At 36.9% G+C, this 51184-nt stretch overlaps 2 protein-coding genes and 1 pseudogene across 2 annotated transcripts; all 3 read right to left on the reverse strand.

Moving 5' to 3' along the window:
- Positions 1–26292: 26292 nt before the first annotated feature.
- Positions 26293–33724, reverse strand: LOC122525259. Its single transcript, XM_043647934.1, has 2 exons — positions 33608–33724; positions 26293–27770 (listed from the first exon to the last, which is right to left on the reverse strand). Exon 2 carries the CDS (start codon positions 27763–27765, stop codon positions 26293–26295), a length of 1473 nt encoding a protein of 490 aa, XP_043503869.1. The 5' UTR covers positions 27766–27770; positions 33608–33724.
- A 9945-nt stretch (positions 33725–43669) lies between these two features.
- On the reverse strand, positions 43670–44201 carry LOC122525261 (fructose-bisphosphate aldolase-like). Its single transcript, XM_043647935.1, has 2 exons — positions 44049–44201; positions 43670–43915 (listed from the first exon to the last, which is right to left on the reverse strand). The coding sequence occupies exons 1-2, from the start codon at positions 44199–44201 to the stop codon at positions 43670–43672; spliced, it is 399 nt and encodes a 132-aa protein (XP_043503870.1).
- On the reverse strand, positions 43673–45072 carry LOC122525262 (annotated as a pseudogene).
- Between the last annotated feature and the right edge of the window lie 6112 nt (positions 45073–51184).

The raw sequence follows: 51184 nt of genomic DNA on the forward strand, positions 1-51184 counted from the left end.
TAAACTGCTGTCGTCAGCTGGAAGGAATTTGCTCGAAAAAATATCATTTACTATCAAGCGCTAATCCCGGTAGCGGCTAAAGTATCAGGTACATCAGAGCAGAAATGCCCAGAACTGCACGTGCGCCTTACACCTGAGCCAAGAGATTCCGTTCTTGCACGTGTGCTTTAGTACGACTGTGGAATACCTTATGTGCTGGGCAAAGCACCTTGCCTTATATAAATATTAACTATTTGTTTTTATTATTATTAATATTTGGAGTTTTATTCTCAATTAGAAGAAAAAAATGAAATATGTAATAATATTATTTGTAGCAATCATGTTAAATAAGGCCAATGCTAGTAGTAAGCATTATATTATCCAAGTATAATAAAAAGTGTCGGTAATGTAGGAGCACGAAGTCGGTATTAACCGACTTCCACTTATCGAAAGATGCCTTACCGACCTAAGTTCGGTAAGACAGGTTCCCCCTATGAACGACAATTGACATTTGTTCTACTATTACCGTACGGGCTGCCAAAATGATATACGATGGTCGTTCATAAGAGTACCTAATACAAAATAGGAATTATACAGTGAAATATAATGTAAATTATTATACAGGTTATATGTTTATACAAAGGTAAAATATTTTAATAATCGTATCGTAACCATGTGTGTGTAATTTGTACAAGTAAATATATAAGTGAATAAAATTTCAAAAATTTTCGTATATGTGACGGAAGGACAAATCACAATCTCCGGATGGTACGTTTTGGTATATAATCGTCACTAAGGAACGTGACAATCCCCCCTTAAAGAAGAAGCAACCAAGAAACTATTTTCTGGTGCTTCGTAAAGAATCAATAGCACTTGGGGAATTGTCTTCCAAATCGAAACGTACACGCTTACATGACTTTGAGGTGAGAATCGCTTGTGATTTGATCTTCCCGTTGTTCCGATACGATTTCCCTTAATCTACTTCTTTTACGTCTACTGGTGACTTTGGCGCCCACCTCCGTTTTCAGGTGCAATAATAGGTTGGTTAATGACCCCCAAATAGCGCCAAGAAGGTGCAGACTCCACCCATACACCGTATGCAATGCATAAACCGCGCAAAATAGAATCGATCACTAATTTTAATAGTTTGAAGATGAAGACTATACCTAATATTGCCGCACTGACGGTTCCGAACTTTAATAGTCCATTCCACATACGTGTGGTAACCTTTCGGTTAGTTTTTGCATTTCACTTTCACTCACGAGATTCACAAAATTTAATGTTTCCGAGTTTATTTCCTTTCCGGCGGCTCCTCTTGCGATATGATTTATTATTGAAGGTTGTTCCATTGGGAACATGACGTGGTCCCGTAGATTTTCCAGGTCCGCTTGCGAATAGATACCACTTGTCGCGAGAGAGCCCGCATCGGTATTTTCAATTTGCTTCGGTTTGTGGTGTAAGATATGTGGTTCTTTAACATAAGTTGGTTTTGGCAGTAGTTGATACCAGACGCCTTCGACAAGTATACATGTGGGAGTAAAGAATTACAGGGCTCCTGCGTGCCTCTGCTTACTAAAATTCTAGATTTAGGTCTTAGGAACATACTTGCGTTTTGGTATGTTACCGGAAGTTCTCGAAAACAACTATCTGTTGTCTAATTTAACTGGAACAGGGGTGCATTTAATGATGTGCGCTACTTCTCCACCGATGATTGCCATATATCCTGGGCCCTTCATAATTGTTACCGCAAAAACGTCAGGGAGTAGTACCGCAAGTGCGAGTGCGTTTTTGATGACTTCTTTTCTAGTTTGCATCGTTGTTGTAGGACATTATAGATAAATTTCCATTTGGTTTTGATGATTTTTCCACATAAACAAATTGGAATTGACATAAGTAAATAAATCCATATTGTTGGTTGATAATGTTTGTTCTTGATGTGAATGTCCTATCTCGTCCAGTTCCAGGATAAATAATTTTTGATGCTCGGTCCTTATGAGTTTGTAACCGCATACGTTTTCTTCTTGTTTTCCCTTAATGCGAATGTCGTTTCGCGCCCAGTCACTGCGTAATGTGCGAATTATTGTCAGTGTTGTCATTTTAACCGCTTCTCCCTCGTATAGCGCAGAATACATCGAAATGCACGAAGACCTTGGAATGACTGTCCAGAATGCACGTCTATTCTCATCGGAGAAGCAAGTCTCCTCCGAGAAGGAACACTGGATGTGTCCCTCTAATGCTATGGAATTATCTTTGGTTTTAACTATTCCCGTATACGCTCTTATATTCGTACTACTACCCTTGAACCACGACACTCTCCCACGTTCCGTCGGCGTCGGAATATTGCGTTCCTTGGCACCTGCCGTCGATGCCGATTGAACCTGCCAGCGTTAGACTTCGAAAGTCCGTTGTGTTGACTTTAAGACCACTTAGTTGATGAAAGAGTTTAATGAAAGAGTTCCTGTTTTAATGATCGAACCGCAACTTCGCGTGAGATTTCAAGTAAGTACACGCGTCGACCGTTATGGCACGGCTGAGATGTGCGAACTCATCCCGCAATAGTATATTGTTCTGTCGATTTCTACCTCTGCACTGAAACACCATGGCACTATCGTAGTCTACCAATTGTAACAGCTTCACGAATGTTTTGTTTTGTTGACAGTTGTAATGGGGAGGTCGCATCTCCTGTCTCCAGTAGTGAGACCGTTGTGATGTTCGCCGCCGTGCCTCCGCAATCGTAGCCAAGTAATGCGGATATTACGGTGATGTGGTAAATGACAAGGATGCCCAGTATCGCTTCATTTTATACGCAAAACTAAAAGATATTTATTTTTATTTATTTTTGGCGATTTTGACCTTGTCCTTGTGTACGATTCTACTTTATTCTTAAAGTTAATCTTAATATTTTTTTAGGGAGCAGTTCCAGAATCTGGTGGGGGCCGGAATATTGACTGCCGAGTTTTGTCGTTGGTTCCTTTTAAAAATATATAGAGACCAACCTTTAAGTCTTGACCTCGAGCATTCGATCGTAGTAAATTTTGATCTAATTTTAGCTCCCACCAGGTTTTGTCTTGCTATGTTCTGAGATGTCTTAATTTTATTAACGAGATCTAAATAGTATTCTAAAGTATGTCTAAAGCTGCATTTGTATGTATGTCTGCGGAAGGTATGTTAGCTTGTTTTGCGAATATCAGTTCGTGAGGGGTAAACCTAGTTCCCTCGTGTGTACTGGTGTTATAGGCGAACATGGCGTGTGTTAACCACTTATCCCACTCGCTCTTTTGTCTATATAATGTTTTAAATATCTATTAGTACAATATGAGACCTCTCTAGTGATCCATTTGACTGAGGATGGAACGCCGTAGTTCTTATTTGTTTTAAATTATATTGTTTGGCTATTGCCTTTAAAAGTGAACTAGTAAAGTTTGTTCCCTGGTCAGTCAATATGGATCGAGGTGCCCCGAAAACATTGCAAACATTATGAACTAACCCTTCAGCAATATCTATTGACGTAGTCGTTTGTAAGGTATAGCAATAAAATATTTGTAAGTGCGTCCTGTATTGTAAGAATATATTTATTTCCTGATTTAGTTTCAGGGAGTGGCCCGACTAGTCCATAGATATTTTGTCGAATGCCGCTCCTGGCGTATCAGTAAGTATCATTGGTCTTGGACTTTACTCTTACTAATTTCTTTAATTGGCAACTTGTACAATTTTTAATAAAATCGCTAATGTCCTTTTTCATATTTGGCCAATGATACTTATGCCGAATTTATTATATGTTTTTGTGACGCCTTTGCCCACCAATAGGCGAGGAGTGGCATTCGGCAAGAATGTCATCTCGCTGTTCTAACTTAGGAACTAAAATTTGATTTAAACAGATAGTAATGCAGCAATTTTCTGAATCAAAACGTATTACATAATTTCTTTTGAATCCGAGGCCATAATATGCCATCTAAGCTTGGTGTCTTGGCTATGCTTATAGATTTTAAGTCGAGCTCTCGACTACTGAGAGCAAGGAGCCAATTGCCTCGTATATCGTTTCCACTTTGCGCTGTTTGCGATGTTTTCTTTATAGGGATAATTATTAATTATGTTTCCCTATGTTAGATACTTTGGCACGAGCTAAGGTCGAATCTTTAAGTGTGGAATAAGTTTTGTTTGTTCTAGTAGTTTAGCACCAGTATCGCAAGGTGTGCCGTTTAAATCAGTAAATATTACAATATTGTCGTGCCTTAATTGTAGAGAGTCTCGTGAGACTCCTACATTTTGTGTTATCATATTTAAATTATTGTTTGTTTTTTGCTGTGTGTGTGGAGAGTATAGTCGTTCGTAGTCACTAGAGCTTTCACTGTCTGTATTTTCGTTCTAGTGTTTGGTGTTGCGATGCGACGCGTTGTCGAGGTCATCTGTGCCGTCAGTTGTCACGTCGGGGTCACTGTCCTCGTTATCTGTCATCGTGTCCTTGGTTTCAAAGTGAACAATACTATCGTCGGAATCGTATGTTTATAGGAAGTACTTTTTTAATTTCTGTCGGATTCCGTGATAGTGCGTCAGCGTTAGCATTTGCAGTTCCTGGTTTATAAATAATTTTAAACGTATACTCAGCCAATTTCAAACTCCACTTTACTAATCTTGATGTCGGGTCTTTTACCGACTTAAGCCAAACTAGTGGTTTTGATCGGTTATAAGGTAAATTCTCGGCCGTACAAATATGGCCTAAAATAATTTGTAGCGAAGACTATTGCCAATAATCTCTTTCAATAGTAGAATAATTCATTTCAGCTTTATTTAAAATTCGCGAGCAATAGGAGATGGGTAAATCCTACCGACGGGGCCTTGACTCAACACGGCGCCGATTGCATAACCGGATGCGTCCGTTGTAACGTTAAAAGGCAAAGAAAAATTTGGATACTGTAGAATTGGTTCTTTGCATAAGGCATCACGCAATGAGCAAATGCGTTTTCTTGGGTGGATTCCCATCTGAAATAAGCCTCCTTTTTAAGTAAATCAGTTAGAGGTTTTGCTACTTTGAAAAAGCTGGTATAAATCTTCTGTAATATCCAGCAAGACCTAAAAATTGGCGAATTGATTTAATGTTTGTTGGACGCGGAAATTGTTTTACTGCTTCTAATTTTTTTGGATCAGGCTTTACGCCGTTTTCTCCTATAATATGGCCCAAATAAGCTACTTCTCGTCTGAGGAATTCACATTTGTCGGGCTGCAGTTTTAGATTTGCTATACGAAGACAATGAGCGAGTTTATTAAATTTCGCTTGATGCTCGTTGAGTGATCTCGCGTAAGAACCACGTCATCCAAATATACAAACATTTCTTCGCCTGTAAACCGGTCAAGACATGGTCCATTAACCTCTGAAAGGTTGCTGGAGCGTTTTTTAATCCAAATATGCTATTAAATTCATAATGACCATGCGGGGTCGAGAAAGCTGTCTTGGCGCGGTCATCCGGATGCATTTCGATTTGATGAAATCCGGATTTCAGGTCAAAAGTAGAAAAATATTTTGCCGCGCCGAGTTGGTCAAGTATCTCCGTAATATTTGGTATAGGGTACGCATCTCCTACCCGTTTTTTCGTTAAGATTCCTATAATCGATCACCATCCGCCACTTTGGGTTACCCTTTGAGTCCGACTTTTTCGGTACTATCCAAATGGGGAATTATAAGGTGAAAGAGATGGCCTTATTATGCCATCGTTGAGCAACTCCGAGGTTTGTTTCTTTACTTCTTCCTTGTATTGGCGGAAATCTATATTGTCTGGTGTGCACCGGAATAGATCATCGGTAGTAATTATTCGATGTTGTAAAAGGTTGGTGCAACCAAGCGGTTCGCCAGGAAGATGAAAAATATCTGCATTTTTGTCTAATAATTTAGAAACAGATTCTGCCTCTTCTGTATTTAGTGATCAAGGCGGAGGAGTGCTCTAACGGAGTCTGGTCTGGAGAAGGTTGGAGTTTAGGAGATTCTTGAATTTTACTTGTTTCAGTTGGATCAGCGCAAGGTATTCGGATATATTATAAAGGGTGTGCAAGCATTCGTTTAAGTTATCAACTTCGGATGTGGATTTATAGGAATCACATGGTAAACTTGTAGAGTTCCTATTATATGCCAAAAGTTCCAATTTTGGAATTGTAATGAAACAAATCTCGAAGTTGTATTAATGAGTCTGAAATAGGCTTTTCCGTCTATATTTCTACCAGTGCTTCGCCGGCAAAAACTCCCTTTGGAAGCTGTAATCGCGGAATATAACCGTCTTAACATCGGCGTTATAACGTGACAGAAAATTACCCTCGACGTTCTAGGTGGAATGCTAACCTTTCGCCGACCGTAAATGAATTTCTTTATATTTTACAATAAGCACTTCCTTGATATAGTCAACTTTTGTCGGAATGGAACGAAGGAACTCGTTGCCTAATATTCCATCCGTAGAAATAGGGAAGTGATTGTCTATTGCGTGAAATGTGGTCTTCTCCCGAAAATAACGAGTTCGACAGTACCTAATGTCTTTTGTATGACGGAGAGATACCAGTTAGTTGCACTATTCTTTCTGTGTTTATAATTGTCTTTTAGTTAAATTTTTTATTTTAATCAAGTTAATATCCGCGCCTGTCTATCATAAGTGTCACTGCTTCTCTCAACGTGGAGAAGTCGCGCGGAGCCGTCCAAATTATTTCGTTTTGTGTTTGATTTCGACGGGCCCGCTTTCGGGCTTGGGCTTCGTGGACGCTCCTTGGGAGTGGGGGAGCGACGCGCGTCTTCGTTCGCGCCCCTTTTCAAGTTTCCCGAATTAAATTCTCGATTTTATATTTAAGTTTCTACATCGAGAATTTGGTGCCCAAGGTTTTTACAATACTGGCATTTCTTTAGTGGGGTCTTTTTCTTGGGAGGAGACCTAAATTTAGTAGGGGATCCAGGTTTACTAGGAGATTTTTGCGCGGAATTGGAAGGGAAGGGATACCCATTCTTTTGCCAACAACTGCTTTCCAAATGCCCATCTCTTTTACAATAGTTACAGTTAATAGTACTATTAATTGGCTGATGTTCGCGACGCGATTTTTATTTTGAAGTACTTAACTTATCGTCTTCCTCTTTGATCTGTTTGTCTATCCTAAGGAGGCAGACTAAGACTTCGTCAAAGTTATTATATCTTTCAAATCTTAATTCAGTTTTATAGTTTCGAGGAAGACCCTTAATGAACGCGTCCAATCCCTCTCTTTCGATCGCCACTCCATCCCCGGTCCAAACGCCCTGACTCCTTCGCCGTTTCGTCTAGAATTGACTGAGTGAGTTCTCTCACCCGTTCAAAAATCGAGCGCGCGTGTTCGCCCGGTCTCATAAATTGCATAGAGAGCTTTCCTCTATAATAATTTGACCCGCGGGAAGGGAGGAATGCGTCCCTCAGCCTATCTATAAGGCGTTCGACCCTATCGACCTTAAGGCCCTCCGTTACTAGATACGCATGACCACTAAGTTTTGAAAGAAGCAGTTTAGTGAGGGACGCCTCCACCTCGGGTGAATAACCCGCTGGCAATGAGTCAAGCGCGCGCCGACACGCCCTAGAAAACTGCATTACGGTGAGGTTGTGTCCGTCGAACTCGGGACATCTTCCACACATTCCCGCAACTTTAAGAGGATTTTGGTAAATAGGAAGGGGGGGGGCAAAAGGAGCTATTCTCTTCATATCCCTAATTTCGCGCCTCAAATCCTCGATCTCTCTTCTTATTTCGCCTTCACTATCAAAATCAGGCGTTAGTGTTCTCCGTCTTGGAGTTGGGGCTGGAGAGGTTGGACGCGGAGATGGACCTGGAGTACCAGGGGTATGGGTTAAAGGGACAAAGGAGCCCACCGGAGGATCAGAACGCTCAAAACCCCGGAAATCTGGCATATTATCGCCTAGGGATCTTCTGATCCCTTCCTCTTTCAACGCGAGTCTCCTCTCCCTAAGTTTCTAGCTCCAATTCCCTGTTACTAAGTTCCTCCTGTTTCCTAAGTGTTTCCTCTTGTGTTTTACTTAGTAAATCCTGAATATTCATTATTTCTTCCATCTTTTTGCGCATAGCGGAATCCATATCGCCGAGAACGATTGGGGTATCCGGTCTACTTTTTCTTTGTTCTTGAGACATTTTGAATTTTGTAAATAAAAGTTACGGTTTCTTAAAATGCGAATAGAATTGACAAGTTAAATCCCTATCAGGCAATCGAATTTCTTGATCTATCTATTAGATCCCACCGCTGCCACCAGTTTACTTCCTGTGACGTCCCAGATGGGGTTGTCAAGAGAGTAAGAACAAATTTTAATCTTCCTTTTCCCGGTCAATCTTTTTCAGAATTTACGCGGTTAAGAAGAGTGCCCTATTTGAGTCAATCCGTGGAGCCGGACTTTACTCGGGATCTGGGCTAGATGATCTTAGGGAAGCCAATAAGAGGCAATAACTTGCAAGGTTATGATGGATGAGGGGTACTTACCCTTAAATAGATGAATATGTCCTTTAGAAAATACGATTTGTGCTGAATGCCGATAATCCACGGACCCAAGCTCCTTAGAATCAATTGCGTTTAGTGGGTAGTCACAGGATTTCGGTGTAAAAAGGTTTTGTTATTAAATGAATATCACTTGATTAATAGGTAAAACTAAAGTATATTCTTCAATGTTAAAACAAACAAGAGTGCACAAGTTTACACAATTTTGATCACTTGTTGTAACTGTCACACGGATATATTACAAATGTAACACGGATTATAAATGTGGCGTGTTAAAGTGCGTTTACTGTACGCAAATTGTAATAATCGATTATAACTGCGCGACGTGTACGAACTCTTACATAAAAATTGTATAATCAAGCAATATAGTAAATTGGATAAATTATTAACTATATTTTGTTAATAATTTATAATATATTATGAGAAAGTCTGTCTTCCAAGTTAATTAAATTGTTAACGTATAAAAAAGACTATCTTGAAAAAGACTGTCTTGTATAAGAAATAATCGTGTTGGAAGAGAGACTTTCAAGCACAAATGTATAAGTATAAAATAATTAACAGAGGTAATTAAGATTTAAGTGTTAAGAGTATAGAGGTTGCCGGTAGACTGCCGGAGAGGAGTCTCTAAGCTCCCCACGTCGAGTCCCGTATGGCAGAGTGGGAGGTACCCCCACTCGCGCTAGGTGCTTCCTCCACTACCGACTTTTACCAACCCGTGGGAAAGGAATCGCTGATCTTTTAAGTTTGCACGTGTGAATAAATTAGTTACAATCAAGCTCTAAACTGCTGTCGTCAGCTGGGAATGGAATTGTCGCGAAAAAATATCATTTACTATCAAGCGCTAATTCCGGTAGCGACTAAAGTATCAGGTTACATCTGGCAGAAATTCCCAGAACGCACGTGCGCCTTACAATGAGCCAAGAGACTTCCTTTCATTGCACGTTGCGTTATTACGACTGTGGGAATACTTATGTGCTGGCAAGCACCATTGCCTTATATAAATGCCATTAACTATTTGTTTTTTATTAATAATAATTGTTGGAGTTTTATTCTCAATTAGAAGAAAAAATGAAATATGTAATAATTATTTGTAGCAATCATTTAAATAAGGCCATAGCTAGTAGTAATCATTATATTATCCAAGTATTAAATAAAAGTGTCGGTAATGTAGGAGCACGAAGTCGGTATTACGACTTCCACTTATCGAAAGATCCGCTTACCGACCTAAGTTGTCGTAAGACAGGTTCCCCTATGAACGACAATTGACATTTTGTTCTACTATTACCGTACGCTGTCAAAAATGACATCTATCGATGGTCGTTCATAAGGCACCATACAAAATGAATTTACAGTGAATATAATGTAAATTATTATACGTTATATGTATAACAAAGGTAAATATTTTAATAATCGTATCGTAACTATGTGTATGTGTAATTTGTACAAGTAAAAATATATAAGTGATAAAATTTCAAAAATTTTCGTATATATGACGGAAGGACAAATCACAATCATTGAATGGTACGATTTGGCATATTAAATCGTCACTAGGACGTGACAAATGCTGGTAGTAAATTGTTATATTATCTGAGTGTTAAATAATAAGTGTCGGTAAGCAGGTTTCGTATGAACGACAATTGACATAAATTTTATTATTACTGTTAAAAATGATAATTGTCGATGGTCGTTTCATAAGAGTGCCTAATACAAAATAGGATTTATAGTGAATATAATGTAAATTATTATACGGTTATATGTTATACAAGGTAAATTATTTAAATAATCGTATCGTAACTATGTGTATGTGTAATTTGTACAAGTAAAATATATAAAGTGATAAATTTCAAAAATTTTCGTATATGTGACGGAAGGACAAATCACAATCATTGGATGGTACGTTTGGTATATTGAATCGTCACTAGGACGTGACACCTCCCCCCTTAAAGAAGAAGCAACCAAGAAACTATTTTCTGGTGCTTCGTAAAGGATCAGAACTATTGGGAGATCGTCTTTTAAATTAAAACGTACATGCTTACCCGAGTTTGAGGTGGCGAGTCGCTTGTGATTTGAACTTCCCGTTGTTCCGATACGATTTCCCTTAATTCTATTTCTTTTACGTCTACTGGTGGACTTTGGCGCTCATTTCTGTTTTTCAGGTGCAATAATGGTTTGTTAATGACCCCCAAATAGCGCCAAGAAGGTGCAGACTCCACCCATACACCGTATGCAAAGCATAACCCACGCAGCACTGAGTCGATTACAAGTTTTATAAATTTGAGAATCACAATTATTCCTAGGATAGCCGCACTAACCGAACCGAACTTTAAGAGACCCGTCCACATACGTGAAGCGATGTTTTCCGTTAGTTTTTCCAATCCACTTTCACTCACTAGATTGACAATGTCCAACTTATTTCCTTGTATTTCGTGGCCAGCTGCTCCTCTAGCAAAATTATTTATTATTGATGGCTGCTCGATTGGGAACATCAGGTGGTCACGCAAGTTATCCAGGTCTTTTTGTGAATAGATTCCGCTCGTGGCGAGAGAACCCGCGTCGGTGTATTTCCACTTCATTTCCACCTCCGGTGTTAACAGGTGTGGTTCTCTGGTAAAAGTGGGTTTTGGCAAGAGTTGGTACCACGTTCCTTCTACAAAATTCTTGAGGTAGAAGGGGGTTGCAGGGCTCCTGCGTGCCTCCGCTTACTAAAATCCTGGACCTTGGTTTTAAAAACATGCTGGAATTTTGGTGCAGCACAGGTAGTTCTCGGTAACATCCTTCCGTGTGCCTAATTTTTACGGGTACTGGGATACATTTGACGATATGTGCTACCTCACCTCCGACAACCGCTAAGAATCCAGGCTTCTTCATGATGGTGCTGGCGAAGACATCGGGAAGAACGTATGCCAAGGCAAGTGCATTTTCGATGACCTGTCTTTCCAAATTGCATCGCTGTAGGAGTACACTTGTATAGAGTTTTTCTAGTTGTTGCGATAATGTTTTTCCACGTACACAAATTTAGAATTTACATAGGCAAATATATCGATGTTATTGGGTGTTATTGTTGCCTTTGTTGTGAACGTTTTTCCTTTCTGGGTTTCCAAAACGAACAATTTTGGATGTTCGGTCGTAATTATGGTACCCGCACAGGTGATACTCGTCTTTCCCAATTAATGCAAATACCGTTTCTCCCTCTGTAACGGTGTACATAGTAGTTGAGTGTTTACCTTCCGTTACTGATGTGATCTTTGTTGCCAGACCTTCGTATAATGCTGTATATTGGTCGAAATTGCACGATGTAGATGGAAAAACCGTCCAAAAGGCGGACCCGTTTCATCGGTGAGGCAGGAACCTTCGGAAAAGGTGCAACTGACGCGACCCTTTAGAGAAATGATGTTTTCTTTTATTTTAATGGAGCCGGTGTAAGTTCTGAGATTTGCACGCATAGTACCCTGTACAACAACACTATCCCATGTACCATCGGTATCAGAGTATTGAGTACCGAGGCATCTGCCATCGGTTCCTATGGAACCAGCTAGAGTGATACTGCGGTAATCGGTGGTATTAACTTTAAGGCCACTAACTTGCGTAAAAGAGTTTAGAGCGAAAGTTCCGGTATTTATCATAGATTTGCACACATCTGATGATACATCGAGTAGGTATACTCGACGACCACCATGGACAGCTGAGATGTGCGAACTCATACCGCAATAAAAGATTGTTCGATCTATTTCTATTCGACATTGGAAAACTGTTGTCTCACTATAGTCTTTTAATTGTAACAGTTGCACATAGGTGGTTGTCTTGGTCGGCGTTATTGTTGGGAGATTGCAATCTCCTGCACCCAGGAGCGAGACGGTGGTTATGTTGGCGGCTGCTCCTCCGCAGTCGTATCCAAGTAAAGCGGCTGTTGTGCAGATAAGTGCGGCCACGACGATGGCGATTTTGGCGAACATTTTCTTAATAAATTTAAATAAATGTTATTAACTAATGTTTGGAAAGAAGTATGCTTATTTCTTACAAATTTTAACCTTATCTTTATGGACTATTCTACTTCCATTCTTATAACTAATTCTGATATTATTTTTCGGAAGCACTTCTAAAATTTGGTGGGGGCCAGAGTATTGATTACCAAGTTTGGTGGTTGGTTGTTTCAAAAGATAAATATTTTGACCAACTGTAAGATTCTGGCCTTGAGCGTTTCGATCGTAATATATTTTTGACTTTACTTTTGCTCCTACCAAATTTTGTCTTGCAATAATCTGAGATGCTCTAATTTTCTTTACAAGATTTAAATAATATCGTAGATATGTATCCTCTAACCTATCGTTAATTAATTCGTTTTCGGAGGGAACGTTCGCCTGTTTACCGAAAACCAGTTCATGAGGGGTGAATCTTGTTCCCTCATGAACGCTGGTATTATAAGAAAATGTAGCATGCGTAAGCCATTGATCCCACTCGCGGTTTTTGTTTATAAATGTTTCAGGTATTCTGTTAAAACAATATGTGATCTTTCTAAGGATCCGTTTGACTGTGGATGAAATGCGGTGGTCGTAATATGTTTACATTTGTATTGTTTTGCGATGGCTTTCAATAAAGAACTTGTAAAGTTCGTTCCCTGATCGGTTAGGATACATTTTGGAGCACCGAATATATTACAAAGGTTATTGACCATCCCCTCAGCGATATCTACTGATGTCGTTGATTTGAGTGGAATAACGATAAGATATTTTGTTAGTAAATCCTGGATGGTTAGAATGTATTTGTTGCCTAACGTGGTCTCTGGAAGTGGACCAACTATATCCATGGCTACCTTGTCGAATGCAGCCCCCGGTGTATCGGTGATAATCATTGGTTCTTTTGATTTTACTCTGGTTAGTTTTTTAATTTGGCAATTTTCGCAAGTTTTTACAAATTCCTGAACATCTTGTTTCATGTTCTTCCAAAAATACTTTTCGCGAAGTCTGGCATAAGTTTTGGTGACTCCTTTATGTCCACCGATAGGTGAGGAGTGGCATTCGACAAGTATTCCCTCCCGCTTTTCTGGTGGAGGGGTTGTTACTTTTCCGGTACAAATTGTAATTTTACAAGATTCGTTGTCGAATGTATTACATAATTTTCGTTGAATTTGTTGCCATGGTATGTTGTCAATATATACGGTTTTTGCTATGCTGACTGACGTGAGACCTAACTCGTGTGTGACGGAGAGTAGAGATCCTAATGCTTCTACCAATATTTTGTATTCGACACTATTTGTACAATGTTCCTTTATTGGGATAGTGATTAAGTAAAATTTGTTAATTTTAGTAACTTTAGCACGCGCTAAAGTTAAGTCTGAAAATTTGGGTAGAAGATTCGATTCACTAAGAAGTTCCGCACCCGCGTCACACGGCGTGCCTTCCAGATCAGTGAAAATTACTAAATTATCTCTTCGTAAGGTTATCGGATCTCTAGTTATACTTACATTTGACGTGAGCATTCGCGTGTGAGTATCAACGCGTGCTTGCGGTGGAGAATAAAGGATACTGTAATCACTTGTACTCCCCGCGTCAGAACTTGTGTCTTCCGTCTCTGTAGTATCATTTAAAGTACATGGTGACTCCGTTAGGTCGTTTATTCCGTCAGCTGTTTCATTGAGAACGTCTGTATCGTCCATGATGCTGTCAAGGTCACTGTCTTCGTTATCGGTCGGACTGTCCCCGGTTTCGAATCGCACCCGGCGGTTGCTAGAGTTATTCGCACCTACGGGTAGCACCTTGCTAACTTCCGAGGGATTTCTCGAAAGAGCGTCCGCGTTTGCATTAGAGGAACCAGGTCGGTAGACAATTTTGTAGTTATAGTCTGCTAATTTGAGACTCCACTTTACGAGCCGTGAAGTAGGGTCTTTGACCGATTTAAGCCATACTAAAGGTCGATGGTCGGTTACCAATGTGAATTCTCTACCATATAGATAAGGGCGAAAATAATTCACTGCGTAAACTATGGCTAGCAGTTCCCGCTCTATGGTTGAATAATTAATTTCTGCTTTATTTAAAGTACGAGAACAGTAAGAAATTGGTAAATCTTTGCCGATTGGACCCTGGCTTAAGACTGCACCGATTGCGTAACCGGATGCATCGGTGGTAACATTAAAAGGTAATTCGAAATTTGGAAAAACCAAAATTGGTTCCTTGCAAAGGGTGTCGCGCAATAAACAAAAACTATTTTCTTGAGTTCGTCCCCATTCAAATGGAACGTCCTTTTTTAATAAATCCGAAAGTGTTTTGATAATTTGGAAAAAGCTGGTATGAATCTCCTATAATAGCCAGCAAGACCCAAGAATTGTCTGATTGACTTTACGTTTCTTGGTCGAGAAATTCTTTTACTGCTATTACTTTCTTTGGATCCGGCTTTACGCCGTCTCCACTTATTACGTGACCTAGATAAGTTACTTCCCGTCTTAAGAATTCGCATTTGTCGGCCTGTAGTTTTAAATTGGCTTTACGTAGCCGTCGCGCGAGCTTACGAAATTTTACCTCGTGTTCAGAGAGCGATCTAGAATAAATGACCACGTCATCCAAATAGACGAACATTTCCTCACCCTGCAATCCCGTAAGAACATGGTCCATTAACCTTTGGAAAGTTGCAGGTGCGTTTTTAAGGCCAAATGGCATCCTATTAAATTCAAAGTGACCGTGTGGCGTTGAAAAAGCTGTCTTATCGCGGTCATCTGGATGCATTTTGATTTGATGAAAACCTGATTTTAAATCGAAGATAGAAAAATATTTAGCTGCTCCGAGCTGATCTAAGATTTCGGTTATGTTTGGAATTGGGTAGGCGTCCCCAATGGTCTTCTCGTTTAAATTACGATAATCTATTACCATTCGCCATTTGGCATTACCTTTTAATCCGATTTTTTTGGTACGATCCATACTGGAGAGTTATATGGCGAAAGAGAAGGCCTAATTATACCGTCCTTAAGTAATTCCGAAATGTCTTTTTACTTCTTCTTTGTGGACCGGAGGAAATCTGTACTGTTTGGTATGAACGGGAGCATTGTCGCTCGTAATGATTTTGTGCATCAATAGGTCAGTACATCCAAGTGGTTCGCCCGGTAAATAGAAAATGTCTGCATTCTCTTTTATTAATTTGCAAACAGACCGTGCCTCTTCTAAATTCAAGTGATCGAGGCGAAGAAGAGCCTTGACAGATTCGGCTCGAGAGGAAGTAAGGGAAGGTTTGGCCTCAAGAGTATTTAACTTGGGAATCTCTTCTCCATTCTTTTCGGTAAAAATAGTATGGATAAAGGATAGGACCTCGGACGTGTCAGGATTGTCAGTTTCATTACGATATTTGATCCTGAATTTAGAAGGGTATCTTCTTTAAAATCCGAAAGTTCTAAACACGGGATTTCAAACATATATGGTTCCGACGTAGTGTTTGAAATTTGAAAAATCCTTTACCGTTATTATTTTTAATTAAAGCTTCGCCAGCGTAAATACCAGCTGGAAGCTGTAAGCGGGGCATGTAACCTTCTAAATTTCCGTATTTTTAACGTAGCAGTAGGTATTTTGGACGAACGTGACGGAATGCAAATACTTTCATTTTTCAAAAAGGGTACTGACATATTCTTAAAATTTAAACATCCGAGGGTATTGTCGATAATAGCGGATCTGGATCCTAAGAAATCCATCTCCAAGATACCGTCGAAATGAATGGGGAAGTTCTCGTCGACTACGTGAAATAAAACGTCTTCCCCGAATATGCGAATAACTGAAGTACCCAATGTACTCTGTTTCTCAAGAGTTATTCCTGTCAATTGTAATATGTCCGTCTTGTCAATTTCTGTCAAAGGTTCAATACAATTTTTCTTAAGCAATTTATTTCGGCGCCAGTGTCAATCATAAGTGTCACATGTCCAGTCAGTCGTGGTGAGACCCCGTGACACAAGGGGATTCCCACCTTGGGTTATACCTTACTTGCTTGATTGAGACGGTCCCGCTTTCGGACTCGGGCTCCGTGGACGCTGTTTCGGTGTCGGGGAACGACGAGCGTCGTCCGTCGCTCCCTCACCCCGTTTCCCGGATTCCGTTTGTCTAATTGATATTTTAATTTCCGGCAATCAAATATTACGTGTCCTAAGTTTTTACAATAAGAACATTTCTTTGGACTTTTGTATCCCGTCTTTGTTTGGGATGTAGGACGATTTGGGGAGGTACGACCCGACTTATTTGAATTATCCTGTCTTTTTTTATACATCTTCTTCCGTGTGTCCTTGCCTTTGACAGTAGTTACATACCGCCTTTTTAAAACAGTCATCTTTTTTATGACCCGGCCTGTGACAATGCTCGCAGACTATGTTTTCTTTAATTTGTCGTATATTAGCCACCCGATTTCTAGATGTAGGTGAGGCATTTCTTTTTGCATCGTCTTTAAATTGCCTGTCGATTTTTAAAACACTCATCAAAGCTGCACGGAAATCTGTAAGCTTCTCGAAGCGTATCGCGGTACGATAATTGTCTGGTAGCCCGCGAATGAAGGCGTCGAGGCCTTCTTCTTCGATTCTTTTTCCACTCTCCTTTCAAGACGACCGACTTGTTTCGCTTCTTCTTCATTATTGATTGAGTTAACTCCCTAATTCGACTAAAATAATCTAGGACGTGTTCTTCCGATCTTTTAAATTCTGTAGCAAGTTGTCCCCTAAAATAATTGGAACTATGTGTAGGCGAGAATGCGTCTTTAAGTATTTCAATTAATTGTACGACTCTTGTAAACTTAAGACCTTCTACAACTATGTACGCGTGTCCGCTTAATTTAGATACGATCAAACTGGTTAATGATGTCTCTGTCTCGTCAGTATAGTCGGACGGAAGAGAATCTAATGCCCTTCTACAGGCTCTTATGAATTTCGAAACTGGAATATTATCGCCGTCGAATTTTGGTACAGCTTCTGCTATTTCCCGTAATTTTAAGGATGTATTCACCGTTCGTGTTGCGGGTAGAGGTGGAGAATTCTGATTAACTCTCCTTAAAGATTCCAATTCGCGTCTTAAATAATCGATTTCTGCTTGTTGGTCGTTATTAGGTTCTACCCTGGTTGAATTTAAATTTTGTCTCGCGGATGGGTGTGGAGAGTCTGGTCGTGATACGTTAGGTGTTCGGGAGAGTGTGACGTACGGATCTACCGGCGTTGGTACCCTTTTGTACCCACGAAACCCACCAACGTCCGCACCTAAGGATCCCTGTAATTCATTCCCCCTAAGTTCGAGTTGGCGAGCCCTTAACTCCATCTCTTTTCTTTGAGATCTTAGTTCTTCATGCTGTTTGCTTAAATCGATCTGCATCCTAAAAAGTTTTTCTTGATATTGTACGATTTCGTCCATTTTTTTATTTAATATAAACTCTTTTTCCATAATCCCTCCTTCAATACCTGCTAAGTCTTCGAGGGATAATTGTGAGTCAGATCTGACACGTCCCTGTTCAGGTTCCATTTTTAAGTATAATTATTGTGAAGTTAATTAATAAAGCAAACAAGCAAAGTTCCCCGCTTTGGCAATCCCACCGCTGCCACCAGTTTTACTTCCTGTGACGTCCCAGATGGGGTTGTCAAGAGGAGTAAGAACAAATTTTAATCTTCCTTTTCCCGGTCAATCTTTTTCAGAATTTACTCGGTTAAGAAGAGTGCCCTATTTTGAGTCAATCCGTGGAGCCGGACTTTACTCGGGATCTGGGCTAGATGATCTTAGGGAAGCCAATAGGAGGTAATAACTTGTAAGATTATGATGGATAAGGGGTACTTACCCTTGAAATAGATGAATACGTCCTCTAGAAAAAACGATTTGTGCCAAATGCCGATAATCCACGGGCCCAAGCTCCTTTGGGTTTATTGAGTTGATTGAGTGGTCACAGGATTTCGGTGTAGGAAGGTTATGTTATTAAATGATTATCACTTGATTAACAGGTAAAATTAAAGTATATTCTTTAAAGATTAAAAATAAGCAAGAGTTGCACAATTAGTTACACAATTCTGGTCACTCGTAGTAACTGTCACACGGAATATTACAATAGTAACACGGATTATGAACGTAGCGTGTTAAAGTGCGTTACTGTACGCAAGTTGTAATAAACGGTTATAAATGCGCGACGTGTACGAACTCTTATATAAAATTGGTATAATCAAGCGAAATTGTAAATAAGATAAATTATTAACTTATCTTGTTAATAATTTATAATAATGAGAAAGTCTGTCTTCCAGGTTAATTAAGTTGTAACGTATAAAAAAGAGTGTCTTGAGAAAGACTGCTCTTATGTTAAGCTTCGTTAACGTATATGAAAGACTATCTTGAAAAAGACTCGTCTTGTATAAGAAGTAGTTGCGTTGGAAGAGAGACTTTCAAGCACAAATGTATAAGTATATAATAATTAACAGAGGTAATTAAGATTTAAGTGTTAAGAGTATAGAGGTTGCCGGTAGACTGCCGGAGAGGAGTCTCTAAGCTCCCCACGTCGAGTCCCGTACGGCTGAGTGGGGGATACCCCCACTTGCGCTATGTGCTTCCTCCACTACCGACTTTTCTTCTACGAAACCCCACTCTTGGAGAAGAATGTGCATGACGATTACTATTCTCAGAAGCGAGGAAGTATTAATTACTATCAAGCGTGAATTCTCCGAAGGAATAAAGGCGTTATATTATGTTGACATAGGTATAAGTTACTATCAAGCGTTAATTCCCCGAAGGGATAGAGGTGTTATATTACATTGATAAGATATGAGTTGCTATCAAGCGAGAATTCTCCGAACTGCACGTGCGCTTTACTTGAGCTCACTGCATGTGTGCCCTAAGATATGAAGGTGTCAAGTTACTGCACGTGCGCCTTATACTTGAGATAAAAGGTTTCCTTTCATTGCACGTGTTCCTTCATTACGACGGTTAATATTTATGTACTGGCTAGCATTATTGCTTTATATAAATTTTATTAACTATTTGTTTTATTAGTTATTAATAATAATTGGAATTTATTCTCAGTTAGAAGAAAAATGAAATATATAAAAAATATTATTTGCAGCAATCGTTTAGATAAAATTAAATGCTAGTAGTAACCATTATATTATCCAAGTATTAAATAATAAGTGTCGGTAATGTAGGAGCACGAAGTCGGTATTCCCGACTTCCACTTATCGAAAGATCCGTCTACCGACCTAAGTTGTCGGTAAGGCAGGTTTTTCTATGAACGACAATTGACATATGTTCTACTATTACCGTATGTTGTCAAAAATAATTATTTATCGATTGTCGTTCGTAAGAGTATTTAATACAAAATAGAATTTACAGCGAATATAATGCAAATTATTATACGGTTATATGTTATACAAAGGTAAATTATTTTAATAATCGTATCGTAACTATGTGTATGTGTAATTTGTACAAGTAAAAATATATAAGTGATAAAATTTCAAAAATTTTCGTATGTATGACGGAAGGGCAAATCACAATCATTGGGTAGTACGTTTTGGTATATTGAATCGTCACTAGGACGTGACAAATGATTTTCCAAGAATATTGCGGTTCATAACACTGAATATAGTTTTCGCGAACGAAAAAAAGGGCCGATTTCTTTGTACACATTGTCACGAACTCTTCGGAAAGATGAAAAATCTTCAATTTTTGACATGTTTTGAGCATTTTTCGCGTAGAATTCGATGTTTTTTCGCCAAAAAATGATCGTTGCGATTTTTGGAGTGAAATTTTTTCGAGTTTTAGGGTACTTTTTTTTCGCAGCCTGAGAATTTTTTCGTATTTTATCGAAAATATTTTCTAGCAAGCTTCCCGATCTATAAGTGCTCTCAGACTATAGAATAGTCCTCTGTATGCTCTTTTCAGCCTTTATTTCGAAAGATTTTCTAAGAATATTGCGGTTCATAACACTGAATATAGTTTTCGCGAACGAAAAAAGGGCCGATTTCTTTGTACACATTGTCACGAACTCTTCGGAAAGATGAAAAATCATCGATTTTCGACATGTTTTGAGCATTTTTCGCGTAAAATTCGATGTTTTTTCGCCGAAAAATGATCGTTGCGATTGTGGAAGTGAAATTTTTCGAGTTTTAGGGTACTTTTTTTTCGCAGCCTGAGAATTTTTTCGTATTTTATCGAAAATATTTTCTAGCAATCTTCCTGATCTATAAGTGCTCTCAGACTATAGAATAGTCCTCTGTATGCTCTATTCAGCCTTTATTTCGAAAGATTTTCCAAAAATATTGCGGTTCATAACACTGAATATAGTTTTCGCGAACGAAAAAAGGGCCGATTTCTTTGTACACATTGTCACGAACTCTTCGGAAAGATGAAAAATCATCGATTTTCGACATGTTTTGAGCATTTTTCGCGTAAAATTCGATGTTTTTTCGCCGAAAATGATCGTTGCGATTTTGGGAGTGTAATTTTTTCGAGTTTTAGGGTACTTTTTTTTCACAGCCAGAGAATTTTTTCGTATTTTATCGAAAATATTTTCTAGCAAGCTTCCCGATCTATAAGTGCTCTTAGACTATAGAATTTTCCTCTGTATGCTCTTTTCAGCCTTATTTCGAAAGATTTTCCAAGAATATTGCGGTTCTTAACACTGAATATAGTTTTCGCGAACGAAAAAAAGGACCGATTTCTTTGTACACATTGTCACGAACTTTCCGGAAAGATGAAAAATCTTCAATTTTCGACATGTTTTGAGCATTTTTCGCGTAGAATTCGATGTTTTTTCGCCAAAAAATGATCGTTGCGATTTTGGGAGTAAAATTTTTTCGAGTTTTAAGGTACTTTTTTTTCGCAGCCTGAGAATTTTTTCGTATTTTATCGAAAATATTTTCTAGCAAGCTTCCTGATCTATAAGTGCTCTCAGACTATAGAATAGTCCTCTGTATGCTCTTTTCAGCCTTTATTTCGAAAGATTTTCCAAGAATATTGCGGTTCTTAACACTGAATATAGTTTTCGCGAACGAAAAAAAGGACCGATTTCTTTGTACACATTGTCACGAACTTTCCGGAAAGATGAAAAATCTTCAATTTTCGACATGTTTTGAGCATTTTTCGCGTAGAATTCGATGTTTTTTCGCCAAAAAGTGATCGTTGCGATTGTGGGAGTAAATTTTTTCGAGTTTTAAGGTACTTTTTTTTCGCAGCCTGAGAATTTTTTCGTATTTTATCGAAATATTTTCTAGCAAGCTTCCTGATCTATAAGTGCTCTCAGACTATAGAATAGTCCTCTGTATGCTCTATTCAGCCTTTATTTCGAAAGATTTTCCAAAATTATTGCGGTTCATAACACTGAATATAGTTTTTGCAAACGAAAAAAGGGCCGATTTCTTTGTACACATTGTCACGAACTCTTCGAAAAGATAAAAAATCTTCGATTTTTGACATGTTTTTAGCATTTTTCGAGTAGAATTCGATGTTTTTTCGCCGAAAAATGATCGTTGCGATTTTGGGAGTGAAATTTTTTTGAGTTTTAGGGTACTTTTTTTTCGCAGCCTGAGAATTTTTTTGTATTTTATCGAAAATATTTTCTAGCAAGCTTCCTGATCTATAAGTGCTCTCAGACTATAGAATAGTCCTCTGTATGCTCTTTTCAGCCTTTATTTCGAAAGATTTTCCAAGAATATTGCGGTTCATAACACTGAATATAGTTTTCGCGAACGAAAAAAAGGGCCGATTTCTTTGTACACATTGTCACGAACTCTTCGGAAAGATGAAAAATCATCGATTTTCGACATGTTTTGAGCTGTCACGTCCTAGTGACGACGTTTACCCGATTTGTTAACTTTATAGGCATTTCCATGAGTGACCATCGTTTTAATATTAAGAAAGAATAATAATATATAATAAATATAATTAATATATATACATGTAGGATTCCAATATAAAGTTGAATTGAATGTTTTAATGTGAATACAAATTAATCTGATACAATAATAGCTGTTTGCTTCCTAAAGGCGTATATATTTAGCAAACGATAGTTCCCCAATATTCCTATCCTAACGTTTCTTCTTAAATTTTTTCTATCCCTTCCTAACTGACAAACAACTTTGTTTTTCCATGAAATACGGATATATTAGCAATGATCGTTCTCGAATATTCATATCTTAATTCATAGCCCCTTTTTCTAATTTCCCTTCCCACATACATATCTATATATATATATATATATATATATATATATTTAGTATTATATATATGCTAATAATAGTATAAAAATAAAATTTAATAAAGTAAGAGTTTAGAAATAGTCGTTCGTAAACAACCATGTATAACGTCTTAACGACGACTTTACGCGATATGTAAGTGTTCTCAACTCTTATCGTAACACATATTTATATATATATATATATTTATATATAATATATAATGTATTTATATGAAATTATATTATATTTTAATTTAATATAATTAATAATTTAATTATTTATATTTATATTATTATATATATATTATATATTGTAATAATATTAATAATATATATATATATATTTGAAGATTAATAAAGAAATTAAAAGAGAACACTCCGATCACGTGATCCATTCCCTTTTCTTTGTCTATTAATAAACACGCGGATTACGTGATCTATTCCTTTTGCGTACGTAGTCGTAAACACGTCGATCACGTGATCCAAGCATGAAGAAAACGTGATCGCGCGCGGATCGCGTAAGTGCTCTCAACCTTCATTGTAACATATATAACACATATATATATTTAGGTCAAATATAAGAAAATAAAAGAGAACACGCTGATCACTTGATCCAAGAATGAAAAGCGCGTGTTTGCGTGATCGTGTGATCGCACGGCGATCACGTGATCTGTAGCTAACTACGATATTTAAATATAGGAGAGAAAGTATAAAAGTGGGAAAAGATTTATGCGCATGGTTCATTTTATTATAGTTTCTTGCTCATTATGGTTCACTTATAATAGTTACTTGCTCATTTATAGTTCTTACTCGATATAATTTCTTCTTTTTATAGTTTCTTTTTCTTTAGTCTATCGACAAACCTTATACTTATAAAACATCAACTCTTCTTTTAAGATATAAATCTTGAATATTTTTGTACAACTATTATATAAGGTTACGTTCTCGCATCTTTGATATACTGCGTTAAGTTACGTTTGCTCTGTGACACGTCGTTTTCTTTCTAATATTGCGAACATAAGTTGTGTAAACTCAGTGTATAATTTTTAATATCAACTGTTGTTTAGTATATATTTTTTTTTACCTAATATTGTGTATTGTGAATTGGAATTAAAATCCTGTTAGCCAAAATCCTCTATTATTATCAGGGAAGTCAATCCAAATCACTGACGGAATCAACATCTATCAACCATCTTTAACACCTATCGAGCAGCAGCCCCAAGGTAAGTAAAAGATTTTACTTATTTTGGGATAAAAGATCCTTTTGCCCAGATCCCGAGTAAAGTCCGGCTCCACGGATTGACTCAAAACAGGGCACTCTTCCTAACCTAGTAAATTCTGGAAAAGATTGACCGGGAAAAAGGAAAATTAAAAATTGTTTCTTACTCCTTTTTGACAACCCTATCTGGGACGTCACACTGTCTTCTCGGCAAAGAGAATAAATGCCCTATTTGGGTCAGCTTGTAGAGCTAGTACTTTACCTGGGATCTGGGCTAGAAGCGGAACTTAACCCCTTTAATGAGTAAGAGATGACAACTTACATTGATGTTAATATTGCTCTATGATTTTACGGAATCCTCGGAGTGTGGTCCCCTGTGCTGATTTCCGGAGCTCCTTATTCCAATTGTGCTAGTGTTGAATTTTGAAGATAGGTACAAGGAATCAGGTGCAAAAGGAGCTTAGTTGTTAGTTCGAAACAATTCCAGAAATTTTAAGTAAAATAACAGTATATTCTTAAGTAAACTTTAACAATAAACAACACAGGGTTATGCACAGTATAACTCACAATACGAACACAGACAATAGCAAATGTAGAATTTTATAAATGTAAAGATTAAAAACAATTATCGAAAAACTCGTTTACAAACGTAGCAAACTTAGTAATAGATGTCGAATTCAATAACAGATGTCGAACCTATAGCAATTGTCATACTACGAAACAAATATCGAACTTAGTCGACGCAGAAATAGTAGACAAAGGTTCGACGCGAAACACTCGACTTACGGTGTTAGGTCTTACTGATCGACTCACGATAACAGATATTAAATTGTAAAAACCTTCAAAATTACTAAGGTTCACGCAATAGACTAATTTATGAAGCGAACTAATCAAAGTATTGTAGTAGACTTTTTATGTGTTTTAAGTATAGTGGTTGCCGGTAGACTGACGGCGAGGAGTCTCTATGCTCCCCACGTCGAGTCCCGTACGGCCGAGTGGGAGGTACCCCCACTCGCGCTAGGTGCTCCTCCACTACCGACTTTTACCAACCCGTGGGAAAGGAATCTGCTGATCTTTTAAGTTTGCACGTGTGAATAAATATTAGTTACAATCAAGCTCTAAACTGTGTCGTCAGCTGGGAATGGAATTTGCCTCGAAAAAATATCATTTACTATGAAGCGCTATTCCCGGTAGCGACTAAAGTATCAGGTTACTATCAGGCAGAAATTCCCAGAACTGCACGTTCGCCTTATACTTGAGCCAAGAGATTTCCTTTCATTGCACGTGTGCTTTATTACGACTGTGGGAATTTTATGTTCCAGCTAACATTATTACTTTATATAAATGTTATTACCTATTTGTTCTATTAATTAATAATAACTGGTAAATTTTACTCTCAATTAAAAGAACAACAAAATATATAACAATGTTATTGTAGCAACCATTTAATTAAGATAAATGCAAATAGCAATTGTTATATTAACCATATGTTAATAACAAGTGTCGGTAATGTAGGAGCACGAAGTAGGTATTACAGACTTCCACTTATCGACAGACCTGCTTACCGACCCTATTGGTAGGTAAGGTAGGTTTTCACATGAACGACACTTGATCTGTATTCTAATTTCCATATGCTAACAAAAATGCAAATATCGATGGTCGTTCATGAGAGTACTTATTAGATAAAAGTGCAAATTATACAATATGTAGAGAAAAACATCGCGTACTAAAATATTAGAATACAAAACAATATAGATACAAATTTGTTAATGAAGAAAAAGCAAATATTAACGCTAAATATATAGAATTAGACAAAGTTCAGATTACTAAAATACTTGAATTTCCGAAATGAGTTGTCACTATGACGTGACACCTCCCCCCTTTAAGAGAAGCACGTAGGAATTCATTTTCTACTGCTTCGTAAAGAGCGAAATTTCTGAAGGATTTCGTCGTCCGCATAAAACCGCAATTGCTTACCGGGTGATTCTCGGTTTGCGAGCTGCTTGTAGCCGTAGTTGGTTGATTGCTATCGGCTAAACTGTTTACTGTTTCGGACTGCTCCGTGGTGATTTCACGGAGTTCGGTTTCGGTTGATGCAGCCCGGCGATCCTTACTGTTCTTTAACTGGAGAAGTAGGCCCGTTATTGAGCCCCAAATAGCACCCAATAGATGGATGCTCCACCCATATACCGTGTGTAGGGCGTAACCACGCAAGATGGAATCAACGACCAATTTTATTTTAAATATAAATATTACTCCTAGTATTGCCGCACTGACTGACCCGAATTTCAAAAGTCCGTTCCACATTTCGAGGTAACACTTTCCGCAAATTTGTTAAATTCGTTCTTACTCACAAAGTTCATAAAATTTAATGTTTCTGTTTGCACCTTTTGACCGGTTGCCCCCCTGGCAATATTGTTCAGTATAGAGGGCTGTTCTATAGGGAACATTACGTGGTCCCTAAGATTGTCCAGATCCGCCTGTGTGTAAATACCACTGGTTGCCAAGGATCCCGCGTCGGTATATTCCACAACACTTCCGTGTCTGGTTCCAAAATTTGCGGATCCTTTACGTAAGTTGGCTTTGGCAGCAACTGGTACCAAACACCTTCAACCAGATATTCTTGTGGTAGTAGTGCGCTGCAGGATTCTTCGGTGCCCTTACTTACCAAAATTCTGGATTTTGGTTTAAGGAACATGCTGGTGTTTTGATATGTCACTGGGAGTTCACGATAACATTCTCCCGCGTGTCTAACCTTTACAGGAACCGGTGTGCATTTGATAATATGTGCAACTTCACCGCCTATCACTGCCATGTATCCTGGTTTTTTCATTACTGTATACGCAAAGACATCAGGAAGGATCGCGGCCAAGGCTAACGCATTTCTGATTACTTGCTGTTCCAGATTACATCTTTGTTGTAGTACACTGTGGTATAGAGCTTCCAACTGGTCACGATGATGCCTTTCAACATACACAAATTTCGAGTTCACGTAGGCGAACAAATCCATATTGTTAGGTGTTATTTTCGCTTTTGATGTGAACGTTCTTCCCCGCTGTGTTTCTAAAATGAACAGCTTCGGATGTTCTGTCGTGATCAAACTATACCCACAGAGATGGTGTTCTTCCTTGCCCATTAATGCGAAAGTCGTATCCCCCTCTGTCACCGTATACATTGTTGACAGTAGTGAAATGGTAACAGGCGAAACTATTTTTGTTGCTGTGCCTTCGTATAAAGCTGTGTATTGTTCGAAGTTGCACGCCGATTTAGGAATTATTGTCCAAAATGCACTCCCGTTTTCGTCCGTGAGGCATGTTCCTTCCGAAAAGGTGCACCGCACATTTCCCCGTAGTGAGATCACATTATCCTTCACTCTCACTGTTCCCGTATATGTTCTTATATTTGTTCGTACTACACTTTGCACTACTACACCGTCCCATGTTCCGTCGGTATCTGCGTATTGTGTGCCGAGGCACTTACCGTCGGTGGCTATGGAGCCTGCTAATGTAACACTCCGAAAATCGGTCGTATTTACTCGAAGTCCAGTCAATTGAGTGAACGAATTTAAAGAAAGTGTACCGGTATTAATAATCGATTTGCAAACGTCGGCAGACACGTCCATCAGATATACGCGGCGCCCGTTATGAACAGCTGATATATGCGAGCTCATGCCGCAGTAATAAATGACACGGTCAACTTCAATCCGACACTGGTATACCGGTGTTGTATCGTAGTCAGTCAGCTGCAACAGCTGTATGTACGTCTTCGTCTTATTGGGTGTTGTGGTGGGGAGATTGCAGTCCCCCGTCTCCAGCAGTGACACAGATGTTATATTCGCAGCTGTCCCGCCGCAATCGTAACCCAACAATGCGGAAGCTATGGTGACGTAACCGATGATGATGCAGCAAAGTTCGGAATGCATCCTTTCTGTTGCAGATGTACAGGTCTTTACAAAAATTTCTTATAATAGATTCATACAAAGGTTATATATGTGATAATTATGCAAGAATTGTCCTAATTTTTATTTCTAGTTAATTTAACTTTGTCTCGATGGACAATCCTACTTCCATTTTTATAACTAATTTTTATGTTATTATTACGTAGAATCTCTAGAATCTGGTGGGGGCCAGTGTACTGGTCTCCAAACTTAGAAGTTGGTTGTTTCAACAAATAGACGTTATTTCCGACCTCAAGTTTTTGGCCGCGAGAATTTTGATCATAATAAAATTTGGATTTTATTTTTGCGCCCACCAGGTTCCTTCTTGCTATTTTCTGAGCTGACCTAATTTTATGAACTAAATCTAAATAGTATTCTAAATAGGTATTCTCTAGGGCAACGTTCGTAAGCACCTCTCCCGAGGGAGCATTCGCTTGTCTTCCGAATACCAATTCATGAGGTGTGAACCTAGTTCCCTCATGTGTGCTAGTATTGTATGCGAACATAGCATGAGTGAGCCAATTATCCCACTCGCTCTCTTACTAATAAATTGTTTTAAGTATTCTATTAATACAATGTGCGAACGCTCAAGTGACCCATTTGACTGTGGGTGAAATGCTGTGGTTTTTATTTGCTTACAACGGTACTGTTTAGCAATTGCCCTTAGTAAGGAGCCTGTGAAATTTTTCCCTTGATCAGTCAGAATTGAGCGTGGCGCTCCGAATATATTACAAAAATTATGGACCATGCCTTCCGCAATATCAACTGATGTAGCTGTCTTCAGAGCTACTGCAACGAAAAATTTTGTTAGTGAATCCTGTATGGTGAGAATATATTTATTGCCCTTTTTTGTTTCCGGAAGTGGTCCAACAATGTCCATGGCAATTTTGTCGAATGCCGCTCCTGGCGTATCGGTTAGTATCATTGTTCCCTAGACTTTATTCTAACTAATTTCTTTAATTGACATCCTTCGCAATTTCTAATGTATTCTTGTATGTCTTTTTCATATTGGGCCAATGATACTTCTGCCTAATTCTGTTATAAGTTTTTGTTACACCCTTATGTCCACCGATAGCCGAAGAGTGGCATTCTGCAAGAATGTCATCACGCTTTTCCTGTTCTGGGATTAGAATTTCATTAAGACAAATTACTATTTTGCAAATTTCAGATTCAAAAGTATTTTGAAGTTTCCTTTGGACGTGCGACCATGGGATGCCATCGATATTATTTGTCTTAGAAATACTTACAGATTTAAGTCCCAATTCGCGGGTAACAGAAAGTAAAGCGCCAATTGCTTCTACCAGAGTTTCGAATTTTGTAGAGTTCTCAGCTTGTTCCTTTATAGGTATTATTACTAGTTTATATTTTCCGATGTTAGTTACCCTAGCTCGAGCTAACACTAAATGTTCTGATTTCGGGAGCCGTTTGGCTTTATTAAAAGTTTGGCGCCATCGTCACAAGGTGTACCGCTAAGATCCGTAAATACTATCAAGTTATCTCGCCTTAAATGCAGAGAGTCCCTTGTCTCGAATATATTTTCCGTTATCATTCTTGAACGCATATCTACTCTCGTCGGTGTGTACGGAGAAAACAATTTATCGTAGTCAGCTGAGTCACTGGCACTCTCGACGTCAGAGTATTCATTGTCTGTTTCTGTTATCTTAGCGTCAGCTGTCGAGGGTAACGTCACGTCGAGATCGTCTGTCCCGTCAGCTGTTTCGTCGAGGTCATAGTCTTCGTTTTCTGTTAATGCGCGTCTGACATTGAACCTAATAGGGCTGTCGTCCGAATCGTCCGCATATACAGGGAGTACGCTCCTCGTCTCCACTGGATTTCGGGATAAGGCATCTGCGTTAGCATTAGCAATTCCGGGCTTATACACAATTTTGAACGAATAGTCAGCTAACTTCAAACTCCATTTTACGAGTCTCGAAGTCGGATCTTTAATTGACTTGAGCCAAACTAGCGGTTTGTGATCAGTTATCAGAGTAAACTCTCGCCCGTATAAATAAGGCCTAAAATAATTTGTCGCATATACTACTGCCAGAAGTTCTCTTTCAATTGTAGAGTAGTTTATTTCTGCTTTATTCAAAATTCGCGAGCAGTATGAGACAGGCAGATCCTTCCCGACAGGACCTTGACTCAAGACGGCACCAATTGCATAGCCGGATGCATCTGTTGTTACGTTAAAGGGCAAGTTAAAATTTGGAAACTGTAGTATCGGTTCCTTGCACAATGAGTCCCTTAACGAGCAAAATGCATTTTCTTGGGTACTTTCCCAGCGAAATAAAACATCCTTTTTTAATAAATCTGTCAATGGTTTAGCAACCTTAGAAAAGGCAGGAATAAACCTTCTATAATATCCGGCAAGTCCCAAAAATTGTCGAACAGATTTAGCATTTTTCGGTCGCGGAAATTCTCTGACAGCGTCTAATTTTTTTGGATCAGGTTTAACACCGTTCTCCCCGATGATGTGTCCCAAATAGATTACCTCCCGCCTTAAAAATTCACATTTATCGGGTTGTAACCTCAAATTGGCCTTACGGAGTCTTTGCGCGAGCTTATCAAATTTTGCTTCATGCTCGCTAAGTGACCTTGCGTAAAGAACGACATCATCCAAGTAAACAAACATTTCCTCGCCCTGTAAACCGGTCAAGACATGATCCATCAACCGTTGAAAAGTTGCTGGAGCGTTTTTTAAGCCGAATGGCATTCTACTAAATTCAAAATGACCGTACGGGGTCGAGAACGCTGTCTTTTCTCGGTCATCCGGATGCATTTTAATTTGGTGAAATCCGGATTTCAAATCAAATGTCGAAAAATATCTTGCCGCGCCGAGTTGGTCTAATATTTCGGTTATGTTAGGTATAGGATAAGCGTCTCCTACTGTTTTTTCATTTAAATTCCGATAATCGATCACCATCCGCCATTTGGGATTTCCTTTGGAATCCGCCTTTTTAGGTACAATCCATATTGGAGAATTGTACGGTTAGAGAGATGGCCTAATTATTCCGTCTTTCAGCAATTCAGATGTCTGTTTCCTAACTTCTTCCTTGTGAACCGGAGGGAATCTATATTGTTTGTGTACACCGGAACATTGTCACTAGTAATGATCTTATGTTGCAAAATATCGGTGCATCCAAGCGGTTCGCCTGGCAAATGGAAGATATCAGCGTTTGCTGCAATTAATTTTGAAACAGATTCAGCCTCTTCCGTATTCAAATGTTCGAGACGGAGGAGGGATTTTACGGATTCTACTCGAGAGGGTGGTAAGGTTGATTCAGATTTCGGATCACCCCTCTTCGGAGTTTCATTAGCGGAGGTGGATGCAAAAATGGTATGTACATAATGCAAATATTCGGATTGATCGGGATCGCAGATTTCGGACAAAGGATCGGAGTTATTTGGTGCAGAATTCGGAAGAGTACCTAGACTATAATCAAATAATTCCAATCTCTGAATTGCTAAAGAGACAGGTTTCGAAGTCGTGTTTATAACCTTAAAATATGCTTTCCCGTTTTCGTTTTAACTAAAGCTTCACCTGCATAGACTCCAGGTGGGAGCTGTAACTGAGGGATATATCCCTCTTTTACTTCAGTGTTCGCGACGTAGCAGTAGCAAATTTGAGACATTCTCGAAGGAATGCAAATACTCTCGTCTGCGACAAACGGAATTACCTTTTCGCGAAATTTGAGACATCCACTAGTATAATCAATGGTAGCAGACTTTGATTGTAGGAACTCGGTTCCCAAAATACCATTCGATTGAATAGGGAAATTTCTTCTACTAAGTGGAATTTAACGTCCTCCCCAAATATGCGAACCTTGGCAGTGCCAAGCGTGCTATGTCTGTCTTGGAGATACCCGTTAACGTACTGTCTGTAGCGTCTGTTTCCGTCGATTTACGTAATACGTTAGATTTTATCAAATTGATTTCCGCGCCAGTGTCGATCATCAATGTCACGGTGCCAGTCAGTTCTTGAGAGGTACCAGTGACACATGGAGCCCTATAACCGGTTCGTACTATTTGCCTGATTGCGACTGTTCCGGTTTGGTTGCGGAGATCTTGGACGCGGTTTGGGAGAGGGGGAACGGCGTGCGTCCGCCGCCGGACCCTTCCCGTCGTTTCCCTGGTTCTGATTATTTCGTTTATCATTATTATATTTTAGTGATCGACACTCGTATTTCCAATGGCCTAATTTTTGCAATAATTACAATGACCTTCTCTTCGTTTAACCGATTTATTAGATGAATTTGATGGACTTGGTGAATTCCTGACTTTCTTTTTAGCCAGCAATTGTTCCTATGACCCTGCTTTTTGCAGTGATTACAGACTATTATTTCCTTTATTTGTCTGATATTCGCGACACGGCTCCTATAAGTAGGAGAAGCCGTTCTTTTTGCGTCCTCTTGAATTTGTTTGTCAATTCGCAGCAAACAAATTAAGGCTGAACTAAAATCGGTATACCGTTCGAATCGCAATGCAGTTCGGTAATCTGACGGAAGACCGCGAATGAAGGCGTCAAGGCCTTCCTCTTCTATTTTGCGCTCAACAGATCGTTCTAAACGCCCAACCTGCTTCGATTCCTCATCAATTATTGACTGAGTTAGACTACGGACGCGACTAAAGTAATCAAGAACGTGCTCCTTTGGCTTTTTAAACTCGGTTGCTAGTTGTCCGCGATAGTAATTCGTCCCGTGTGCTGGCAAGAAAGCATCCTTCAGCCGATCTATTAATTGCTCTACTTTAGTTATTTTCAGATCCTCTACAACAACGTATGCGTGTCCGTTTAATTTTGAGATAAGCAGCCTGGTTAGTGAAGTTTCTGTTTCGGCAGAATAACAAGCGGGCAAAGAATCAAGAGCTCTTTTACAAGCTCTCGCAAACTGAGTAACCGAGATGTTGTGACCATCGAACCTCGGTACCGCTTCCACAATTTCACGCAATTTAACCGAAGCATTCGTTTACGCGGAAGAGGAGAGGGCGGACGAGATGCAGCAACTACTCCCCTCAATAAATCTAATTCACGCTTTAGTCGCTCATTTTCTGTTTTCAAATCGTTACTATTTGGCAAAGGAGTAACGATAGTTTGACGCGGTGGAACAGGCCGTGGAGAACTGGATGGCGACAAATTTGGCGTTCTTGATATGGTGATAAATGAGTCTACCGGAGTTCGCGATCGTTCAAATCCTCGAAAGCCGCCAAAATCTTCGCCCATAGACCTACGAATTTCTTCTTCCCTTAATTCTAGTTTACGCTCTCTATGTGCTAACTCTTTTCTTTGATTTTCAATCTCGCTCTCTCTCCTGTCTAGTTCCTCCTGTCTTTTATAACTTTCCAACTGCAAATTATTTAACTGTTCTTGGAACAAAATGATTTCTTCCATTCTTTTTCTTATTAATAATTCTTTTTCCGCTAATTCGTCATTGAATCCACCATCGCCCCGTCAGAGATGGGAGAATCTGTTCTAACGCGTGTACGGTCTGTTGCCATTTTAACTACTATGAAATATTTTCTTTTTATATGTGAATTATAGCAATGATCCCACAATGAGATTCGAGCTAAATTAGGTTAAGACTCTCACTTCCCTTTTTCTATCCCACCGCTGCCACCAGTTTTTGCCTTCCTGTGACGTCCTAGAAGAGGACTGCCAAGGAGCAAGAACAATTTTAGATAATTCTCCGATCCGATACCGACTTTCTTGCTGTCTTCTCGGCAAAGAGAATAAATGCCCTATTTTGGGTCAGCCTGTAGAGCCAGTACTTTACCCGGGATCTGGGCTAGAAGCGGAACTAACCCCTTTAATGAGTAAGAGATGACAACTTACCTTGATGTTAATATTGCTCTATGATTTTACGGAATCCTCGGAGTGTGGTCCCCTGTGCTGATTTCCGGAGCTCCTTAATTCCAATTGTGCTAGTGTTGAATTTTGAAGATAGGTACAAGGAATCAGGTGAAAAGGAGCTTAGTTCTTGGTTCAAAAAATTCCAAAAATTTTAGGTAAAATAACAGTATATTCTTAAGTAAACTTTAACAATAAACAACACAAGGTTATGCACAGTATAACTCACAATACGAACACAGACAATAGCAAATGTAGAACTTTTATAAATGTAACGATTAAAAAACAATTATCGAAAAACTCGTTTACAAACGTAGCAAACTTAGTAATAGATGTCGAATACAATAACAGATGTCGAACCTAATAGCAATTGTCATACTACGAAACAAATATCCAACTTAGTCGACGCAGAAATAGTAGACAAAGGTTCGACGCGAAACAATAAATTGTCACGTCATAGTGACAACTAATTTCGAAAATTTAAGTATTTATAGTAAATCTGAATTTTGTCATAATTCTGTATATTTAGCGGTAATATTTGCTTTTTCTTCATTAACAAATTTTTATCTATATTGTTTTGTATTCTAATATTTCAGTACGCGATGTTTTTCTCTACATATTGTATAATTTGAACTTTATCTAATAAGTATTCTCATGAACGACCATCGATATTTGCATTTTTGTTAGCATATGGAAATTAGAATGTACAGATCAATTGTCGTTCATGTGAAAACCTACCTTACCTACCAATAGGGTCGGTAAGCAGGTCTGTCGATAAGTGGAAGTCTGTAATACCGACTTCGTACTCCTACATTACCGACACTTGTTATTAACATTTGGTTAATATAACAATTGCTATTTGCATTTATCTTTAATTAAATGGTTGCTACAAATAAAATAGAGAATAAATTTTAACAGTTATTATTAATAATAGAACAAATTGTTAATAACATTTATAAAGTAATAATGTTAGCTGGAACATAAAATTCCCACAGTCGTAATAAAGCAAACGTGCAATGAAAGGAAATCTCTTGGCTCAAGTATAAGGCGCACGAGCAGTTCTGGGAATTTCTGCCTGATAGTAACCTGATACTTTAGTCGCTACCGGAAATTAGCGCTTGATAATAAATGATATTTTTCGAGGCAAATTCCATTCCCAGCTGACGACAGCAGTTTAGAGCTTGATTGTAACTAATATTTATTCACACGTGCAAACTTAAAAGATCAGCAGATTCCTTTCCCACGGGTTAGTAAATGTCGGTAGTGGAGGAAGCACCTAGCGCGAGTGGGGGTACCTCTCACTCGGCCGTACGGGACTCGACTTGGGGAGCTTAGAGACTCCTCGCCGTCAGTCTACCGGCAACCATTATACTTAAAACACATAAAAAGTCTACTACAATACTTGATTAGTTCGCTTCATAAATTAGTCTATTGCGTGAACCTTAGTAATTTTGACAATTTAATATCTGTTACCGTGAGTCGATCAGTAAGACCTAACACCGTAAGTCGAGTGTTTCGCGTCGAACCTTTGTCTACTATTTTTGCGTCGACTAAGTTCGATATTTGTTTCGTAGTTTGACAATTGCTATTAGATTCGACATCTGTTATTGAATTCGACATCTATTACTAAGTTTGCTACGTTTGTAAACGAGTTTTTTGATAATTGTTTCTTAATCTTACGTTTATAAAAGTTCTACATTTGCTATTGTCTGTGTTCGTATTGTGTGTTATATTGTGCATAACCTTGTGTTGTTTATTGTTAAAGTTTACTTAAGAATATACTGTTATTTTACCTAAAATTTTTGGAATTGTTTCGAACCAACAACTAAGCTCCTTTTGCACCTGATTCCTTGTACCTATCTTCAAAATTCAACACTAGCACAATTGGAACTATGGAGCTCCGGAAATCAGCACAGGGGACCACACTCCGAGGATTCCGTAAAATCATAGAGCAATATTAACATCAAGGTAAGTTGTCATCTCTTACTCATTAAAGGAGTTAAGTTCCGCTTCTAGCCCAGATCCCGGGTAAAGTACTGGCTCTACAGGCTGACCTAAAATAGGGCATTTATTCTTTGCCGAGAAGACAGCAAGAAAGTCGGTATCAGATCGGAGAATTATCTAATATTGTTCTTACTCCTTGGCTGTCCTCTTCTAGGACGTCACATGTACATCTGCCTACCTTGTTTTTAGATACACCAAATATTTTAAATACTTAAGTTTTTTCTCAGGTTTTAGAGCATTTCAAGAGCTTTAAAATGACTGTTTTAAAACATTTTAGAAATTGTTTTTTTTCTAGTTATTTTAGGTTTTGTGTACAAATTACATCTATTTATTAAAACAACTTATGTATACTAAATACTTATGTTTAGCATCATGTTGTTAGGGACTTATAGACCTTTATGTATGCTATACTAATACATTTTAAAATTTGTAAGAATTCGAAGTATTACATTATAATTGAAGCTGCCTTCCTAGTTTTTAGAAAACTCTATGTATTTTAAATACATAAGTTTTTTATCAGGTTTTAGAGCATTTAAACAGCTTTAAAATAACTTTTTGGAAACATTTTAGAATTTGTTAGCTTTCGAGTTATTGTAGGTTATGTTTACAAATTTCATCTTTTTTTTTACAACTTATCTATAATAAATACTTATATTTAGCATCATGTTTGTTGGGCACTTATGTACCTTTAAAATAGCTATAATAATACATTTTTAAATTTTTAAGATATTTAGTAATTACAGTATATGATTGAAGCTGCCTTATTAGTTTTTAGAAACTCTATGTATTTTAAATACATAAGTTTTTTATCATGTTTTAGAGCTTTTCAAGAGCTTTTAAAAGACTGTTTTAAAACATTTTAGAATCTGTTAGTTTTCGAGTTTATGAGTTTTTGTGTACATCTGCCTACCTTGTTTTTAGACACACTAAATATTTTAAATACTTAAGTTTTTTCTCAGGTTTTAGAGCATTTCAAGAGCTTTAAAATGACTGTTTTAAAACATTTTAAAAATTGTTTTTTTTCTAGTTATTTTAGGTTTTGTGTACAAATTACGTCTTTTTATTAAAAAACTTATGTATATTAAATACCTATGTTTAGCATCATGTTGTGAGGCAATTATAGACTTTAAATTGGCTTTACTAATACATTTTTAAATTTTTAAGATTTCGAGTAATTACATATATGATTGCTGCTGCCTTCCCAGTTTTTAGAAACCCTATGTATTTTAAATACAAAAGATTTGCATCAAGTTCTAGAGCTTTTTAAGCGCTTAAATGACTGTTAAAATACTTTCAGAATCCGTTAATTTTCGAGTTAAGCGTTTTTGTGTACAACTTTCTACCTGTTTCTAACACACTCTAAATATTTTAAAATACTTAAGTTTTTTATCAGCTTTTACAGCATTTCAACAGCTTTAAAATAACATTTTTGAAACATTTTTTAGAATTTGTTAGTTTTCGAGTCATTTTAGGTTATGTGTACAAATTTCATCTTTTTATTTTAAACTTATCTATAATAACACTTATATTTAGCATCATGTTGTGGGCACTTATAGACCTTATGATTGCTATACTAATACATTTTAAAAATTTGTTAGATTTTGAAGTAAGTATATTATATATTGAAGTTGCCTTCCTAGTTTATAGAAACTCTATGTATTTAAATACATAAGCTTTGCATTATGTTGTAGAGCTTTTCAAGAGCTTTGAAAAGACTGTTTTAAAACATTTTAGAATTTGTTAGTTTTTGAGTTATAAGAGTTTTTGTGTACATATGCCTACCTTGTTTTTAGACACTCTAAATATTTTAAATAGTTAAGTTTTTTCTCAGGTTTTAGAGCATTCAAGAGCTTTAAAATGACTGTTTTATAACATTTTAGAATTTGTTATTTTTCTAGTTATTTTAGGTTTTGTGTACAAACTACATCTTTTTATTTAAACAACTTATGTATAATAAACACTTATGTTTAGCATCATGATTTTAGGCACTTATTGACCTTTAAAATGGCTATCCTAATACATTTTTAAATTTTAATATTCAAATAATTATGTATATGATGCAACACTGCCTTCCAAGTTTTTCGAATTTCTATGTATTTTAAGAACCTAAGTTTTGTGTCAGGTTTTAAGCTGTCAAGAGCTTTAAAATTGCTGTACTAATACTTTTAAAATTTTTTAGTTTTTGAGTTTAGAGTTTATTTGTACATACATCTACCTTGTTTTTCTACACGCAATATTTTGAATACTTAAAATTTTTATCAGGTTTTTAGAACATTTCAACCAGCTTAAAATAACTTTTTTAAACATTTTAGAATTTGTTAGTTTTCGAGTTATTACATGTTATGAGTACAAATTACATCTTTTTATTTAGACAACTTATGTATAATAAATACTTATGTTTAGCATCATGTTTCTAGGCACTTCTAAACCTTTAAAATGGCTATACTAATACATTTTTAAATTTTAAAGATTTCGAGTAATTACAGTATATGATTGCAGATGCCTTCCCAGTTTTTAGAAACTCTATGTATTTTAAATACATAAGTCTTATATCAGTTTTTAGAGCTTTTCAAGAGCTTTTAAATGAATGTTTTAAAACATTTCAGAATCTGTTAGTTTTCGAGTTAGTAGAGTTTATGTGTACATACTTCTACATTGTTTTTAAACACTGTATATATTTTAAATACTTAAGTTTTTTATCAGGTTTTAGAGCATTTCAACATCTTTAATATAACTGTTTTAAAACATTTTAGAATTTGTTATTTTTATAGTTATTTTAGGTTATGTGTACAAATTACATCTTTTTATTTAAACAGCTTTTGTATATTAAATACTTATGTTTAGCATCATGTTGTTAGGCACTTATAGACCATTAAAATTGCTATACTAATACATTTTTAAATTTTTAAGATTTCGAGTAATTACAGTATATGATTGCAGCTGCCTTCCAAGTTTTTAATAACTCTATGTATTTTAAATACATAAGTATTATATCAGGTTTTAGAGCTTTTCAAGAGCTTTTAAATGACTTTTTTAAAACATTTCAGAATCGTTTAGTTTTCGAGTTATTAGAGTTTATGTGTACATACTTCTACCTTGTTTTTAAACACTCTAAATATTTTAAATACTTAAGATTTTTATCAGGCTTTAGAGCATTTTAGCAGCTTTAAAATAACTTTTTGAAATATTTTTTAATTTGTTAGTTTTCGAGTTATTTTAGGTTATGTGTACAAATTACATATTTTTATTTAGACAACTTATGTATAATAAATACTTATGTTTAGCATCATGTTGTTGGGCACTTATAGACCTTTAAAATAGCTATACTAATACATTTTTAAATTTTTAAGATATTTAGTAATTACAGTCTATGATTGAAGCTGCCTTATTAGTTTTAGAAACTCTATGTACTTTAAATACATAAGTTTTTCATCATGTTTTAGAGCTTTTCAAGAGCTTTTAAAAGACTGTTTTAAAACATTTTAGAATCTGTTAGTTTCGAGTTATGAGTTTTTGTGTACATCTGCTACCTGTTTTTAGACACTCTAAATATTTTAAATACTTAAGTTTTTTCTCAGGTTTTAGAGCATTTCAAAAGTTTTAAAATGACTGTTTTAAAACATTTTAAAAATTGTTTTTTTTCTAGTTATTTAGGTTTTGTGTACAAATTACGTCTTTTTAATTAAAACAACTTATGTATATTAATACTTATGTTTAGCATCATGTTGTGAGGCAATTATAGACCTTTAAATTGCGATACTAATACATTTTTAAATTGTTTATTATTTGGAGTAATTACAGTAGTCACGTCCTAGTGACGACGTTTACCCGATTCGTTAACTTTATAGGCATTTCTATGATGACCATCGTTTTAATATTAAGAAAGAATAATAATATTAATAATAAAATATTAATATATACATATATATATATATATATATATAATTTAGTATTGTATATATATGCTAATAATAGTTTAAAAACAAAATTTAATAAAGTAAGAGTTTAGAAATAGTCGTTCGTAAACAACCATGTATAACGTCTTAACGACGACTTACGCGATATGTAAGTGTTCTCAACTCTTATCGTAACACATATTTGTATATATATATATATATTTATATAATAATATAATGTATTTATATAAAATTATATTATATTTTAATTTAATATAATTATAATTTAATTATTAAATTATATTTATATTATTATATTATATTATATATTGTAATATATTTAATAATATATATATATATTTTAGGATTAATCTAAGAAATTAAAAGAGAACACTCCGATCACGTGATTCATGCCCGTTTTCTTTGTCTATTATAAACACGCCGATCACGTGATCTATTCCTTTTGCGTACGTAGTCGTAAACACGTCATCACGTGATCCAGCATGAAGAACACGTGATCGCGCGCGGATCGCGTAAGTGTTCTCAACCTTCATTGTAACATTATAACACATATATATATATATTTCAGTCAATATAAGAAAATAAAAGAGAACACTCTGATCACGTGATCCATTTCCTTTGCGTACGTAGCCCGTCAATACGTGATCCAAGCATGCGGAGCACGTGATCGCGTGATCGCGTGATCGCACGTCGATCACGTGATCTGTAGCTAACTACGATATTTAAATATAGGAGAGAACGTATAAAAGTGGGAAAAAGATTTAAGCGCATTGTTCATTTATTATAGTTTCTTGCTCATTACGGTTCATTTATAATAGTTACTTGCTCATTTATAGTTCATACTCGATATAATTTCTTTTTTTATAGTTTTCTTTTTCTTTAGTCTATCGACAAACCTATATTTATAAAACATCAACTCTACTTTTAAGATATAAATCTTGAATATTTTTGTACAACTATTATATAAGGGTACGTTCTCGCATCTTTAATATACTGCGTTAAGTTACGTTTGCTCTGTGACACGTCGTTTTCTTTCTAATATTGCGAACATAAGTTGTTTAAACTCAGTGTATAATTTTTAATATCAATTGTTATTTAGAATATATTTTGTTTTTACCTACCTATCGTGTATTTTGTGAATTGGAATTAAAATCCTGTTGGCCAAAATGCCTCAATTATTATCAGGGAAGTCAATCCAAATCACTGACGGAATCAACATCTTTCAAACCATCTCCAACACCTATCGAGCAGCCCTAACGTAAGTAAAGATTTTACTTATTTTGGGATAAAAGATCCTTTTGCCCAGATCCCGAGTAAAGTCCGGCTCAACGGATTATTCAAAACAGGGCACTCTTCCTAACCGAGTAATTCTGGAAAAGATTGACCACGAAAAAAAGGAAAATAAAAATTTTTTCTTACTCCTTTTTGACAACCCCATCTGGGACGTCACAACTGTAATTACTCGAAATATTTAAAATTTAGAAATGTATTAGTATAGCCATTTTAAAGGTTTAGAAGTTCCTAGAAACATGATGCTAAACATAAGTATTTATTATACATAAGTTGTCTAAATAAAAAGATGTAATTTGTACACATAACATGTAATAACTCGAAAACTAACAAATTCTAAAATGTTTTAAAAAAGTTATTTTAAAGCTGGTAAAATGCTCTAAAACCTGAAAAAAATTTTAAGTATTCAAAATATTTAGCGTGTTCAAAAACAAGGTAGAAGTATGTACAAAAAAACTATAATAACTCAAAAACTAACAAATTTTAAAATGTATTAGTATAGCTATTTTAAAGCTCTTGAACAGCTCTAAATCCTGACACAAAACTTAGGTTCTTAAAATACATAGAGGTTCTAAAAACTTGGAAGGCAATTGCAATCATATACTGTAATTATTTGAAATATTAAAAATTTAAAAATGTGTGACGTCCCAGATGGGGTTTTCAAAAAGGAGTAAGAAACAATTTTAATTTTCCTTTTTCCCGGTCAATCTTTTCCAGAATTACTCGGTTAGGAAGAGTGCCCTGTTTTGAGTCAATCCGTGGAGCCGGACTTTATCTCGGGATCTGGGCAAAAGGATCTTTATCCCAAAATAAGTAAAATCTTTTACTTACGTGAGGGCTGCTGCTCGATAGGTGTTGAAGATGGTTGATAGATGTTGATTCCGTCAGTGATTTGGATTGACATCCCTGATAATAATTGAGGATTTTGTCTAACAGGATTTTAATTCCAATTCACAATACACGATATTAGGTAAAAAAAAATATATTCTAAATAACAGTTGATATTAAAAATTATACACTGAGTTTACACAATTTATGTTCGCAATATTAAAAAGAAAACGACTTGTCACAGAGCAAACGTAACTTAACGCAGTATATTAAAGATGCGAGAACGTACCCTTATATAATAGTTGTACAAAAATATTCAAGATTTATATCTAAAAGTAGAGTTGATATTTTATAAGTATAAGGTTTGTCGATAGACTAAAGTTAAAGACACTATAAAAAAAGAAATTATATCGAGTATGAAATATAAATGAGCAAGTAACTATTATAATGAACCATAAATGAGCAAGAAACTATAATAAATGAGCCATGCGCTTAAATCTTTTCCCACTTTTATACTTTTCTCCTATATTAAATATCGTAGTTAGCTACAGATCACGCGATCACGTGCTCCGCATGCTTGGATCACGTGATTGACGTGGCTACGTACGCAAAGGAAATGGATCACGTGATCAGAGTGTTCTCTTTTATTTTCTTATTTTGACTGAAATATATATATATATGTGTTATATATGCTACAATAAAGGTTGAGAACACTTACGCGATCCGCGCGCGATCACGTGTTCTTCATGCTTGGATCACGTGATCGACGTGTTTACGACTACGTACGCAAAAGGAATAGATCACGTGATCGGCGTGTTTATTAATAGACAAAGAAAAGGGAATGGATCACGTGATCGGAGTGTTCTCTTTTAATTTCTTATATTAATCTTAAAATATATATATATATATTATTAAATATTATTACAATATATAAATATAATATAATAATATAAATATAATTAAATAATTAAATTATTAATTATATTAAATAAAAAATATAATAATTTCATATAAATACATTATATATTATTATATAAATATATATATATATATACAAATATGTGTTACGATAAGAGTTGAGAACACTTACATATCGCGTAAAGTCGTCGTTAAGACGTTATACATGGTTGTTTACGAACGACTATTTCTAAACTCTTACTTTATTAAATTTGTTTTTATACTATTATTAGCAATATATACAATACTAAATATATATATATATATAATATATATTTATTATTAATATATTATTATTCTTTCTTAATATTAAAACGATGGTATTCATGGAAATGCCTATAAAGTTAACGAATCGGGTAAACGTCGTCACTTGACGTGACACCTCCCCCCTTAGAGAGAAGCAGGGAGTTTTGTTTTTGTTAATTGTCGGAAAACATTTCCGTTTATTCCCATAATTTTTGGCTAATTAATCAGTGTAAAGAAATATTTTTTTTTAAATTTATCTAAATTTTCTTATGTATAAAGTCTATCTTTTCGGTATTCGAAAAGTTTTTGACGAGACGAAAAAAAAAAATATATAAAATAAACATTCCTATGTTTCGACATCAATATGTCAAGTATATATTTATAAATTAGTACGAACTTCTCGATTTATTAATCCAAGTAATTCTTTGAATTGCTGATAGACGCATTTCTTATATATATATATATATATATATTATATTTTATATTTATGTAATAATCTAATACGATATATGAATATTATGTAATAAAACATGTCACACGCACACATATATATATATATAAGAATATTTATAAAAATTAAAAAAGCAAAATGAACTGATATGGTATTAGTCGATTATAAGTATATGCTAGAACTTATGTAATAAAGTATAATTATAGAATCATACAATAATAAACGAAAAACTCAAATATTATTGTTCTATATTATCAATAGAAAATTTCAAACGAAATATATGGCAATATGATTCACAATGAAATAGTATAGCAATTATAATAAATACTACTTGCAAAATTTTTTTTTTTTTTTTTAATATGCGTGATTTGCTACGAAAAGTGCAGCATCGCCGGCAGCATCTGTGAAACTTCCCGCGTACTGGCCAAGTGCCGATTCGCCGTTGGCCTTAGTCCTCTTGATAAGTTCTTCCTGTCCAGCTGTTACTTGATCGTTCCTGTTACCTTCTTGAGCGGTGGACAATCCGAAGAAGAGGCCTCGGTGAACTTGAATGCCATCAGGAAGGATTTCGGGCTCAACAATCGGTACGATTCTTGCGCTCTGACAAATTGAAACGTAACGAGCGAAAACATTTGCGTTTTCTAAAAAAAAATGGCAAGTTCTTTTTAGGCGTATGCTTTGTAATTTTAAGAACGCATCTCCACTTGGCGAAATGACAGCTATCCTTCTGTACTGGACGCAACGTGCTTGGAGGTGAACTATCTGGAGTGGTTATCGGTGAACCCAACAGTGTAGCTGGTAAAGATTTACTTCCTTTATTTAGATTTATTTCTTCTTCGACCAGTGTCACAGAAGATTGTGGTTTGTTAAACTTATTAGACATCATTTGGTTAGCTACATGAACAATGGATTTTCCACAAAAAGCTGGTTCACCATTAAATCCATCATCAGTTCCTTGAGATTTAGCTGGTTTTACGTTTCCAGTTAATGTTTAATAACTTGAAAAGGTACATTCAGTCCACCATCTCTTGACGAAAGTTTCTTCTGCATTCAATGTCCAAAATCACAATTTCTACCATTGGAGGTCGTCTAATCCCTGAGTCGTACATTCATCGTTTGTAGCAAAGAGTAGCACGACACCCTTATCAACCTTGATTCCAGGAATGATGTTACGTTGTTTCAAAAGCTCTAAGAATAGCGTACCGTTATTAGCCTTCTGATATAGAGTCTCATGGAACAGAATCACACCGGAGATATGTTGTCCAATGACGTCCTTTGCCGCAGTAAAAATGTAATTGTCTGTATGTTCTACGGTTATCCTCATTGTTCTCTATAATGATGTCCTTTAGGCGTTTACCGTTCGTGGTCGTAGATTCGTCAGCAGCGAGAATTCCTTTTTCAGGAGCTACGATCTGTTCAGCAATCCTCTTCTCTTCTTCCTTTAGCTTAGGAACGGCCTTGATGTACATTTTATCTACCATTTTTTTTATTATCACGATGGATTTGACTGTCGTTATCGAAAATATGCACAAACGTTATTAATTTACGTTTGGAAAGAGAATGCTTATTTTTTACAAATTTTAACTTTATCTTTGTGGACGATTCTGCTTCCATTCTTATAACTAATTCTTACATTATTTCTCGGAAGCACTTCTAAAATTTGGTAGGGGCCAGAGTATTGGTTACCAAGTTTAGTGGTTGGTTGTTTTAAAAGGTAAATGTTTTGACCAACCGAAAGATTCTGACCTCGAGCATTTCGATCGTAATATATTTTGATTTGATCTTAGCTCCTACCAAATTTCGTCTTGCAACAGTCTGAGATGTTTTAATTTTATTAACTAGATCTAAATAATACTCTAGGTATGTGCTGTCTAATGCTACATTTGTATGTATGTCTGCGGAAGGTATGTTTGCTTGTTTTGCAAAAACTAGTTCGTGAGGGGTAAATCTAGTTCCCTCGTGCGTACTGGTGTTGTATGCAAACATGGCGTGTGTTAACCATTTATCCCACTCGCTCTTTTTATTTATATAATGTTTTAAATATTCCACTAGAACAATGTGAGATCTTTCTAGTGATCCATTCGACTGAGGATGGAACGCCGTAGTTTTATTTGTTTCAAATTATACTGTTTAGCTATTGCCTTTAAAAGCGAACTAGTAAAGTTTGTTCCCTGGTCAGTCAATATGGATCGTGGTGCCCCGAAAACATTGCAAACATTATGGACTAATCCTTCGGCAATATCTATGGACGTAGTTGTTTGTAATGGTATGGCAATGAAATATTTAGTGAGTGCGTCTTGTATAGTAAGAATATTCTATTTCCTGATTTCGTTTCAGGGAGTGGTCCGACTATGTCCATAGCTATTTTGTCGAATGCCGCTCCCGGCGTATCGGTAAGTACCATTGGTTCTTTGGACTTTACTCTTACTAATTTTTTTAACTGACAACTTGTACAGTTTTTGATAAAATCACTTATGTCCTTTTTAAATTTGGCCAATGATACTTATGCCGAATTTTATTATACGTTTTTGTGACGCCTTTGTGTCCACCAATAGGCGAGGAGTGGCATTCGGCAAGGATGCCCTCTCGCAGTTCTAACTTAGGAACTAAAATTTGATTTAAACAGATAGTAATGCAGCAATTTTCTGATTCAAACGTGTTACATAAATTCTTTTGAATCCGAGGCCATAATATGCCGTCTAAGCTTTGTGTCTTGGCGATGCTTACAGATTTTAAGTCGAGCTCTCGTACTACTGAGAGCAAGGAACCAATTGCTTCGTATATCGTTTCCAATTTTGCACTGTTTGCGATGTTTTCCTTTATAGGGATATTATTAATTTATGTTTCCCAATGTTAGTTACTTTGGCACGAGCTAAAGTCAAATCTTTTACATGTGGAATAAGTTTTGTTTGTTCTAGTAGTTTAGCACCAGTATCGCAAGGTGTGCCGTCTAAATCGGTAAATATTACAATATTGTCGTGCCTTAATTGTAGAGAGTCTCGTGAGACTCCTACATTTTTTGTTATCATATTTAAGTTATTGTTTGTTCTTGGTTGTGTCTGTGGAGAGTATAGTCGTTCGTAGTCACTAGAGTTTTCACTGTCTGTATTTTCGTCCTCTAGTGTTGGTGTTGCTAAACGTGACGTGTTGTCGAGGTCATCTGTGCCGTTAGCTGTCACGTCGGGGTCACTGTCCTCGTTATCCGTCATCGTGTCCTTAGTTTCAAAATGAACGGTACTATCGTCGGAATCGTATGTGTTTATAGGAAGTACTTTTTTAGTTTCTATCGGATTTCGTGATAGAGCGTCAGCGTTAGCATTCGCAGTTCCTGGCTTATAAATGATTTTGAACGTATACTCAGCCAATTTCAGACTCCACTTAACTAATCTTGATGTCGGGTCTTTTACCGACTTTAGCCAAACTAGTGGTTTGTGATCAGTTATGAGGGTAATTCTCGGCCGTACAATATGGCCTAAAATAATTCGTAGCGAAAACTATTGCCAATAATTCTCTTTCAATAGTTGAATAATTCATTTCAGCTTTATTTAAAATTCGCGAGCAATAGGAGATGGGTAAATCCTTACCGACGGGGCCTTGACTCAACACGGCGCCGATTGCATAACCGGATGCGTCCGTTGTGACGTTAAAAGGCAAAGAGAAATTTGGATATTGTAAAATTGGTTCTTTGCACAAGGCATCACGCAGTGAGCAAAATGCGTTTTCATGGGTGGATTCCCATCTGAATAAAGCCTCCTTTTTAAGTAAATCTGTTAGAGGTTTTGCTACTTTTGAAAAAGCTGGTATAAATCTTCTGTAATATCCAGCAAACCTAAAAATTGGCGAATTGATTTAATATTGTTGGGACGCGGAAATTCTTTCACTGCTTTAATTTTTTTGGATCAGGCTTTACGCCTTTTCTCCTATAATATGGCCCAAATAAGCTACTTCTCGTCTGAGGAATTCGCATTTATCGGGCTGCAGTTTTAGATTTGCTATACGAAGACAATGCGCGAGTTTATTAAATTTCGCTTGATGCTCATTGAGTGATCTCGCGTAAAGAACCACGTCGTCCAAATATACAAACATTCTTCGCCTTGTAAACCGGTCAAGACATGGTCCATTAACCTCTGAAAGGTTGCTGGAGCGTTTTTTAAACCAAATGGCATTCTATTAAATTCATAATGACCATGCGGGGTCGAGAAGGCTGTCTTGGCGCGGTCATCCGGATGCATTTCGATTTGATGAAATCCGGATTTCAGGTCAAAAGTAGAAAAATATTTTGCCGCGCCGAGTTGGTCAAGTATCTCCGTAATATTTGGTATAGGGTACGCATCTCCTACCGTTTTTTCGTTAAGATTCCTATAATCGATCACCATCCGCCACTTTGGGTTACCTTTTGAGTCCGACTTTTTCGGTACTATCCAAATGGGTGAATTATAAGGTGAAAGAGATGGTCTTATTATGCCATCGTTGAGCAACTCCGAGGTTTGTTTCTTACTTCTTCCTTATGTATTGGCGGAAATCTATATTGTCTGGTGTGCACCGGAATGTCATCGGTAGTAATTATTCGATGTTGTAAAAGGTTGGTGCAACCAAGCGGTTCGCCAGGAAGATGAAAAATCTGCGTTTTTGTCTAATAATTTGGAAACAGATTCTGCCTCTTCTGTATTTAGGTGATCAAGGCGAAGGAGTGCTCTAACAGAGTCTGGTCTGGAGAAGGTTGGAGTTTTAGGAGATTCTTGAATTTTACTTGTTTCAGTTGGATCAGCGCAAGGTGATTCGGATATATTATAAAGGGTGTGCAAGCATTCGTTTAAGTTATCAACTTCGGATGTGATGTATAGGAATCACATGGTAAATTTGGAAGAGTTCCTATACTATATGCCAAGAGTTCCAATTTTGGAGTTTGTAGTGAAACAAATCTCGAAGTTATTGATGAGTCTGAAATAGGCTTTTCCATCTATGTTTTCTACCAGTGCTTCGCCGGCATAAATTCCCTTTGGAAGCTGTATTCGCGGAATATAACCATCTTTAACATCGGCGTTTAAACGTGGCAGAAAATTACCCTTGAAGTTCTATGTGGTATGCTAACCTTGTCGCCGACCGTAAATGGAATTTTTTTATTCTTTACTATAAGCACTTCCTTGATATAGTCGACATTTGTCGGAATGGAACGAAGGAACTCGTTGCCTAATATTCATCTGTAGAAATAGGGAAGTGATTGTCTATTACGTGAAATGTGGTCTTCTCTCCGAAAATAACGAGTTCGACAGTACCTAACGTTTTTTGTGTGTCGGGAGAGATACCAGTCAGTTGAACTATTCTTTTTGTGTTTATAATTGTCTTTTTAGTTAAATTTTTTATTTAATTAAGTTAATATCTGCGCCTGTGTCTATCATAAGTGTCACTGCTCTCTCAACCGTGGAGAAGTCGCGGTGACACATGGAGCCGTCCAAATATTATTTCGTCTTATGTGTTTGATTTCGACGGGCCCGCTTCGGACTTGGGCTTCGTGGACGCTCCTTGGGAGTGGGGGAGCGACGCGCGTCTTCGTCCGCGCCCCTTTTCAAGTTTCCCGAATTGAGATTCTCGATTTTATATTTAAGTTTTCTACACTCGAGAATTTGGTGCCCAAAGTTTTTACAATACTGGCATTTCTTTAATGGGGTCTTTTTCTTGGAAGGAGACCTAAATTTAGTAGGGGATCCAGGCTTACTAGGAGGTTTTTGCTCGGAATTGGAAGGAAAGGATACCCATTCTTTTGTGCAAAAATTGCTTTCCAAATGCCCATCTCTTTTACAATAATTACAGTTAATAGTACTGTTAATTGGTCTGACGTTCGCGACGCGATTTTTATTTATCGAAATACCTAACTTATCGTCTTCCTCTTTGATCTGTTTGTCTATTTTAAGGAGGCAGATTAAGACTTCGTCAAAGTTATTATATCTTTCAAATCTTAATTCTGTTTTATAGTCCCGAGGCAGACCCCTAATGAATGCGTCTAATCTTCTTTCTCGATTGCTATTTCCATCCCGTGTTCTAAACGCCCTGACTATTCGCCGCTTCGTCTAGAACCGACTGGGTGAGTTCTCTTACTCGTCCAAAATAATCGAGCGCGTGTTCGCCCGGTCTCATAAATTCCGTAGAGAGCTTTCCCCTATAATACTTGATCCGCGGGAAGGCAGAAATGCGTCTTTTAGTCTATCAATAAGGTGTTCTACCTATCGACCATAAGGCCTTCCGTTACTAGGTATGCATGACCATTAAGTCTTGAAAGGAGTAGTCTATAGTGAGAGACGCTTCTACTTCGGGTGAATAACCTGCTGGTAATGAATCAAGCGCGCGCCGACACGCCCTAAAAACTGCGTTACGGTGATGTTGTATCCGTCGTACTTTGGACATTTTCTATATATTCCCGTAATTTTAAAGAGGAATTTGAAAAATTGGGAAGGGGGAGCAAAAGGAGCTATTCTTTTCATATTTCTAATTTCATGCGTTAAATCCTCGATCTCTCTTCTTAATTCGCCTTCACTATCAAAGTCAGCAGGTAGCGTTTCAGCGTTTTCTCTGGAACTAGAGCTGGAGAATTTGGACGTGGAGAAACTAAACGTGGAGAACCAGGGGTAAAAGTTAAAGGGGCAAAGGGTCCACCGAATGATCAGAACGTTCGAAACCACGAAAACCTGGCATATTACGCCTAAGGATCTTCTGTCTCTTCTTCTTTAACGCGAGTCTCCTCTCTCTAAGTTCTAGTTCTAATTCCCTGTAATAAGTTTTCGTTTTTTCTAAGTGTTTCTTCTGTGTTTTACTGAGTAAATCCTGAATATTCATTATTTCCTCCATCTTTTCGCATAGCGGAATCCATCTCGCCAAGAACGATTGGGTATCCGGTCTACTTTTTCTTTGATCTTGAGACATTTTGAATTTTATGAATAAAAGTTACGGTTTCTTAAAAAAAAAAAAAAAAAAAAATTGACAAGTAAAATCTCCTATCAGGCAACCGAATTTATTGCGATCTATCTATTAGCTATCCGCACCGCTGCACCAGTTTTTACTTCCTGTGACGTCCCAGATGGGGTTGTCAAAAAAGGAGTAAGAAGCAATCTTTAATTTCCTTTTTCCAGGTCAATCTTTTCCAGAATTTACTCGGTTTGGAAGAGTGCCCTGTTTTGAGTCAATCCGTGGAGCCGGACTTAACTCGGGATCTGGGGCAAAAGGATCTTTTATCCCAAAATAGTAAAATCTTTTACTTACCTGGGGCGTGCTCGATAGGTTTTGAAAGATGGTTTATAGATGTTGATTCCGTCAGTGATTTGGATTGACAGCCCTGATAATAATTGAGGATTTTGTCCAACAGGATTTAATTCCAATTCACAATACACGATATTAGGTAAAAAAAATATCTAAATAACAGTTGATATTAAAAATTATACACTGAGTTTACACAAATTAGTTCGCAATATGAGAAAGAAAACGACGTTCAAAGAGCAAACGTAACTTAACGCAGTATATTAAAGATGCGGAGAACGTACCTTATATAATGTTGTACAAAAATATTCAAGATTATATCTTAAAAGTAGAGTTGATGTTTTATAAAGTATAAGGGTTGTTATAGATTAGAAAAAGAAACTATAAAAGAAAGAAATAATACGAGTATGAACTATAAATGAGCAATAACTATTATAAAAATGAACCATAAAGGAGCAGAAACTATAATAAAATGAACCAGTGAGCTTAAATCTTTTCCCACTTTTTAGAATTCGCTCCTATATTTAAATATCGTAGTTAGCTACAGATCCGGGATCGACGTGCGATCACGCGATTCACGCGATCACGTGCTCCGCATGCTTGGATCACGTGATTGACGTG

The sequence above is a fragment of the Polistes fuscatus genome, unplaced genomic scaffold (assembly GCF_010416935.1).
Source record: "Polistes fuscatus isolate 324 unplaced genomic scaffold, CU_Pfus_HIC Scaffold86, whole genome shotgun sequence".
Classification (NCBI taxonomy): domain Eukaryota; kingdom Metazoa; phylum Arthropoda; class Insecta; order Hymenoptera; family Vespidae; genus Polistes; species Polistes fuscatus.

Coding starts and splice junctions, on each gene's coding strand:
- LOC122525259 (XM_043647934.1), bottom strand. CDS start 27,765: ATGCATTCCGAACTTTGCTGCATCATCATCGGTTACGTCACCATAGCT.
- LOC122525261 (XM_043647935.1), bottom strand. CDS start 44,201: ATGATGTCTAATAAGTTTAACAAACCACAATCTTCTGTGACACTGGTC. Junction 43,916..44,048: donor CTCCAAGCACGTTGCGTCCA/GTACAGAAGGAT, acceptor TCAATTTGTCAG/AGCGCAAGAATCGTACCGAT.